Source organism: Corapipo altera, unplaced genomic scaffold, assembly GCF_003945725.1.
Source record: "Corapipo altera isolate COAL_440 unplaced genomic scaffold, ASM394572v1 98, whole genome shotgun sequence".
In the NCBI taxonomy this organism is placed as follows: Eukaryota; Metazoa; Chordata; class Aves; order Passeriformes; family Pipridae; genus Corapipo; species Corapipo altera.
This window is the reverse complement of record NW_020884914.1, coordinates 2476143-2536501: the sequence shown is the minus strand read 5'-3', so window position 1 is coordinate 2536501 and position 60359 is coordinate 2476143. Positions and strand designations below refer to the sequence as shown.

At 40.9% G+C, this 60359-nt stretch overlaps 1 protein-coding gene and 1 long non-coding RNA gene across 6 annotated transcripts; one reads left to right on the top strand and one right to left on the bottom strand.

Moving 5' to 3' along the window:
- Positions 1 to 30137: 30137 nt before the first annotated feature.
- LITAF (lipopolysaccharide induced TNF factor) lies at positions 30138 to 40726 on the bottom strand. 4 transcript variants are annotated; one of them, XM_027655077.1, is made up of 4 exons: positions 39104 to 39222; positions 32315 to 32504; positions 31757 to 31913; positions 30138 to 31434 (listed from the first exon to the last, which is right to left on the bottom strand). In XM_027655077.1, exons 2-4 carry the CDS (start codon positions 32490 to 32492, stop codon positions 31326 to 31328), a joined length of 444 nt encoding a protein of 147 aa, XP_027510878.1. In that variant the 5' UTR covers positions 32493 to 32504; positions 39104 to 39222; the 3' UTR covers positions 30138 to 31325. The 4 variants fall into 4 exon arrangements, with proteins under 4 accessions (XP_027510878.1, XP_027510876.1, XP_027510874.1 ...); XM_027655075.1 differs by having other exon boundaries at positions 32315 to 32497; positions 39104 to 39199; XM_027655073.1 differs by lacking the exon at positions 39104 to 39222 and adding an exon at positions 40604 to 40726 and having other exon boundaries at positions 30313 to 31434.
- An 80-nt stretch (positions 40727 to 40806) lies between these two features.
- LOC113952713 lies at positions 40807 to 46970 on the top strand. Of its 2 annotated transcripts, XR_003529629.1 has the most exons (4): positions 40807 to 40915; positions 43856 to 43962; positions 45582 to 45780; positions 46485 to 46970. It is a non-coding gene; the product is annotated as an uncharacterized LOC113952713 (long non-coding RNA). The 2 variants fall into 2 exon arrangements; XR_003529628.1 differs by lacking the exon at positions 43856 to 43962 and having other exon boundaries at positions 45573 to 45780.
- Positions 46971 to 60359: the final 13389 nt, after the last annotated feature.

Below are 60359 nucleotides of genomic sequence, written 5' to 3'. Positions count from 1 at the left end.
CCCAAGATGACAGTTGCTATTGTTATGAACAATATATATATACAGAGTAAAACCATAATAAATATCAGCTCAATGGAAAAAAATTAGGATCAGAGTTTGCACAGGCATTTTTCAACATGTTCTCAGAATACACTTATCACTTTGAAAGGACATTCTGAGGTTATTAATTGAGAAGAGGCAACAAAGCTTTCTCCAAAAATCGCAGTTAATTCTGGAACTTTAGGTCTGTGCTAAAAATTATAAGTTGTGCTGTGGAGACATTTCAGGAGCTCAGAACACGGTGTACACAATGCTTTGCACAGTGTAGGTAAATCTTCCTTGTAATCCATTTGAAAATAACCAGGATCAAAAACCAAAAATAAATGAAGGGGCAAATTCTAAACAAGTGATCTGGTAGAACATGTCAACACAAAACATCACCTGACCAGTATGTCAAAGAAGCTGAAATATCTTGTCTATATTCCTACCATGTATTTATCACTTTATATTTTATCAACATGTTTGTTCATTTTGTGTTCTATGTTACTCCCTAATTGAAATGTTACTTTTTATTAGAATGCACAACAATATCATAGTCACTGCTTCATTGATTTGGCAACAAGTAGTTTCGTATCATAACTAACAGAATACAGCAAATAAAAATAGTAAGGCCAGTTCAGCATATGTACAAGATTACAGGACAAGCCACCATGTTCCTTAGCCTTAATTTCATCTACTCTGGTAGTAGCTTTCTTGTCTAACATGGGTTTATGAACCAGGTACTGAACCTCTGACTGTGCAATATAGTGTTAACTAAGATGCAAAACCCACTGGGAGTAGGTGTTACCTAAAGCAGCAAATTGATTGCCTAACACACAAAAACGCAGCTTCAGCACTAGATTATTGACTGAAATATATTAATATTTCTCAGTTAATTCTAATTAAGTTATCCTAACTGATATTAATTGATGATCAGGTTCTTAGTTGAAAAACCTACCTACCGTCAATCTCAATTTTTCTCCTAGGATGTATAAATTGGATTCTGAGTTTCTTCTGTGGGACACTAAAACTGAGATCAACACCAACATCCCTTTTCAAGTGTGACTTTGGAGTCCCAATGAAGAAGCGAAAGACAGCTTCATTTGGGATCCATGAATTCTCCTGGAAGAAAGAAAGGACAACCACATTACAAGGCAATTACAAAACAATCTATGACACTGAGACAACAGACTGTTTGTCTGGGCTGTTTTGTATACAAAAACAGTATGTATCTACTATCAGTATCAGTAATTTGTTTTTTACATATTTTCCCACTAAAATGGGAATGAATTAATGATAATGTAAACCATGAAATACAGCTGGTTGAACATGCAGTACTGAGGTATACCACTCTGTCATTAGTGATAAACTCAAACTAAAGCCAAAGCACAACACACCACAGGTACCTGAGGGATATAGTTATATGCAGCTTCCACAACGTACTGCTGCAGGCCTCTGTCTTTCTTTGTTAATATGACAGCCACTCTCAAGGGTCCAGTAAGGGGGAAAACCAAACCACCGGCTTGGGCAGGGTATGACATTTCAGAACAGAGCTGCCAGCCAAGAATCTCTGACACTGGTGGAAGACAACAGTTGAACATCCAGTTAGAACAACAAACAAAGAAAACATGCAAGGGAACATTGCACTGAAGACCTTTTAGAAACAGTATATAAAAAATTAACTCTACTGAATAAAATTATCTGATTTGGATCTTTCAGAATGATCAGGTTTTCTGAGACAAACCTATTAGCTGGGCTCACCTTCCTCCCTGGTGCAAGATCGGGTGTCTGTGTGGTCTTGGAAAACATCTCTTTCTTCTGTCTCATCCACACCTCTGAAGTAGAGTTTAGAGCTACAAACAAGAATTGTGAACAGTCACTTAAAAACGATTATGTTGAAGTTTAAACAACATTTAAACAAAATTCTCAGTTATATGCCACCTTCTCTCAGATGTGAAAAACAAGAAAAGGGAAGTTCTGCTAAGGTCAGTCTAGATTTCTACTCATTAGCACTGATTTTTTTCCACAGTTTCCATGTGTGACCTGTCACTGTCTTGAGAATTCATCTGCAGTTCTTCACAGTCAGTATAAGATTTCTCTGTTCTGAGCAATTTGCTGTGGTCAGCTTATTGAACTCCACTCACTTCCTGGCTTCTAGAGACTTTGTTTTCCCTTAGGCTTTGTATGGACACCAGTTTTGTTTCAGTCTTGAAGTTCTTTCAGAACCTCAAAACTTCACTAAAAACTCACCCGAAGGGTTTGAACACATCTTGTTACTACCGTACTCCAAATTTCTCCCTAAATGGCATTCTGTACCTGGTATTGCTAAATACCATCTGCAGAAGCAATGCTAAGCTTTTCCTCCACCATTTTAATACCTTAAACTAGATTCTTCAGAAACTAAAGTTCCAGAAACAGCACTGGCATTCAGAAGGAAGAAACAGAGGAGTATGAAAAAATATAATTTATATCTTTTATCATAAAGCTTTGATTTGAATGTTTTTATGGTAAAATAATGCAAAATGCACCAAATAATTTCCCCTTCTTTTTCTTCTGAATGACAGATCTGGATTATGAGTCAGACTGAAACAGTTTGTTTTCTGACAAAATATGTTTCTTCTCTATTAATGAGCCTGTCCGCTCAGTTCTGATTCCAGAAAGTTAATGTGATTACTATTTTTGGTGATGCCTTTGCTTAATCTTACCTGAAATTAATTATCTCCATAGATTCTTCTGGAGTGTTCAAGAAAACTTTGAGCTCTTGCCCTTTTTTCACCTGGATTCCCCCATCAAGACTAGTAGATGTCCTCATTCCTGTTAACCAGCCTAGGCCAGCTTGTCCCACAGTCCCCACAGTTCCCATGTGCACAGAAAGCTGAACAAATGCACTGTTGAAAGATTCAGAGACATATCCTTCTATAAAAACCATTTTCTTTTTAAAGCACTTAATTTAAACCTCTTCAATAAGTGTTTGCTGCTGTAACACACTATATTCTGTGATTAAAATAATGAACTATTTTGTTTCAGAAATAATTGAAAAATTTGTATGTACAGACATGCATGTTCTAATATGAATTGAAGTATAGTTTTACTATATCTCCTAAGTAAGGGATTTAAACCAAGACTTGAGCATGAAATACAGCAATAGAGTTTAAAATCAGACAGGCAGGACAGGAAAACACTGCTGCCCTCACACCATGGCCACCATTCAGGCTGATGACTGCTTTTGTACTTCAGGAATCTCCTAATTGATTACAAGGGACACTCACAGAAAACTTCCACATCAGGAATTGCTACTTGACATCAGGAATATGTGGAAGTGACACAATGCAGCAGTTATTACCTTGGCTTGATATACCCGTTCAGAAAGAAGTTGGAGTGTTGTTTGAAATCCGCATTCCCTTTGATTTTTATGTTGATTGCTGCTGAGGCATTGACTGCCAGCTGAACAGGAAAGCCTGAAATTGCTGGAAACTGCCATTCTTCAGTGGCCAAACTCATCCTTTTATTAAACTGGACCTCCTGACCCTGTGGCGAAAAAAAACCAACAAAACCCAGAATTTTATTTTGCACAATAAAGTCATCATTCAGCAATTATTCCAGTTATAACTATTGACTGCATCTGTCTGCTGTGAAAATGCTTTTAAGTGAGCTGATTTGGGACATCAGGAAGAAAGTAGCCCAAAGCCTGCATCTGGCCATGGCATGAGTTAGACACTAGTCCTACCCCAGATAAAGAAAGAATTATTTTTCATTTAAACATGGATGGATTTGAATGAGAGAAGCAAGAGACAAGAGCCATTAGATGACAGAAGAAGTCCTTGCCTGATGTACTGAATGTAAATATACTGATGTATATTTAGCCCAAATATACACTGGTGACTTTTTAGAGTTCAATTTAGAGAAACAACAGGTAATATTTTGTATCTTTTACACATCTGTCAGAAAGTAGTTTCTCAAGATATTTACTTTCAAATAGAAAAAAGGTTCCTTTTACCTTCAGAAGTTTGACAGCCAACTCAGCCAGATTTAAGGAATAATGTTTCATTTGTTTCCTTAAATCTTCACAATCTAAGAAGGTAAGTTCATTTCCAAAGATTTTCATGCTTAGCTCACATTTCAGTGTCTCCTTTCTCACTGTTCTCTCAGTGAACTGACATGTGATAAAGAAAGAAATCAAAGAGAACGATGTTATAATTTCCTTTCAAACTCATAATAGACAATTCCTCAATGCAGGCTCTTAGTAAAGAGACATTAGACTCCCTTTTACAAATACTTCAAGACCACTTAAGACCCTGGGTTAGTACCTGCTCTTTCCAGCTAAAATTCAGCTCCACACCACACAAGCTGACTGCCACTATGAACACAGGTCATGTCCAGTCACAGGATGACTGGCAAAGAAGTATTGCAATCCATACCCACAAACGCGTGAAGCTTTGAAAAATGCAATCTCAGTACAACTTTAGGGATGCCACAATTGCTAAATAAACTGCTAAGAAGTAAAGATTTTGCATTTTCTCCCCTTATGCACCAATACAACAGCAACACACATGATCATGAGCTTACACCTGAAGAAGATGAGCCCCAAGAAGAGAGATGACCTAAGACAAACTGAATAAATCATGGTCCCCAAGTTTTCCAGCTAACACATCAACAGCTGAAGTCAGTTCTCAGAGCTTTCCTGTTATATACATAGAACATAGCTCTTTTCAAATATGGGTAAATTCACAAAGGGTCAATGTAACATCCAACATCAAACTGGGAAGTCAGATCACAAACAACAGGAACTTAACATCAAGCAGCTGTTTACAGTGCCAAAGCAGTCAATAGACAACAGGACATCAGCATAAAGGGGATCAGAGCTCAAAATAATGAGAGGAAGCCCAAAACACAGGCAACATACTCCCATGGCTGAGAATCATTGTTTTGAGACAATAGAGCACCCTGAAAAACTGAAGATCTGGCTCTCTGCTGCATTGTATTTTAGGCAGCTATTGAGTTCCTGCAAGTGAGCAGGACAAGTCACGTGTGCTTTGCAAAGGGGTCACAGTAACACAAAGTCCAGTGCAAGATGAGGCCCTCAGTTTAGCTGGGGAATGTCATTAATTTTTCCAAGATCTACAGAGTCAGTTACCTTTTTGACTAACTCACTCATTTTACTGTACTTTCTACCAAGACAATTCTGGTTTGTTTTTCTCAACTTTGGCCTCCCACTCTTGGTCACAAGGTGATCAGCAGGGCTGTATCGCTTCAAATTCAGCTTTCTCTGCTTGACTTTCTCTGCTGTTTCCACTGGGTTTTCTGATTTGTGGTTTCTTTCATCAGTGTTTCCAAAAAAATAGTCACTGAAAGAAGCAGATTTCTGCCCAAAAGCCTTCTGTACCAGACTTTCAGCATTCTCCAATCGTACACCAACCTAGGGAAAAGCAATTACAGCCTTGAAAAGCCTGGCAATGACCTGCATAAGCATGTTGAGTTCTACAAGCAGATATTAAAAAATACAAACAGACGCAATCAACAGTGAAGGATTTGCTAAAAAAGTTTAGCATTCTACCTCATGCAGCATCCAGTACTGGATATTTCAATATTAAATCTTTCCACAAAAGTTAGTTGATTGATTATGTAAAACTCAGTCCAAAATAAAAATCCTTTTCCATTTGAGTACTGGTTCATTTACACATGACAGTTTGAGCTGTATTAAACAAGAGCTGAGTTGTCTTGGCTAGTGCATGGTACCAGTAGAGTGACAGTGCTCTTATTATGACTAAATCTATAACACAGAGGAATCACCAGCCTGGGGCAATTGTGCTGTAGCACTGAAAAGCACATCTTGCTAAAGGAACCACAATGGGAAAACAGAAAACACTTATTTTTACTTCAATACACCAGGTGTCCCTTGAGGAGGGGGATAAAAAAAACACAGTTAAAAAAAATCTGCGAACTTGCCTCCAGTAGATTTACAGCCTGTCCCATAAGGTGAACAGTCAGATTTGTCATGACTGAACGTGGTAGAAAAGATGCAGGAGAAAACACCACTGATGCTTCCACATTTGCACCTGCACCAGCTGCAATGGAAAACACCAGATGTCTGTCAGTTGGAGATCAGCTGTTCTCATACACTGTGCAAAACTCATAGTTCTTTGGAAATGTGTAACTCTGCTCATTAAGAAGATGCTGAATAAAACATCGTCAGTAGATGGAACTATTTAACTGTTTAGTATAGCAAAGACATTACTGTAAGTAATTTCCATTTACTGGAATTCCATATTTACTGGATATTACTGGATTTTATCTCACTAACATCAAAAGAAGAGCATTTACAATACATAACATACACAAATGCACTGGAAGAAATGGACAGAAAATCAAAATGTTACTCCAAAAAGTATCATCTAGTGTTTTCACTGAAAACAAATGATGAACAGATAGCAAAATAGGAAGGAAATAGTTTGAATATTTTCTTATACAAAGGGAAGCAAGCACATGAATCAGGAGAAAAAAAGTACATCCCAATCCCCTGTTGCTGCAAAGGAGGCTCACTAAGGAAGGAATCAAAAGTTGGTGTTCACAAAAATAATCTTTAAAGTTTATTGGTTCTTAGTCTCCTCTCTCACAAAAGGCAAAGATTCAAGGTGTCTGGTTTGCTGGACTTACGCTTCATATACTCCAATTAAGGTCAGAGCAGAATCAAGCTTAATAGCACCCAGATATGCAAATGTAAGTCATAAGAATTAAACACGGAGCAATATGTAAAGAGCCAGAAAAGCCATATGGGATTTTAATAACCCATAAGCTACAAAGCACTAAGTTCTAAAACTCCACATACCTGAGTGGAATGTGACATCAGAATATGAGGAGTATTTCCATGTTTCCCTTTCAAAATCTCTGCTAAGGATTTCATCAGGAATAGAATCTCGAAGGTGCTCCTTTAGTGGATCATCTGTCTCCAGGATCTGAGAGAGGTGACTCCAAACAAAGGAACCCACTTAAATTTTGTTTTAAAAAGCAAAGAAAAGCATTTGAAGATTAGAGAAAAATTAAAACAGTTTTAAAAACAGATACAGGCAATATTTTCATTTATTTACACCAATTCTAAGCCACTCCTCTGACCACAACTGAATTCATTCATTTTCAGCACAATTAAAATCAGTCTGATGCACCCATCTTTATCACAGTCAACTTATTGAAATACTGTCTTATTCTTTCCAATATGGTATGTGAGGGACTATTCACTCCCTAATTTCATTTATGCCTCTCAGCTACCCTAGGCGGGCAAGGGTGTAAGAATAACCTATTTATTTACTGTTTGCAGAGGATCTGGTACACTAAATTTAAAGGAATGCAACAGAATTAGAGATGATTTTGAACTTTTGCAGCATCCCTCATTTTATACTTGAAAAATCACTGACCCAGTGTACTGAAACATTAAAATTAAAATTTAAGTCTGGGTTAGACAGCAAGCACATGCAAATCTTAAAGTAACCATTAAAAACTATAAGCAGGAATAAAAATAGGCTTTTAAAGGCAAGCATTAAGCAACTTCAAATACCAGGAGGTCTATTAATAGATTAATGCACGAACATCAGCAACAACATTGCTGGATTTATAAGAGAAAACTGTCATACAACAAAGAAACCATTCCAAGACAAAGAGTCTTTCTATACTGTGCAATGTACAACAGGTCCAAAAGTCTTTCAATCAAAAAAAAAAAAAGCATATACAGTTAAACAATTGTGATTGAGAATTAGTATTTCTGTGTCACACTGTGTGGATTCATGGTTTGGCCACATATGTGCTGTGTTGTGGGAGGCAAATATATCCCACATGTTCTGGAGTCTGGCTCTTAAACAGAGGCTTTTTTGTCTCCTGAAGATAAAAGATATGCTCCAGACACTGAATACTGATATAACTGCATTTTGCACAACACAACTTCTTTTTTTCAAATTTCTTTTTCTGAAGGTGGCAACTAAAAACTAATATGTGCTCTATGCCTTCAAAAGCACCTGTTATTCAGAAGTTTAGTACATAAATTATTTAGGTGTCACATTAACAAAAGACAAAGGAAGGAAAACAGCAAAAATTCATGAGTACTGCATTAAATTGTTTAAAGCACACAGCATTTTGGATGGACTTGTAGAGCTCCTTCATAAATCAGACAGATTAAATTTTCTGCATGGAGCCACAGGGAGGAGAGTCACTGAGGGCACACCTTGCAGGGTTTTGCAGGTGGATGCAATTTCTCTCTGTCTGAACTCTGAACAGAGGGGAACAAGTGCCCTCCAAAACACAAACCACATCATCAGGTGAACACAATGCTGAGCCTGAACGTCTAACTGCTGCAGGATATCACATCCTGGTAAAATGGATGCACAGCTTCAAATGTGGAGCCGGCCAGGACCCAGCCACACCTGAGGGCAGACACAGCCTGCTTTCATCAGCCTGCAAACAACCTCACAGAGACCCTTCTCGTGTTTGCTTCTTCTTGACAGATTTAAATGCAAAGGATTAATCTAGAGGTATTATTTGTTAAACATAGTGAAGCCATTTTAGAATATTGCAGTATTATTTCTGCCACTCGCTTCTTTCTCAATAAAATGCAATTTGCATTTATCCCTTTGTATTTCTAATGTGCTGAGCAACAAAGATGTTCCACCCATCTTCCTCAAGAGCCTTCAGATAATGAAATGTTGTCAGTAGGGGGAATTAATTCTATGAAAAGTCAGTCCTTACTGACTATTGCTAAACTAACAATATCACAATTTCAATATAAACTGTCCCAATCATACAAACGATCTTTTAAAAGCGATCTACAAAGCATTAAGATAAAATAAAGATTTCTATGGATTGGCACCATTACACCTGTAAAACAAATATTTTAAAAGTATCATTTAAGAACATGTCAGACTCCAGTAGTTGCTTGGCTAACCTTGGCTGGATGTTTCTTTTAGCAAAGTCTTTTGTACTTGTTTAAATAACTCTTCATGTGGACATTTCATTGCCATATAATAAGCAGCAATTCTTATTTCCACATCTTCACTGGTTGCTTGATACAACTGGACTAAAATATCATTCTAAGAGAAAAAGATGAAAAAATAAAGGCAATTACAACTTACTCCCTTAGAACACCTCATGTATGCACTTCCAGGTCTGGGTGGATTTTTGAGATAGCTATTGCTTTGCATCTGACAAAGTCACTTTGTGCAATATGTATACAGGTGTTTGTACACATTCTCTATACTACCTTATCCACAAATTTCCTGAATAAACTGACCTGAATTCTGAATCCTACACAGAGTAATTTATACAGGACTCTGCAACACGGAGTCTCACCTGCCAGCACAACTGTTGAAGGTGTTTTTATTTCACCACAGGAGAGACCTGGCTGTTATATTTCTCTCACATGCCACAGCTCAGACAAGACAACAATGGACATGTTTTTGTTCACAGGCTATTGAGATCATTAGTTCTGGTCTCAGTCAAAGAGCAGGACTGCAACAAATTTATTCTGTTCAGTATTTCCCTAGTATCAACAAATATGATTTTTAGGTGAACTGTCAGGAATTAAAACATTGGTGACTGATAGCAGCAACATTTTTATTAGTATTTAACACCCCCCAGCCCACTCACAGGGTGTCAGTTTAGCAGTTCATTTGATGGGGCGTATGACAACATGCTTTGAACAGGTCTAAGGATCAACACCAAGATTCATAACTACAGAACAAGTGAATTATGCCAATCCATGCTGCAATTAAATTTTAAAAGGCCACAGAAAAATAATTCTTCTAGTGCAAGTCCACGTGAAACCTGTTGTTCTTCTAGAGGAGGGCTGCCAGCTTTGCCCAGGCCAGCACTCCTGGTTTTGCCATTCCTTTTAGCATCAAGTTATTTGATTTTCTTCCATTAAACCATTTAACAAAATATTCTAACTATGACAGTGTATCGCAAATCACAACAAGCTTCTCACCTTAATACTTTGTATTTCAGGGAATTATACACTGGAACAGACTATGGGAAGAATCAAGTACTGTGGGTTCTCAGCCATAACCCATCCAACTGAAGTAACAAACAAAAAAAGAAGTCACAAACACTGCCCTCAGTCACTGGATGTGTTACCTCAGCCACAGCAAAGCACATCAGAGGTTTGTTCATCCAGGGGGTCCTGCCCACTTCTCCAGCAGCAGAGGGGCTCTGCTGGAACACGTCTGCACTTGTTCCTTATCTCTTTGTGTGTTTTGTAGCTATTCCAAAAAGTCAAAACTCTGGAGCAGTGCCAGGAAGTCACCTGCTGGCAATAAATCACTTACCCTGACAGAGCAGGGAATGCGCCTGAAGGCCTGGATAGCGGCGAGGCGGATTTCCATGGGATTACTGCTCAGGGAAGCACAGGAGCTCAGAACAGGAGCCAGTGAAGCCGCTGCCAGTCCCGCGTTTCCGACAGCTTTTAACACCAGCTGCATCTGTACATACAGAGCAAGGTGGAATAAAAGGTTTCTCATGTGCTATCAGCTCTACATTAAATTTTATTGCAACAACATTTTCTGTGCAAAGCCGTGTTTAAAATGATTCCTGCTCATCTGGGGAGTTTACTGCAGCCCCTGTTGTACCAGCTATACTGTGGCTTCACTGGGAAGACAAGACACACTGTTCTATTCTGGCTTGTAAGTAGAATCTGGCTTAGACGTGGTGGAATACAAAAACAATATTAAAAGGCTGTGTTGCAATGGAAAAGCAGAAGTTACACATTTGATGTCCTGTAAAAGTTCTTCAAGTACTTTGATATTTTGTCCCTTCTGATCACAGGTATTTTGACCTTTTAGTGATTCGTCTTGGAGTTCTGGGCACAATAAGCAAATTAAAATAATAATTTGTCAACAGATGAGTGTTCTTTATACTGATCAACAGTATGAAGTTTGGGTATTATTTCCACAACAAGAACACCCATGCTGATAGGTTGTACTTGTTGGGTTACAAAATTTTATCAGCCCATCCTTGCAAAGAATATCAATTTACAAAGCTTGTATTCATGGCTTTCTGGAAATCCAATGAATGCCATTTTCATCAAACAAGTTCTAGATCAGAAAGGGTACAGAAGAGTAAAGCACTATATCATATGCCTCTGTATGGCCAATACCTCACTGAGATGTTCTGAATCTTGCACAGTGCAGTTTCCTCCCAAAAATTTCCCAAGAATCCTCAACACACCCTGCACAGCAGGTACATCATCACAGGAGCTGTGAGCTGAGCAAAACCTGTGTAGGAGAGCAGTTACTCCCAAGAAGCAGCTCTGGCTTGCTCTGGGTGACTCCAGCAAAGGCTGTAAACAAGCACAGAAAGAACAGGGTGCTTCAGAGAAGTCATGAGAATGGCTACGGTAACATACCACAGAAAAGAAATGTATCAAAATATTTACATACCAAAACACAATCTCAACAATGGTATTTTCAAACAGTCTGTAAAGGAAGTACATAAGCAAACAACAAAAAGAGGACAACCTTGCAGAGGTATACCAGAAAATTCTTGCACATATGGGCTAAATTAGTGTCTACATGGTACGGACCTCAGTTCTTTTCACAAGCAATTATGCCCTGTGTGCTTAGGAAGGCGCGTGAAAACAAATCCAAACTATTTTTGTGGACCCTCCAAATAGTAAAACCCTCACCAGTACACAATTTCTCTAAGTTCCACCTCTATACTTAATGAAAACCACTGACAGCTCAGTAAATCCTGGGTAGTTTACCCATTTTTAGATGAAAATTAGTTTTTCTCTCCCATAAACCTGCTAATTCTTAATTTCTGTGTGAAGAAAGCCTGTTACTGTTGAAAATCCCACCACTTCAACCGGTACTTGTGAACCCCAAATATTTTTAAAATATCTGGGCTACACATGCAAATCAAGCTGCTTCCTCATTTGGAAACCACGTAAAAATAGCCAGTAGTTTCACCACCAAAATTACCTGGACAGAGTTTTGTATATATATATGAAAAAGATTATCACTGTAAAACACAAAAATTATGGACCACCATGATTATGAGATCAATGACAAACTAAAAAAGAAAAAGCAACATCCACTCACAGCGAGAGATTCAATCATGCCCGAGGTGGGCTTAGGAATGAATGCAAATGACCAGAAGAAATATTCTACTTTGTCTTCCTCGACTTCTCCAGAAGCCACAAGTTCTTTCATTAGGACAACACATGCCTCTGTAGCACAAGATGGGAGAGCATCTATTAATGGTTGCCTGTAACACAAGAAAAAAGTACAGCAAATCTAAAAATGAACAAAATACTCAAGAATCAAATTTGCTTAAAACCAGCAGCACTGATTTCCCTCTAAGCCATGACTCAGGTTTCCTGTTCCCCTTGCTTCTGAAACGGGAAGTCTGTCTGTGGGAATAGGCATGGGACAGGAAAGTCTATTTTGTACACAACAGCCATCCAGTGAGGAGAGAATATCATCCCTCTGTTACAGAAACAAGATCTGCTATACAAATGCTTCCTTTAAAATGCTCCAAATATAAATCCAACATTGGGGCATAGATTTAAAACACTGAACTATTTTAGATAGGAAAGAAACCTTTTGTGACTATTTAATTTTTGAATGCAATTACTAAAAGAGCCTTACCAGTTGTCTCTGCACTTAAATGAAGATCTTTGCCATAGTGCTCTTAAGGCCTCAAGAGAAAGTTGTCGGAGCTCAAACACGAGGGTCATGAAAAGGCCTGCAGTCTGCAAGTGCACAAAACCAGGTGTAATATTCCTGCTGTGCAGAAACCAGCTTCAGAGAACAGAGCACAACAAGCTGACACCAGCATTGCCATTGATTTACAATTTAACCTGAGAGCAAACCCTCTGTTGTTCTCTTTGTTCCTTCCCTCACTTGTTTTTCTGTCCAGACTGCAAACATATAGGGAGAGAGCTTTTACTTTGGATGTCAGTCAGTCCCTCAGTGACCACCATGCACGCCACTGGCATACAAATGAATAATGAACCCAAATGCAACACTGTGGTTACAACCCAGAAGAGAAGATCATGATCTTCTCTGAGTTTGCACAGCAAGATCCTGATTTATGGCCAGAACTGCTGACACAGCTTTAACACTGAATGAAACAATGGTCAACCTAACTTTATATTAGTCTTAAGTTTATGTAAAAGATCATTTAGCTGAGGTTTGGACAACACTTAGAAGCTTGTTTTTCCTTCTATCTGCAGAATTGCTATAGTTCTACTTAAAAAAAAGAAAAAGAAAAAAATTCCTCTGAAAGCATAAACATGATATTCTTTACACTCAATCAAGAAGTAGCTAGTAACTATAATACTTTACTAGGAAAAAAAAAAAGAAAGAAAAAACCTTATCATGCCCTTTTTTGGGTCAAACTGGAGTATAGGAGTGAAGCAGAGCAAATCTGACATACTCTTGCCCTCCCTACTCAATGCACACACAGCCACATTCACCAGAGTTACAGACCAGGCATCAAAACCCAGACAGTCAAATGGAAATTCAGCCTCCAGCAGAAGTGGTGTGATCCTCAAGCCTATCTCAAGTGAGGGTCCCTTCTCCCCATCTCTTTTTCCATTCTTTGTCAGTATGCAGCTTGTTCACTTAATGGTCCATTAGCTAATCTACATCCACATTGAAATTCAATCTTGTTCCATAATAGCATTAAAAAATTAAACAACACTTTGCTTCCTTGGAAATGACAGTCTCCACCTCCATTTTCTCATCCCTTCACTGTTTTCCCTGGAGTTGGGGATTTTTCCCTTCCGCTTATTCTTGGCTTTGTGTTCTGAAAGAAATGCATAATCTCACCTCATTCAGAGTCAAACAATAAGGGGACAAACAAGCTGTACATGCATAACAACGCAGCTGTCTCCCAAGCAACCTGTGGCCATTCCCATAACTTCTTTCCTGGCCCAAAGGACGTTTTTTTGGTTGAAATGAGGGATAATAAAGATTCTCTTTGAAATGTCTTGTCACACAGAAGGAGCACCCTGAAACAGTGGAAATGGTTCGCAACCAATCGAACCCTGTGCTGGGACAGGCATATGATGAATAATTCACCTCTCTTTTAGGCAGTGGCACAGACAGCAGCCACTTGTGCTAATCCTAGTGATTTACTAAACAAATTTCCCACACACGGAGCCAGTAGGCCTCTTTGGAGGCAGAAGTGACATCTCACTGTTACTGGGAAAAATCGTCTACCATTCTTTCAAAGACAATGAATTATGGGTGAATTTAGAGAAAGTTTCTCAGATCCACTGCAGTAATTTCTTCTTTCAACATTTTCCAGGCAGTGTGTAGCCCTCTAGTCTTTGCCTTAACACCATTATATACTGCTGTCACACTGGCAGACACCTAGAATTAAGTATTACAGTACCAAAAGAGGCTACTTCCATTCTACCTTATCAAGAACCAACATATATATGGCTCTATTAGCTCTCCATAGCCCCAATTTCCACAGCATGCAGCTAAAAGACAGAGCAGACTTGCTTGTAACTCAGAAACAGAAACCTATCCCATACTCCACCACCCAGGAAGGCCACCTGCTGCTTTCCCCTGAGCCAGGGGCATTGTCAGGCAGTGGTACCAGGTCAGACTATGATCATCATTTAGTAGGTTGGGAATAACAACTGGGGCTTCAGTAACTGAGGCTGTGATCCTTCTCCACCCTGTGCCTTCCCCTTAAGTTTCACATCACATATTAAATACCTATTTGTGCTTGTTAATCACAGCTAAAGATAAGAGAGAGGTGAATACACACAGTGTATTACTGCAGAGTTGTAACCCAGCAGTGCACTCTTCTTCAGTCCCCACAGAGCCTTTACTCCACCTCCCAGTATCTGTGTCCAACTCCACCAAAGAGACAGGCAGAGCTTCTATTCCTTGACCTGGGACTTGCTCTAGACAAAGGAAGGTGAAGTGCCTTCTATGCTAAGCCTGAAGCTTTCTGTTAACATCCCTTGTGCCTATGAGCATTTACAGGAGATATGTTTTGACACCTCAGTTTGATTTGCTGTTTATATAGGAAAACAACACTTCAAAGTGTTTTATCTTTCTCTAATTTTACATTTAAAAAATGTCCAAAACAATGAATTGCTTCAGTATTTCAAAATTGCTGCTCTCCTGATCACCTCTTATCCGTGTAGGAGAATTCCCAGACCACAAAGAGACTCAAGGGAAGCAGAGGCTGTGTACAAAAGCTCACCTCATAACTCGCACTGTGTGCTAAGCAAAGCTTCCACACCAGTTCAGTCACTTCCCTTCCTTTGACCTCCCTCTCCATTTCTTCCCTTTCATAGAGGATGCTGGTCACGTACAGATCCTCATAGTCCACTGGAAAGACAAGGAAAAATCAGAAATCTGCTGGTTGCTGGCCATTTGCTGTGGTTAATCCTCTGTGCTGGGGGGAAGTTTCTCTCTGAGCCTTTATTTCTACCTCTAAGAGTAGTCCTTCTAGTCCCAGTAAAGCCAAGGGATGAATATAAATGCCTGCAGCCAGCTTGAATTTAAGAACACAAGAGAATAAAATCTAAAGATAACTGTGACCTGTGTGAGTCAGAGAAACAAGACAAAGATACACATGAAAAAGGTCCTACTTTCCATCAATATGCCTCTTAGAATGGCCCTGCTACATTACATTCAATGTCATCTAATCACTCATCCCACGCTTCAACCTCCCAAAAAAATCAACAGGAGATCTGGGTGCCAAGAAAAATAAATGGTTTGGCTCTTAATCTCTTCCTGGGGAAGAATCTTGTCATCTTGTGTTGGCATAACTATAAACAAAAGGCATCCTGGAAATTTGGGGTTTCCTTTTAAAGAAAAAACTCAACTATTCAGAAGCAGACAAAAATAATACAAAATGTTTCTCAATATTTAGAGTTCAGCTTTAAAATCTTTCCTCAGGCAAGTTGCCCGTTGTAAAATCATTCTCCTAAGGAGAAACACACAGAGCAAAGAAGGAGTAAAAGAGTTAAAACAGTTCTCAGACATGACATGTCAGTTCCATCAGGACTTACAATTAATTAGGACTCATTTGTATAAAAATTAGGAATTGTCCACAGGCACAGGAAGGTTGATGCTCTATGTACAAGGCACTAGGTATGTAAAGTAGGCAAAAAGGAGTTGGCCATTACAGAAAGTCACTTTTGGAGACCCACCCTGCTTTGTTATGGCAGGGTCCAGCTCTCAAAGAAGGGACAGCTCAGCCCAGCCTGTAAAAACATCTATTTCCAAATCATTTAATACATTGGAGGAAATACCATGTGCAAAGAGTTCTCACGGGGAAGACACAGTCCCAAGACTTTTCTAGGAAATAAATTTACTTTATTTTAGCAGAAACCTTTTTTGTGCAGTGTGTCTGCTTCCACCTGGAGGAGCTGCAGCGAGGACTGTGTCTGTGTGTCTGTCCCACCACCCTTCTGAGGGAACAGCGTCACACGGTCGGACTCGGTGCATTTGGCCTCTGCCAGGACTCCATCCTTAATGCTCTGAACACATTCCAGTTTGGAAGACAGGACCTGCTGCTCAGACTAGGAAGAACAGATACTTCAGATAAAGTTATTGATGCCCTGTTTAATCCTCCCAATCACCCCTCTCCCAGCTTCACAGAGGATTCCAGCTCTGGGATAGCTGCAGTCCCTTGCCTAGACCTCTGACAGTGCCCAGCCTGGGGAGGTTAACGTGCTCTTTATTTTTAGTCTAGCTTTTCATCACTGAAAAGCAACTGCTGCTAGCTTTCAACATCAAATGGTCTCAATTCATTTCAGTTCACAAAGCCTCAGTGTTAAGCAGCTCTTTTTGGTCAGTAGAGCTGAAAAAAGCAAAAGGTTGGTAAATTACAACTAGCTAGTACACAAGAAACAAGTAACATCCAGCTAATAAAATGGCATAAAATACAAACATTGACTGTATTTGCTGTCAACAGTGGAAAGCTGCAAGTCTGGCTTTTAGAAAAGCTCCTATCTTTCCAAAGTTTTCTCAAAAGAGCAACTTTCTTTTCATAATGTGTTTTTTCTTGTTCACATCTCTCTATTCCCCTTTTCCATGCTCTACTTTCAGTTTATCACTATAACATGTTTCATTGAGAGTTTAATCCAGGTCCCTACGAACCTCTTGCCTTTATACTGTAACATTCATCAATTACAGTGCAAATTGGCATTAAAACAAATTCTGTAAATAACAGGCATTTCAGGCAGAATTATATTCATCATTTCTTTGCTAAGGACTCAAGCTGGGGCAGACACACACTCTTCAAATAAGCTAAAAGGCCCCGTGGAATAGTCAGTGTCTTTCCCCTGAAACTCACCGACACATGAGGAAGAACAACAGACTGCACAGAAGTAAAACCAGAATATCGATGGGAGCAGAGGTTTAAGTCCCTTGTCTTTACAAGAACGGGACCCTTTCGCTGGTACCTGGTTGGGCATATTCCCAGAACGTCCACCTAGTAACAAACATACACTGTTGAATCACACATGCAATACAAGGAGGTATTGTGGGTCATTACAATTCATTTAAATAATTACTTTTTTGTAGTAACAACAGAGACCTAAATTCTCCCTGGCAGAACACTGGCTTTGCCACAAAAGCTGTGAAAAGGGAAATAATTTTAAAGACCTTGGTCAAACTTTATGGTAGCCAGGGCCTGCTGATTTGTTTAACTTCTCTGTGTTATTGTGAATCAGATCATTTACAGTTGTATGCTCTTTCAGTTGAGGTTTTGTGGGTGTACAGGGAAGCATTAATTCAGAAGAATATTACTAATCAGCATAAGTTTAATTACGTATGGGTGTCCCAAGCCTTATAGCAGAAAATCCCTTTAAGCACTGACATGCAGCAATAGCAGGAGAATGAGGTAGTGCACATCATGCTGAAGGTCAGTCTAGAGACAGCTCTTCACAACAGAACCACAGCCCTTGAGGTGTCTCAGCTACACTCGTGCAAACACACAGGTGACAGCAGGGTAGGCTGGCCTATTGTTTCAGTCTAACCCAGCAGAACTTGAGCTTAAGCATTGAAATAATTGCAAAGAACTCTGAGAAACCAGATTGTAAAGCCTCCTGAAATTAATGAAAAAAAGAAAGGAGGAGTAATAATGAATATAATATTTTCCCCAGAGAACAGGTAAAGCCCTGGTGTTACAACCCTGGTAACCAAGCAGTGGATTCAACAAGAATGAGAATTTATAACATTCACTACAAAAAGCAATTAGGTGACTGCCACTGTCTGCAGAACCAAGTGGAAAAAAACTTTATTTATTCACAAAGGGAATAGACTTAGCATGTCCAAGGGCCTCAGTGAGCTCAGAGCATGACTGTAGTGACAGTCTCACCTCCTCAATGATGGCACCAGCAGCGGGTGCTTGCGCTGTCTGCAGGACACTGAGAATGCCTCGTTTTATGTTCAGTGCCCAGGGCTGCTCACTCCTCACAGGGCAGAGCTTCAGAACTTTCCCATCATGGAAAGAAAAATGAAGAGGATGCTGTTCTAGTATTCCCCTGCAATAAAATGGTTTATTGTTTCTTGCTTTGAACAGTGCAAGTTGGTCTATGACAGACCCAGATTCCTCAACAGAGCTGTTCCTCCACAATGGATATCTCTCATTCTGTGTCTCCACTCTTTATAGCATGCCTCTATTCTTCACAAATCCATCCTGACCCTGGGAGTCCTTAAAATACCCCTCATAAAACCCTAAAAATAAATCCTCTCAAGATAATCGCAGCATCCTTGACATAACTGCAACATCTAATAAAACCAGTTCCAGGTGAATTCTTTACAAGTGAATGCACTTAATGTTCTTGTTCAATGTAAGAAAGAAATTCCATTTTTTAATTCAGGGTACCTTTAGCATTGGAAGGTCTGTCTGAACTGCAAAGTAATATTATGTCTCTTCAGGTGTCTCTTCATATGTCTCTTCATACACAAGAACAACTGCTTTCCAATGAACCCATACCTTCCTGCTCTGCTAGGTGTTTATACCTGGGCTTCATCCCAAACTTGTTCCCTCACCTCTGCTGTCAGTACACTTCCTAACTGCTCTTGCTATCACAGAGTACACAGCATTTTCTCCATTTGCAAGAGGTCACTTTTTAACATTGATTTTCACTCCTTATATAATGTACTTTAATCACATAATTCCCCTCTAAATGGGGAAAAACAAGCCATCCAAAGGAAGAATTCTGCAGTAGCCCAGTGTTCAGCTCCCATACAGGGAGACAGAGAGTTCACCTGCCCATTAACTGTGGAACTAATCGTTCATCTCATCAATCAGGTCACAGAGTAAGAGGTAAACTTTAAACACACCAACATCTGGATAAAGTCTTTCCAGAGGAAGAGGTTGGGCCCATGGGATAAGGGGTTCTGAACTCCTAGGCAACTGTGGCTGCTTTTGCTACTATCTGTGGAAATTACATGCGTGTTCAGAGGACAAGCCAGACTACTGTATGTTCACAATAGGCTGAGGCAAATGCTAATAAGGTTTACTCGTGTGAATAATTATTTTCAATAGCCAAGCTTCACTGAATGCTTTCTTTGCTATCTCTATTTTTCGGCTTCTCTGCAAAGCACAAGACACAACTGCTCTTACAGCTATGAAAATCCTGCAAAGAACTTCACAGAAGACGTGCCTGTATTCTCATTTGAACTCTGATACCACTGCCCACACTGGGGAACACAAAATTCTTCCTGATTAATATAAAAAGCAATGCATTTACTCCAAGCTTGCTCTTTTTGACCCTTTGAATTGAGTCAATTACCTCAGTTTTCAGTGTTGTTTAGAGGCTGAGAATCCAAGTGGCAGGACAAAGAGGAAGATTACAAGGCTGAGCTTAATCAGACAACAGAACTGCTTTTCTTTTGACAACACAAGAAGCTCAGATCGCTGGGAAAATGCCAGACCTCCACAGTTTGAAGAGATCTTTTTGTATAGGCATCTACACTAGAGACTATACCTTGGCAAGTCAACGAGAAACACACTGACATATGTTATGAATGAGCTACTAAACCCAAGAACATAAAAGGAAGAAAATTAAATTAGATAAATAAACACAGTTTAAATATCCTGGAAGGAAAAAAAAGACTCAATGTTTTGCATTGTGAGACTCTTCCAAACCAATAACTTCTGAAATGTGCTTCAAAACTCAAGAGTCTGTTCAAGTAACAACTACAGCCTAGAGATCTCTGATCCATACAGGCTGCTAACCAGCTACAGGTCTGGTAATTTGTGCCCAGAATAATTTTAATAGTCTACTCTCCAATTGTTTTAACATACAAAGGGATGAAAATTAGGTTTAAAAAAAAACTGCTTGGACCAAATACTTCTCATTTTGCTGGTGATGGGTACATCTTGATCCTTCCTTTTTCAAAAAAAAAAAAAAAAAAAAAAAGAAAAGAAAAAAATCAAAAGAAACTCTAAACCTAAACATAGTATGAAATACAGTGAACAATGTCCAGTCCAGTTGCTGCTAAGTCATATAGTTTCAAAAAAACCCCAAAACTACACCAGATTAAGTTTTCTACCTCAGACTGTCCACTTCCTTCAGAGGCTCCTCTCTGGATGCAAAACTTTTCTTAATCTGTACGTCTTGCACCTAGGAGAAAAGATACAGGCGTGTATTTCATTGTCAAAAGGAAGTTGTGTCACATCAAAGCAATGCTGCAATTCTAGTTATGAGACCCAGAATTGAACTGGATCTCATCTTTTAATTACAAGAAAAACAAGGGGCTCAAATGTAGCAATAATCCCAAAGAAAGATAAGGTTCCATGTCAACTCCTCCCAATCTCTCAGATTGTTATGACAATACTTACTTTCAAAACCATCTGACAATTCCCCAATGCCTCGATGATCACTGTGCTCTCCAGAGAGACGCCACTTCTTTTGTGAATACTTCCCTGCAGGAATGTGCTGGTGACTGCTGAATACCTGTAGCTGTATCTAGCTCTTTTGGGGAAGTACCATGCACTGTGTCCTAGGAAACAAAAAAAATATGGGGTGGCGTTTTTTTCAGTTTATTAGGTTTTCCCCTTCCCCTATTTTTTTTCTACCTTTTAATCTTTTTAAAAGCCCAGAAAGCACCTGAGTTTTTCAAAGCTGGCCATAGCTCCTGCACAGAAGGTGAAAATCCTTCCCCTCTCTCCTATGCACAGAACTTCACAAACTCCTTCGAGGCAGGAAGATAATTTCCAAGGGCAGAAAAGGGATGAAGTGCATTCACAGCATAAGGTTCTTCTGACACCTTCCAGAGAGCAGTAAGAGCCAGATGAAGTAGATCTGCTGATGCATTCACAGTGCTCTTAATGCCCATAGCTGGGTTTAGTCCTGCACTCGTTTAGCCCTTTGCTCAGCTTTAAAGTCTGGGAGCTTTCTGAGTGCACAGAATGAGAACTTTAGGCAAGTGTGGGCCTGGTAAAGCTTAGTGGAACTTCTCCTCTACCTCCATGAATGCTGATTCCTCAGATGTAAGTATCATTCCTCTCAGAACACAACATCCCTACTAAAGGGAAGGAAAAATCCCTCCTTCCTTACCACATAAAAGGCCTGAGTACAGTCTTGTTTTACTCACCTACACACTCTGCAAAACAAGAAGCTCCATAACTTAAACTCTCTGAGGATCCTGCAATGACAGGTAAGAGAACAGAAGAGCACTGAAAACGTGTGTGCAGCTCAGTACAGACCCGCTGCTTTTAAATTTCAGTGAAATAACTGAAATCAAAGCATGGTTCTAAAAGCAAATAAATAAATCCGTGACAGTTTTTCTACAGAGTACACAGGGACAAGACTTTGCTCTCACCCCATTCCACACATGTCTTACTCACAAGCACATACATAAAAAAGGAATGACCTGCCTTAGTGTATTTATTGAGGTAAGGATGGAAATGCAACAATACAGTGGCTACCAAGTAAATTTAAAAAAGAGTTTCTTAATCCAAGAAAGAATTACATATTATCCACCACACTTCTTCATATCCATGGTCTTTTAACTTTATTGCAGTTCAGGAAAATTTCTACATAGCTATGACTTTTACTGCACATGGTCATTCAAGGAATCCTAAGCATCACTAAGAACAAGAGCAAGCTTTACTGCCTAAGAAAAACTTTTGCTGCAGCAGCACACTAAGGAACACAAACATCACAACTTGAGCGTGGCAGTTGGTTCAGATGTCCTTTAACACTGGAGAGCCTGTTCTCCAGCATGACTTTTGCTCAGACTTTGACTGGGAGGGCAGCGAGTTCAAGGGGATGTAGAACACACCACACAGATGGAAAACTGCTGTAGATTCACATTGGCATTAACAGGGGAAACAGCTGGGGCTGCTGCTACAGAGCTTCCATTCCTTCTCCTCATTCTGTGCACACACCTCTGCACACTGAGCTAGCAGGACTTTCATTCCAGTGCTCTGATGCTGAATGACCTAAAATGGGCCTGGTAGAATTACATGCAGCAGTTATTGAAAGCACTGCTAGACAGCAAAAAATCCACGATGAACTGGAAGTCACTTTTCACAGAGGAGTTTTTGAGGGCGAATGAAATTTTTAGGGTATCCATTTCCTCTGCATCACTGTGATTGCTCCTGCAGGCATAACTGGGAACTCAAAAGGGCTGGGCTAATAGGAACAGCCAAAATCAAATACATAGTCCTGCTGCACTTGTATGTGCCAAAGTGAAAGAAAATGTCGTGTATAATATTATTTAATTACTATTAGAAACATTCAGCCCTGTTGATAAACCATTATATTGCCATTATTGATAAACCTTTCTTAAAAGTAGCTCCCCCAGCAATTCAATAATAAGTACAATCATCCCAACCCCTATGCTATGAAAAGCTAATGAGCCTCCCTGTGAAGCAGTAGCTAACACCCCTGTGCTGCTCAGCTTTGTCTCCCACTGGAGATAGAAGGTAAAAGAACCTCTTTATTCTGGTTCTGGGCTTTTGGGTGTTTTACATATGCCCAAAGGAAATGCCCTTGTCAAACTACAACATTTAAAAATCCACATTAATATTATTTATTTCAAATTAATTTTCCCTTCTCTTAATCCTTTTTGTTAAATGTCAAAATTATTGGCAGGAGGAAAGAAGGGAATTCACTGGATTTAGGACAAAAACAAGAAAGGGTTTGTTTCTTCACCACCACCCCCCCTTGATCTTACGTACATTTTTATTCCCAAATTAAAATTTAAATTTCTAGAGAGTAAAATTACATTTAGCTTGAAAAGATCTTATCCCACACTTTTATTTCCTCCCATCAAATGCTTCTTTTTATTTTGCAGAATTAATTCTCTGTATAGAACTTTAGGTTTTAACTTCCAAAAGTATGAATAACATTATTTTCAAGCAAACCTGATCTAGTGCTAGAGATACCTGCAAAGTGATAAAACTTTTGGGCACAGAGAGACCAGGTCATGTAATATATGAGAATTATTTCTCTACTATTAATTTTTATAAATATACTTATCTGTACATAAACCATGTGCATTAATTTTAATATTCCAAACATATCACATTTCTCAGTTTCCTTGGAGGGGAAAAAATCATTCCTAGATCATCCTAGAGAGTGGATCAACCCCTCCCTTTTTTTAAACAGTGGGAAAAGGCAGTGTTAACGACTTTTAACAAAGAAACCCGTACAACTTACTGTAGAACCTTAAAACAAATATGGTAAGACAAACGTGGAAAATCCAACTGTTCAATGCAGCATCGGGAGGCACCTGAACGCTGAGCTCAGAATTGTTAAACGTGCTCATCACAGGCAGGGTGTGGGAGGCTGAGCAGCCTGGACAATCAGGCACCTGATTAACTTTGTTAGGGTGCCTCAATTTAGGGTTTCTGCTCTTTGCTTTGTTCTTTTTAAATTTTAAATTTTCTTCCTTCATTTGTTTGGTTCTGGAAACAGCCCACACTTATCTCCCTTCAACTGATAAAAGTAACAAACTACCGACAGTTCATGATCTATTCACACTTCTCAGAACCCTTCATCTGCCAAATACCAAAGTGAGCACAATTTTAGAACACGATACTAACATACTATTTTCAGGTGAGAATAATAAAATGACTGGCACAATCCCGGTGTTTCTGCTGCTTTCCCTAAAATGCTGAAGGAAGATGCACTATTTAACTGCCCCCTTTCCAGGTAGACTCTCCCACTTGCCCGGTACCACCCAGAGAGCTCAGTAAAGCAAACTGCTATACCACGCTGAAAATCAAGACAAAGCTGCTACAAGAATTACCACAAACCTACAAGTTGTAACACAATTTACAACATCTCAAGAGTTTTGCTAGCGAGATCATTCCTTAGCAGAAGTATTCTGCATTGAAAGCAGAGGAAAAAGTTTCTTCTACTTACTCCCTGAAGCTCCTGCCACAACAGCACAGAGTAAAATGATGGCGTGCAACCCCATGGCCATCGAAAGCACCTCCTCTGACCAGAAGTTAACAAAAACACATCAGTTCTCCTCTCAAAGGCACCTCTGAGCAAGGCAGTGAAAGAAAATTTCCTTCACAAAGCAGGATCTCACTATTTCAACTCCCCTCTTGCAGCCAGAGGAGGGGCTGCGGCAGAGGGGAAGGGGCGCGTGTATAGCAAGGGGGAGAGACAGACACACACAAACAATGGTCCCATCTCCAACAGCATTCCAACCCTTTCGCAAAAAAAAGAGAGAGAGAAGTTAACATATTAGAAATTCCACAAAACTGCAAAGGAAAGAGATTAAGTATATGGCATCACAGCTGAGCAAATGCTCTGCTCTGCAGTTTACCCTGAGCTACTGTTTACTTCAAACCAGATTCACAAGTAGAAATCATAGACAACAATCCCATACTACTCCCCCCTGCTAAGCCTGTGCTGTTACAACCTCTCTCCCGAACTTACTCCAAAAGGTAACATTTGCTCACAAAACGCTTACAAATATTATAGGGAAAGCAACTTCTCACATGTGCTTTGCAAACATCAATAACTAAAGATGGTGTGAGAGAGCAATTCCAGTCTGAAGAGTTAATAAAATATTCCATGATGAAAGCTGGGCCCCTCTGTCAAAATCCCTGATCTACCAAATGCCAAACTCAGAGTCAGCTCAGGTCTGAAACTGAATTAAAAAAAAAATCTTACAGGTTTCATGTAGTGGTTCAAATTTCCCACAATCAACCCAAAACGGTAACTGAGAAATCTTTCTTCTTCCTTCATGGTGATTTTTCAGACTATTCTAATTTTGAAACTGCTTCAGAGATTTGGTTGTGGAAATCTTGTGACTTGTTGAGTTTGCCATTTTTAATCTGCTGAGTTACTCAGTCTGGTATTCATTCTAGTTTTTCATTGAATTACAGAATGGGCTCCATGTCAGTTTATTGAGAGACTCACAGATCTGCCTCATGTTCAAACTCAGATTCAGGCTGCAACCCCGAGGTTATATGTGTTATATATGGAAAGGACTGCTGGAACAGAGCAGCTTGAGGATTTGGGCTTTGGCTTGGAGAAAGAAAATAGAGTGCAGTGTCACCTGGTAACTGCATCTAATTTTCTATTTTGTTCAAATTGTCTTGCTCTCATTTTTCAGTCAGAGATGCAAATCACACCTTTCTAAAATAATCCAATTTGTATTTGAATTTCAAGTTTTAGCTTTGCAGCTTCCCATTTCTTAGGGAAGAAACTATATTAATAAAAAAAATAAAAATGTTTCATTGTGGGTATATGAGCACACTCCAGAATTTATAAATCTGAGCTTGCTTGAATCTTGAGTTTCATAGACCCAAGAACAAAGAAATTTGCAAATGAAACCCCAGGGCTTTTTTGCTGAAAATATTTCAGCTGCTTTCAGTATAGCACACATTTGGGCCCTATTGAAACTTCTAAACTACGAATTAAATGCCTGAATTGCAGTTGACTCTTAAATGCATTCTGAAGCCAAACCTCTAAGATAAAAAATGGATGGCATCAGTGTCCTGTGCACTTGACTGACTCCCCTTGTGTAGTGGTTGGTAAGTGCAGGATGCAGCCCAAGACTCAGATTTAACATTTTTTAAGCATTTTTTCTACCTCCCCCCAAATGAGATTTTTCTAAAAACCCCAGTCAAAACAACTCCCCAAAAGAGGCTGACAAAGAACCTCCTGAAGAGAAATTTCCACCATGTTTCTGTCCTAGGTAATCTTAAAATACTGAAGAAAATACTGGCACATGTGCTACAGACACACTTGTTTAATGACACACATGAGACCCACGCTGGCTGTAAGTCTCAGAAAAGTATTCCTCCATTTTAATGGATACTGTACTCAAGTTTGGAAAACGAATTTAATAAAAATCACCATCTGGCACACAACAGGGTAAGCCTGTCCGGGGACACCTGAAAACGGTGCACCAGTACTGCCGAGAAAATCTGACCTTTAACAAAGTGGGAAAGTCTGTTCTGTTAAAGGCCCCACAGATACTTTAAACGCGGTATTATTGTAACACTGATGTTTAACTCCCACAGCCCAAAGCAGGAGGGAAGCGCCCTCGGAGACAGCTCCAAACTCGACTCCAGCGCACTCACCTCCCTGTGCCTATGGAATAGGGTGTCCGGGAGCTTTGGCTGGTTCCGAACCCAAAATAAGCCCGGAGCGACCCCCGGAGCCCCTCAGGGCACCGAGCCCTGCCCAGCGCTCCGGGAGCGCCGCATCTCCGGGGAGAACGGCCCTACACCGCGAGGGGCCGGGAGGCACCGGCACTTCCCAGCCCGCTTTCCCAGAGGAAATCAAGCCATGGAGGGGGCACCTGAAAACCCCGGGGCTGCGCCGGGGAACCCGCGACCGGGGCCGAAAAGGGCCAGCGAGGGCTGCGGGGAAACGGGGTGATGTGTCCGCACCTCCAGCCCTGTGTCCACATCTGGGCCCCTCGCTCCAAGGACATGGAGCTGCTGCAGCGTGTCCAGAGCAAAGCAAAGGAGCTCCTCATCAAGCGTAATGAGGAGCAACTGGGGGGGTTCAGCCCAGGTGTTTAGAAAAGGAGGCTTCAGGGGGACCTCTCTCTCTCTACAACTCCCTGAAAGGGTGGTCAAGCATCGGAACAGGCTGTGCAGGGAAAGGGGGAATCGCCGTCCCTGGAAGCATTCAAAAAACGTGTAGTTGTGGAGCTTGGGGACACGGCTGAGTGTTGGACCTGGCAGCGTCAGGGTAATGGTTGGGCTCGAGGATCTCAGAGGTCTTTTCCAACCTTCATGACTCTGTGATTCTATTATCCTAGAGAGAGGAAAATCTTCAGCACTACTTTGTGAACAACAAAAGCATTTTACGAGACATGAGCCTGAGATAACTTTAGTACAACTAGTTGTCAAGACAGCCCACTGGCTGTGTGGAGCAAGAGCTGGAAATTGCTTGGGGATTGTCTTTTTCCCCCCCTAATGTTTTTGTGACCGCCCTGCAGTCACACCCAAATGCACCGCGGCTTTAGGTCCCAGAGCAGTGCCTGTCACACACCCGTTAACACAACACTCCTCTGGAGGTCGCTGAAGCTGCTTTTTTGGGGGATTTTTTTGTTACAATGATCAAGCAGCCAACCACAAAAGGAGCCGCCTACTCATTCTGAGTTCATTCTCGACACAGGCACAACTACTTTTAGCAATTCCAGACCACACAACCACCTGTTCAAACAGATATTAGATTTTCAGACTGTTAAAATCAATTACGAGTGATAACAAGAAGCACTTCCTTTGAAATCAGTAGGTTTCACATGCACCTTTTGGTGTCCTGCTTTGAAAAAGTAGTAAGATGCTCATTGGCAAATTTATTTCTATACTGGATTCGCACCCAGCATATCATACAGGAGGGTATTCCTCTCACAAAAATAGATTAAAAGTCATCCTAAATTGTATAAAATACAATTCACCTGAACTCTGAACACTTCACACCTTCGTCACAGGACTTTCACTTCTTAGTTCTTACTTCCAGAATGACAATACTCACCTCTTGCTGCTCAGTTATGAAGAATGTTTAACTGGGTTTGAGTAGACAAATCACAATTCATTTCTTCAGAAAAGAACTTGTGGTTAGACTGACAGAAGTATTTTCGCAAACACTGCAATAAATAGCAACTTTAGGAAACCACACTGAACTTGCTAACAACTCCCTCTGGTAAGGCTATCAGCTGCTTTTACTGGTTTTAACAGCTTTTATTTTGGATGACAAATCAAATTTTATTTCCTTCTGGCTCAAGCCTCATCAGAATTTTAACACTGTGTAAGACTCTGTCTATGAAAAATAGAAATCCAATGAAAATAACACTGTCAAAGTCTAACAGAAAGCAGTGTCATCCTGGAAAACTAATGCAGGTGGGAGTAGGGGAAGGCTTCACTTGAATTTGTCATGGAAGGCCAGAGGATTTGAGACAGCCTATGTCCCTTCCTTACTTATTTGTGAAAATAGGATGAGCCCACAAAGTCAGCATGTCACCTCTGTACCTGCCAACAGAAGAAAAACCATTTGTTCACCACTTGCTTACTACCAAAATAACCATAAAATTACTTAATAAAATAAATCCCAATGCATTAGAACAACATTGTTTGAGGTATTAACATCACCTTCCTGTATTTTCTGCACCTCATAAAAAAAAAAAAACTTCAGACATTAAAAAAACCCAGGATATTCTTACCTGATTAACAGGGATTCTTTCCAACTAAATACAGTGATATTTGGTATCTATTTTCTCTCCACTGGTTACTGGTATGTGAGTGTGGAGCCATATATATGTGTGCTTGTTTAGTTGTATTGCAGGTGAAAATTTTACCCAGAAGTGTTTTAACTGAAAAACTATTTAATGTGCCTGAGTTGCAGGAAAACAACACATTTTCCATGTGGCTCTGTGTGTGACAGTTGGTCTGCAGGGCAGAGAATGCCATTCATCAGAGACTTGGCCCAAGTGACACACTGAAAAATTTCTTCCTGTAATAACATTTCTTAACATTTCAGCTCTCCATGTGTTTGGAAACAGTCCAAGTGTTACAATTTTCCAATTACAACCACTAGATAGGAAAGACAAAGTTTTTATTTTAAAAAGAGTCAGTTTTAAAAGAAAACCCAAACAATAATTTCAACATAATAAACACAAAGTGCTTTCACACAAGGCAAGTTATATCCTGCATTTGTTTTTCCAAGATAAGTTTAACAAAGTGGTGCATTCTGTAGATAATTCCATACCAAGAGAACAAACACAGGCTTTGCATTTAAGGAAATTTAAGTATAGAAGGGGCAGCAGAAAGTTTTGCAGAATGCTGAACTAGACTGAAGAGCTGCCAACATTATATGTCCCACTCTCAATCCATACAAGGAACTCAAAGAGAAGCAATGGACTGTGCACACAAAACAAAGAAAAACACTTTTGTTTTGGTCAGTGTTCTATATTCTGGTGCCACCACCTCAGATTTTCCAACCATCACTCTGGAGAGAAAAGGGGAGCTAAGAGAATAACAACTAGAAAACTTACCAAATTAAAGTATGGGAGGATTACCCAGACCAGATTGACTAACAGAGGTACTAACAGAACTAAAAATCCTCCCCACCATGCAAGCAAATACCAAGTTTGGGAACTCTGCAATCTTCATTGCTTCCTCCTGCCTTGCTCTGGTGATAAACCGACAAGCAGCACATTTTCTGTGACACCCAGTGGGGTTGTGCTGCTTTCCAGTAACACACTTCTGTTTTGCTTATGCCACCAGAACAGAAAATTCAATGCAGCATCAGCCAGGCCCTTCAAGGACACGGAGAGCACTGTGGTGGAGCACCAGCAGACAAAAGCACATGCTGGTGCTGCAATATCAACATGGAAATGTAAAGAACTACCAGCTTTTTATCTCCTTCATTCTTTTGACAGTTAGTAGCTACTGATGTAAATTCTTATGGTATGGGGAGACCAGAAACCTTTTCCAAATGCACAAGGAAGCTCTTAAACCAGACTGACTCACAAGCAGCAGCAGTTTACAGAAACTAATTAACAGGAGGCCTAGAGGTTGTATGTGATCTACAGAATTACTGGATTTCAAACCTGAAGTGTTGAAAGACTTTTGAAAAACTAACTTATAGCAGGTATTTACAGAAGGCACATTTGGCAAGAATAGTAAATGCAGTATTTTTTATTTGTATTTATTTTAGCTTTTTACTTTTACAGAGGTTAACAGTGTTACCATCATAGCCTTGTTTAAACACCTGTCTGCCTTTTCTGGACAGGTATCATTTGAATGCATCAAATCTGCTGCTTATGACATGGAAATTACTTCAACCTTCAGAGCCTCATTCCCTAGTTTTTTGTGATTATTGTCTTAAATAAGCATATCTGAAAACAAAATTTATCTTTTATTTTATTTAAAAAAAATCATAGTACAAGTCAGAGAAACTTCTTAACAAACATTTATTTAGCCTTCTTAATGAAGAAATAGTAATTAACAAGCAGATCAACAGTTAGAAGCCCAGGTCCTTTATCTAATGTTTTTCAGGCAGAATTCAAGCCTTAAGAAAGGCTGAGGTTTGTGCATGATCTATCAGTTGACTTATACAAATGTACAAGGAAGTTTTCCAATGCTATAACCAAAGCTCTCTGGGATGAAGAGAACACTTCACAGACTTGCAGTCAATGGTAAAAAAAAACTCCAGCCAAACACTGGACAAGTATCTCTTAAAAATTCCTGTGTGAACACCTTTACTGCAGATTAGAGACTTGAAACTGGTAAGAAAATTCAGATACTGGATTCAATCACCACTGATGCACAATAACCTGAGTTGTCCATTTGGTAAAGCAACCTCCAAGAAGGAAGAAGCCTTTAGGTTTGGTTCTCTTCCAAGCTTTAAAGTGAATTCTAGTGCTCATGAAAAGATGCCAGCAAATAATTTCTTTTGTCAAAGAAGGGCACCTGTCTCTGAGGCAACTCCCTGCCAGTGTGTAAACAGTGCTGTTGCCAAAGCACTGACACCAAGCATGAGCCTAAAGAGTTCTCCATAGGCATCCTCCTCTCGGTCTGTGCTGAGACTGCAGCAAGAAAACCGTGCAACATGATTGAGATAAGATTACCTGCAGAACATCACCAACCTGTTTTGCATAAAGCAAAAAGGGAAATGTTCCACTGCTCTCAGCTGTTGCTGGACTGAGTGGCCCATACAGATTATGTAGACTTTTTACAGACCTAAGTGAAAATCCCCTCAGGCAAACTTGTATTCAAACAACCTAGTAAGAAACATTACTTTTTATTGGTTTCCAGTGACAAGATGCACAGAAACGAGCAGCCTCCATGAAGCTTCAGAGAGGGCTTGTGGAGGTGCTAACCAACGTCATCAATCAATGTTTTACCATTGCCTAGAAACGTTTGTAAGCACCAAGAAGAGTATTGCAGTTCGGACAGGTGTGATCCACATCCTTGAGAGCGTTAATGCAGAATGGAAACAAGCAGCACCCTGCTATACACCTGCAAAGGAAAAAAGAAAAAGAGAAAAACACTGGTTTGCCACTTGTTCCATACACAAAAAGTTAAAATATATTTCCTGTGAAATCCATCAGTAAAACTGGTGCCGTGAAGCTTCAGGAAGAACACACATGGCTCTGGAGCCTATAGTGTTCCAGAGCTGCTTTAAGGTCCTACAGGACATAAATGCAGATGTAGGCTATTTGAACCACAAAGGCTCAGGCCTCAGGCAGAAAGACAAAGCAAAGCTGAGAGCTCTCTTACTCTTTAGAAATATAAAAGGTCAGGTAAGAAGTAAAAAAGGGGGAAACTGGACTTGACCTACCCCAGTAGGCAGAGGCCACCACAGGACAGCCAAGTCAGAGCTCCTGCCTCGTAGGAGAGACGTGTCACTATCATCTGGTTACAGGAGGGGCAGCACATCTGAACTGGGCGGTCATAGAACACCACTGGTTGCTGCACATACACCGTCTGAACTCTAACTGGGCAGAGAAATATGCTGTTTAATCAGTGAGCAAATAAGGAAAAAAGGAATAGTGAGCAATTTCCCCTGAGCCAGAACCAGCTATAACTTTGAAATATTAGGGCCTCAGAGCAATGAAATGCAAAATGACAAAGAGAAACCACTGTGGCATTTGCTAATGCAAAATACATTGTCTTAAGAATAAGGGTGCACTAAAAACTGCAGAAAGCCAAATGATGTTATTGATGTTAGTGCACACTGAAGGATTCATGAGAACTGGTTCACGTTATTCCCTTCAAAAGTATTTTTTGGAAGGTGGTGAACACCTGTGAACCAGATCTTTCATCTTCTGACAGCACCTGTCACACAGCCACTTGACACCTCCTCAGCCTGAGGTACAGAAGAGTTTTTGAGGCTTACTGGGGTTATTTGCTGGTCCAGGCTGTCCCATGTATGGGGGAGGGTTCATTCCCTTCGCATCTGGCTTCACTCCAGGGCCAGGAACAGGATAAGGGTGAGGGTAGTTCATATTGATTCCTACAGTTTCCTCATAAGAAGGTGGTGCAGATGGGACAGGGTTGACATTCAGAGCAGACATGGTATCTAAAACATAATAGAGAGAAAATTGTAACAAAAGACATTATTTATTAAGGGCAAGTAGTAAATAATTAGGTTCAATTCAGAAGCAAGAATATAACTAGATTAAAATGGACCTTTACCAGCATAAAGTCTATTGACTGGTATTCGTTTCTGACAGAATTAGAGGTTGATCTTGATTTCATTGTTGTTGTTGCCTACTTTCCACTTCCTTCTCACAGGGCACTAAATACCAGTTCTCCCTTTCTAAGTTAAAAGTGCTAAAACAGGGATGTGGGGCATCTTTATTAGTATACTAATCTATCTGGTAGTCTCCTAATTCTCCAAGAACAGTATTTCTGATCCCTCTTGTTCACCTGAAAAATCAAATAGTACAATAGGCCATATGGTAGTTGCTAGCCAACATGAGCCTGAGTGTTTGAAATGAAGCTCAAATATTTAAAAAACAGTATTTATCTCTGCTGTGACTTGAAATAAAAAATATTTACATTGAAGGAAAAAGAAACCCAAACAATTAAGTATATCCAACTAGACTCAAAGCTTTTATGACCCTCAAATATATCTAAGGTTGCCATTTTTGCCATTTAACAAAGTTTTAATGAGTTTGTAATGCAACTCTCCTGCACCGATTCTTATTTTATTCCAGAGTATAAGAATGCTGACCATGGCTTTTTCCCAAAATGGAAAGAAACAACTGTGGTTTCAGTGCAGACTTCCTCTCCTCCTTCCCACCTACGCACTTCCTATACTCTGCCCACCATTTTCTGTGGAACATCAGTGCTGACTTCATCATCTCCCTTTTTCTCCTCTTAAGGACCATCAGACAGCTCTCCAAGAGCCACATTCCATTCTGTTGTTGCACAGTCACTCTGTGTTCACGCAAATCTTTTCACTCAGTACTATCTGGGAAGGGCAATCTGTATTTGGAATATATGCACACACTAGAAGAACACTGGGACAAAGCACCCCTCCAGTCCATTCCTTTCTGCAGTTCTACTGCTCTGCATACAGAACCAAGCTGGCCTAAAGGGGGGGAAAAGGTGCAGCATTCAGAAACAGTTCTGCTGAAGTGAAAGCAGATTAGTTACTTATGCTGGCTGCAGAGACCAACAAGCAACAGATCCTCCTTTCTTCTGATTCTCCTCCCCACCAGGAGAGTGGTGAGCAGTTTTGTGGTATGGAGCTGCTGGATGGGGTTAAACCACAACATAAAGCAAGGACAAGAAAATAAAACAAGTCTGTATCTGGCTACCCAAGTGATGAACGAGGTGGCAATATCATCAACAAAGCATGCTTTTTATAAGAGCATAACAACTGGTTATTTTCTTAGATTTCTTAGCAGCTTTCATTATCTCAGGGACTTTTATTGAATAGTGTGTTTGGGGGATGAAAAGAAACAAGACATATGTAAATTTGGTTATTCATGTTTGTGTACAAGAGAGCAGATCTCATGCAGGGACATCCTGGCTTCTGCCCAGGATGAAGACAGTGCTGACAACTCCTGCTGGGGGCACAGCAGAGGAGCTGGCAGGAGAAATGGGGCCAGAGGAGGGCTGTCAAACAGCACAGCATGCGAGGGACTTCAGCTGAGCAAGGGAGCAGACACCACTGAGAACAAAACCAGAAGATCCATGTGGCTGCCAGGAGCACAAGAGGCAAGCCACTGTCTCTCTGCCACTGCCATCCAAACCTAAGAGCTCACAGCTTGTCTCAGGAACTCCTGCCAGGCTCTTTACTCCTGCTGCCCTATTCCCAGCCCAACCACCTTCTCCTGGATATAGCATCCTTCACATACTTCCACTGCCCAAGCTTATTCCAAGAAGCTATAGCCCTCAATTTGAAGGACTTTACCTTAGCAGGCCTCAAGGTGGTACAGAGCACAGCACATCCTGCACTTGGCAGGGAGACAAATAAGGGGGAAAAAAGTCTCAGATAGTAAGAAAATTTACTTGATTGTTGCACTTTTGTTACACACAGCACAAAGTTGCTGCCCACAGATGACTCTGGTACCTAATCTTTAGGTCTGAGAAGACACCCCCTAGGAATACCAGCAGAATCTGTAGGCAAAACACACAAGGACACAGAACAGATTGGCTGGAAGGAAACAGAAACTACAACCAGGGAGTTTTTACCAGAAGCAAACAAGGGGAGTAGTAAACAAGCCAGATAATAATGCAGAATTTCCTCATCAGGACCTTATCTGGCTCTAAATAATTCCATAACAAGAACAAAAGTAGGAAACACACTTTGGAATGAAAAGATCTAACAGTGAAAGTAAAGGTGCATACAAAGTCCAAGGGCCTTGAACAATGTCACCGAAGTAGGTCCTAAGCAGGTGGCTGATCCAAATAACACCTGTCCAACCTAAATTACTCTGTAACAATCCAGGAAACAGAAGTTAGTTTATTCTTCTATAAAAAGGTTACAAAGGTCCAGTTCTGATTGTATCCAAGCACTAAAGACTAAATACTAACTTATGACAAAACTGATGCAAAAGATACCACTCATGATGGACATCAAACAAGTTCATTTGCTTTAATGAATTCTTCAGTGAGGACAATCCTCCAGAAAACGGCCACTTGCTGGACTGCCTCCACTGCTGCCAGCTTGGTTCAGGTCACAGAAGCACTAATTCCTCTCAAGTACAGGCTGGCAGCAACAACAGGAACTGTATGACTATTCAATACTCCCACTGCCCCAAATACTGGTGCACACCCAGTGCAATGCAGACTCTGGATGAGTATCTTGATACCAAAAGGAAGCTGGGTTTTATTAGTGCTCGTGACTATTTTCCCCCTTACTTCACAAGATATAATGTAAATATATGTGTTTGAGAACATATGAATTTCTGACCATTATAAGACAAGCTTGATTTTCTTGCATTTGTGAGAGATGCTCTAGAAACTCCCATCTACCATGGTTCTAAACTTTGTAGTAAGTTTTAACCTTAACTCATCCCCTCTGCTGGTCTGACAATGTCCATGCTGCCTCCTCACCACTCACGTCTGTACCTGTCCGTGTGGACACTGCTGCCCTCCAGGATCAGCTCTCTTTTCCTTCCACACTCCACCTGGGAATAATCAACTCTGACCACACCAGGAGAGCACAAGCAGAGCTCAGCTATACAGCCAGTCACCCTCAGTGCCTCATCAGCCCTGTGAGCCAATTCCTCTGCTGAGTCAGCAGCCAGTCCTTATCCCTCTTATCGTATGTGCCACCTGTCCACATATCAAAAAGAAAAAAAAGTAATCTAAAATTCTTGGTGGTTCCTCTTCTGGTAGCTATTTATTCAGCCTTTCTTCACTCACCATCCAAAAATCTCCCCCTTAAACCCTCAACTACAAGGATAAGGCTCTATGGACACACATCTCCAGACTGCAAACCTCAAAAACAAAGCAAGTGTTATTTCTAAGCAACAAAACCAAATCCACTTGCAATCCATGTCTGCTCTTCTCCAACCAAGCCCATTTCTGTACACATTGCCATGGTCCGTCTTCAAAGTTCTCAAAACAGGCTCCAGGGAGCACCTTTTAATTTTACACTTTAGCTGACTACGCTTCTCAAGTCAAAAAGCCCTTTCAGCCTACATAGAACTTTGCAGGGACAAAAGTCAAAGTGTAAAGAAAAAGAATTTCAGTCTTAAGTTTGGGCTGGAGTCACTCCATCCAGGGTTCCCAACAATGACACGTCTTTCTGCTTTCCATGCTTGGAGCACGGAAAAAGTCTCTGGAATATCGGCGATTGCCTTCCTTACACAGCACAGCTTTCATCAGGATTTCAGTGACGTAAACACTTCTGCAGAGACCTTGTCACAAGTTTGTTCACCCTTCCAGGTTACACTGGGCTAATCTGCTGCACTGGAGGCGTGGTGACACATCAGCAAACACCAATGTTTATACATTTCAGTAGTCCAACGGTCTTCCCAGCAGACTAAGCGGAAATGTGAAAATGTTTGTTAGAAAGGGAACTGTGTACTCAGTCAAGTGTGGGATTTACAGTAGCTCAGACAAACTAAGTAACCAGGAGCTGGTGCAGAAGGACAGACGTGGCTACGTGCACAGTGTGTAGGCGGGGACAGTAATTTGGTAACCCTGGGGACAGGCACTGCTCCTTCCCACCATTCTCACACTCACACTGCAGCTTTGGCAGACTGACAAGGGAACAAGACAGCAGCCAAAGATGTCTAAACTGAGTAAGTTTTAGTGACAGTTTTTGTATTATCAAGTATCCCACAGCTATAGTTTTAAAAACCACTGACCTTCTGTTTTCTTTAGAAAAGTTTTCCCCTTGTGACTAAACTACAGAGCTGAATCAGGATCTACCACCCCCAGTCACAGTGGCTGGTTTTGGCTGGGGGTGCACTAGGAACTGGGAGGGGATGCTGCTGAGACAGCTGACCCCAGCTGGGATATTCCAGACCATACAGCATCACACTCAGCAATAAATCTAGGAAGAGGGTGGCTGGGAGGGAAATGCTGCTTGGGCCGGGCATCAGTTTGCTGGTGGTGAGTAATTGTTCTCATTTGCATCACTTGCTGGGTTTTATTTCTCTCTGTAATTTTCCTTTTCATTACAACTTTTTTATTATTATTGTTGTTGTTGTTATTTTATTTGAATCATGAAATAGTTCTTATCTCAACCCATGAGGTTTCTCACTTTTACCCTTGCAGTTCTCTTCAGCTGGTCCCGCTGAGGGAGCAGTGAGTGAGCAGCTGCTGGTGCTCAGTTGCCAGGCGGGGTTAAACCACAACACAGCTACTTCTGCTCTGCAGACACTGCTCGACCAAAGATCATCCTCAGCTCTGTGTCACCAAAGGATGAGTTATAAGAAATCAACACCCTTTCACAGATTTCAAAATGATCATGATCATACCTTCCAACATGAACACTTCTAGCCTCAACATTTAACTTTCAATACTTATTTTTAAATTATGTTGCATGTTCACTTCTTACCACTGCTTGCTTTTGAACAACTGTTTCTATTTAAAAATGACCGCTGTGCTTTTTCTGCACCTTCCTTTTTTTTTTCCCCCTTTACTGAAGACAGATGCAAACAGGTCTCAGGTCCTCACAGCACTTTGTGGCAACCCTGGCATGGCAACCACCTCTCTTATGCCTGCCTTTTTTTAAAGTTAAAGGTTCAAAACTGTAATACATATAACATTTACAAAGTACTACAGTGAATAGCATAAAACTAAAAGCACATATGAATCCCTGTAAGTTATCTATCAAAACGAAAATTCCTAATAAAGATCAAGAGGACATCAGGACTACAAAAAACCTCTTCAAAATACTGAGTATTGTGGAGGTAACCACAACTTCAGCTTTTCAACTTCATTTTTCTAATGTCCCTTCTGCTTTAAATGTGAACTGAGAGACTGAACTATCACTTCATACAATCAGTGCACAATCGGGGTCACTACTTGAATATTACACTGGGGACAAGGGAAAAAGAAGGTAATAACTCACCTCTCTGCTTGGTATGCAAAAAACAAACCAATCAACCAACCACCCACCCACCCAGTAAAGAACTGCTTACAAATACAGCTTTCCTAACCCAGTTTAGCCAAACAAATCTGTTGTTGCCCTTCCCATAATCTCTTGCTAAGAATTCACACAATTTAATCCTTAAATTAAACAATTTCTATACAGTCCTCTTCACTAGAAATGCCAAGCTGCCCTCCAACACCACGGGTAATTAGAGGGGCTCCCTGCACAGCAGAGTTTAAGACAGCTACCGATCAGCACCTGGAATGAAACAGAAGTTGAAGCGAATTTTTGTTAAAAATCCAGCAGGATATACAGGTTTATTGGAGTACTGGGGACTTTTCCAGTTCACGGCAGCAAGCCCTAACACAGCACTCACTTGGGCCACCACCCTGGTTATCTGAACTCTGGACAACAACTTCCTAGTTGGCCAACTTGCTGAGAAATATTATCTTAAAGTCGTTTAAACTTCTCAGGCGTTTTTGAGAGAATAAAATTCAGTAATAATAACAAAAAAAAAAAAAGACTTTGACATACTATTATTTTAGTAAGACAAACAATGGCACTGAGGTCACACGGAATTTTATACTGGTATAAAACAGAAGTAGAAATAGCACCACACGCTGCGTTCTCCCCGTAATAAACCAAGTAATCAACAGTCTCAGAATAACCCTGCGAGCGGCTTCACCCCGGGTGCTGGTGGGGCTGGACACCCCCTCCCCGGGGCAGGGCAGGGCCCGTCCCAAACGAGCCGTTCCCGAGCGCATTCCCCGAGCCAAGGCGCTGTTCCGGCTGCCGCCCAAAACGCTCGGGAAAACGAAACTCCTGCCTGGCCGGCCCCGAGCCCGCTCCCCCCGGGCAGGAGCCACCGCCCGCGGGCTCCCAGCGCTGTGCGGACCGTCCCGTCCCGTCCCGGGGCCGCCCGCCCGGGTCTCCGCTGTGCCCAAGCCCCAACCAGCCCGCGGTGCCCCGGGGGCTCCCCCGGCCCGGCCGGAGCGCCGGGAGCGGCCCGGGAAGGGCAGCGCTCGGGGCCGGGAGCAAAGCCCCCCGCTCTGCTTTGCTCTGCTCTGCTCTGCTTTGCTCTGCCCTGCCCTGCCCGCGCCCGGCTCCGGGCACAGCCCTTACCGCTCCGGGCCGTGCCCGCCGACCCTCCTCACTCTGCTCGCCGCTCCGCTCCGCTCGCCGGGTGCACCCCGTCAGCAGGGCTTGTCCCGTCCCGTCCCCACCCGCGGTTCCTCCTCCCCTTCCCGCGGCTGTCGGAGGAGCCGCCTCGCCCGAGCGCTCCCGCGGACCCACCGGCAGCGGGAGCGGCGCGTCTGGGCGCGGGCGGCGGGGAACGGGAAAACTGGGTGGAAGGACAGTCACTCCTGACGCACTTGGCAGTCCCCGGGACCGGGAACTCCGCGGCTCTTGCCAAGAGTTCGCTCACAGATTGACAAACCAGTGGTCTTCAGCTTTCCAGGCTCCGTGTTCTGTAACACTTGAGGAAAAAAACCCTCCCCTAATTCTACAGTGCCCGTAAGTTACCAAATCAGTTATTTCAGACAACGTGCAAGAGCACATAAAACGATCAACAAAACGTTCAACAGATTCAGTGATTTTAGTTAGTGCCTTTACAAGCAATTAAGTTGGGTTCAATCTTTGGAAAACATGAAGTATGTCACTCCTTTCTCTATCCAGCTCCAAGATAACACAAAAAGTGAATTCCTGGCCAAATCTCTGAAAGGGGTTCAACAGGGATCGCTTCGTATGCTGTAGTTTGGGTGAATCTACCTCAGACTGAAGGGAGTCAATGACCCCTGTGGGCTCAGCAGGGATTGTGCATTAGGCCTTTTGGCTGAAAGCATCTAAAATTCGTTAAAGTCCTATTTTTGTATTTAAATCCTTTCTCGGACCTCTCCCTAAGTAACATGCACAAAGCTTCCATTCAAACCCATCCTGGAGCAAGGAGTCAGGTTTTATAGGACAAAAGGGACTCTTATCCCAGTGACAGTGAGCCCAACATCAAGCTCTGCAGTCACAGTAATTACTGAATCACCTCCAGGTACTGGTGCTTGGGGATGTCATCGATGTTGGAGTATTGAGGGCATGAATACTCCCTTTCCCTGACTTGGGGGTAAGGTGTAAACTGTGATTCAGCAGCATTCAGTGGGATTAGAACTAGACATAGAGGTGAATAAATTTACATCATTTTCAAGAAATCACATTATATATTATTTTTCTCAGGAGCAGAACATGAGTAATTTTGGCTTTGGTGCCCTGGATTAACTAAAAATGGAATAATTTTTCTCTTAGTAACTAAATCCCCTTCTCAAGGTGGCTGTGAGCAGCTTAGAGCCAGAGGAGAGGGAGGCCATGACTGAACACATCTCCCAGGGCAAAACAAGGTATGACCTTCAACTGGAAGCCTTCTTACTCCAATTGCCATGCTCTCTCCCATGTTTTTCCTTGCATCTAATCAGAGGCTGGCTCATGCTACTCCTTGGGGACCCCAGCAACATTTCTCCTTTTTTGCCCTACCACTGTTTCCATCCAATGTCCCAGTACAGCAGGCGGTCAGCATCCATGTACCAGTACAGGAGTGTATTTCCCCTCTCTAGCTGCCCTCCTTCCCACCCAGCTCACCACTCTCCAGTTCCTACCTTTCCAGACATTTTGCTGGATGGCACTGGGCAAAAGAAGAATCACTTTTAGTCAGTCAGTGGTTGGCCAGGTCACCACAGGATCTGGGAGCTTGCTGCAAACAGCACAGACATGACAGTTAACAGAATGTTATGTAATGGTCAGCGGAACTTTGACAGTTTAGTAACAAGTCAAGTCAGCCCAATCCACTTTAGGGGCTCTGTGGCCGCCCAAAGTAACAAATTGTAACACTCTTTGATGAATATGTATATCCTGGCTAATAAGTACGTGTGCTATCTTGAGCCAACCATGCAGGTTAGGCAGAGTTTCCCTCCGTGTATTGACAGCTGTAATAAAGTAATGCCTGCTTCTTAATACCACATTGATGTTAAGGAGTTTTATTCCCAATTTTCAGTGGTAAGTTTGTGGAAAAATGGCAGGTTTGCTATGGAGAATCGATGGGGCTGTGTTGAGCCGCTTGCTTATCTTACACCTCCCTTGAGTGAGGCTTAAACACTGCCTGGTGTCTGGGGTGAAGGGTGGGGCTGTTTCTTCAGTAAAACAGCACTATTTGTGAATCCGTGATTGTGAATATTCTTATTAAACACAACCAGACTTACAATACCAAATTGATAATAATCAGAAATTAAGCCCAGCTGCTTCCAGCCCCTCTGATCTCCAACGCAAGGGGGGTTATTTTCTGCCAGATTTCAGACTCTGATGGAATAGAGCTGCAGCCTGCCAGCCTGCCTAGGGTAGGTAGGGTGCTCCCCCAGCAAAGCAGCACAGTTCCCCCAAAGCTGCTGCCCGTGTAGGAACCCACGGCAGTTCTCTTCCTGCAGCAGAGCAGGTGACTGGGTGGGGACATGGGCAGCGCCAGCTCAAGGCGTGAATGAGGAAGCCTGGCTAGAAATTGCTACATCTTTTTTACCTCTCCCCCTGCCCCCATGAGCTGTGTACCTGAAGGTTATAAAAATTACTTATTTTTAAAAAATCATGGGAAAAAAAGGCCACGTGGCAATTTCAGAAGCTTGAAGTGTGAGTGCAGTACGAGGTAACCACGAGCAGCTCTGCTGCATCACCAGTCCCATGGCAGGATGTGCTGGGCAGCCCCACCTGCTCCATCCACTGTTACACCTCTCTGAGCTCTCCTGAGTCATCACCGGGGCTGCCAACAGCACCATGGAAAGGGAAAAGTACACAGAATACAGTGTATGTTTGGTCATCACTCTAATTGCACATATTGTATTACAGAACACCAGCAGATGTCAGTTTAGCCCCAAAAATGAATGCTGGATTTATTAGCTTTTGTTCCCAAAGCAGTAACTTTCCACCAAAGAAGCTAAATGAAGTTCAGAAGTTGATGTACATTTGACAGCCTGTTAGTCATATTTTACATACTGCAATATGGCCTTAGTGTGTAAAATAAGTAAACCTTAATGTCACCTTATTTTTCTTCCAGACCCATTCTATAGTAGCTTCAGCACTTTGATTGTACTGTCAGACAGTACAGTTTTGTTCTCTAGGCTACTTTTAAGTGAGTGCACATAAAAGCATCTACAATAATTAAAAATAAGCACAGCCATAATATACTTCCTCTCATGTACTATTACTGCAGAACTCCTGATCACAAAATGCTTCAGAGCTAATAACCCAATCATTAGCAGCTTGCAGAGGCAGGCCTAGGTAACACTGCTGTATTGTTTCTGCTTGGGTGAGCACTAGCTCTGCTCAATATAAACAAATATACTGACGTGCAGTTGTCAAACAGTCTGACGTTAAGAGATGCCAAATCCATGGGAAAGCATGGTGCAGTTTGATGGTGTGAACAAGAGCAGAGCCTGGGGTCAAAACTACCAGGAAATGGGTTACCTTGAACTCTGGTTCCCAAACACTTGGCTTAAAAAAAAAAAACCCAACAAATTGTGATAGAGGCTTTGCAATGTTCATTTGAGAGCTAATATCTTCAACTGAAATTATCCCCAAATAAATTCTGTGTGTGACAGAGGGGACAGGGCGAAAAAAAAAGAGAGAGGTTAGAGAGACTACAAATACACCCTCCCTTTCAGAAACTACTTTGTGAAGATAAATGCCCCGTGATTGACAGCATCATGGCTTATGCTATTGCTCCACACCAGTATGGAACTGGTAGGGAAAAAAAACCAACAAAAAACCCTCTCACAATAGAGAAATTATGACTTCAAGTCAGCTCTCAGACACGTTATATTGCATAAAATCCTCTTCTTTCTCAGTTCCCATTTTCTCCCAGTGTCTTCACCCCGCTGGCCACTCAGACACTTGTGCCTGGTGCTCTCTGGTGGGGCTGAGGTTTCCTGGCTGCTGCTGTTCTCTCTGTTGAGCTGCAGCTGCCCATTTACTGCCTTGGCAGGTAGGGAACTCCTTCCCCTAGAGGCTATCCATGTGCCAGGCAGATACACAGGGTGTCCTTCCCTGCTTCCACAGAGCAGGGTCACAGCCTGTCCCCTTCCCAGGCAGGCCAGCTCTTCATTTAAGGTATCACAACAGCTCCTCCTGATACTAAACATCTCCCACCCTAAGCGTGCACCCTCCTCACTGTACGAGCCCTGCTTAGCATGATCACTAAGGAAAAAGAGACCTCTTTTGTTCATCTGCAGGTTGGTTGTATGTGGGGTAATATGCTTGTGGAGGACAGGAATATTAATGGATTTACTATGTGAAACAGAAGTAGCATATCTAGTCTAAAACTGCAAATGATCCCCCAGGGTTGCAATTGGTTGACAGAATTGCTAAATTAATTCAAACCTAAGTATTAGTGCTTTACTGTCCTTCTAGTATTACTTCCTTCTTAATTACCAGCTCCCATAGTGTTATTTGATCATCATAACAGCTAATAACAGCTGCCAGACTGCAAAGCACTGTTTCACACTACAGCAAAATATTTAAGCATGTAAATCATATCATCTCCCCTAGAGAGCGAGACAGCAGCATGGTGTCAAAAGAGGTAATGATAGATTTCTTTTTCCCTGAACATTTGTTGCTTCATGTAAAGAATTACAAGGAGAATAACCATTCACTGCCAGTAATGGTTCTCCTAGCATGAACAACTGAAAAGAAATGATAGAAAAGCTTCACGTTTAAAAACAGCAGATCTGTCCTGATTAAGTCATCCATTATTTGATGGATTATCTATTAATGACATGAGAAAACAGAGAGGAAAAATTATGATTCTCCAACCATTTACCCTTCGAATTCATCTTCCTACTCCCTTGACAGGGTACAGGAAGGATGTGATTTTAAAAATAAAGCTTCCAGATTATTTTTCCTGTAGACAGAACTGAAGCATGATTTCCACTGCTCTGATGCCATTGCTGAATGAAGAGGTGCAAAAATCCCATCTTGTTGCCCTTTCTGCAGAATAATGCCAGATCTGCTGCTTGGCCAGGCTGTGGTATAGTCTTGGCTGTAAATCAGCCTTGCCAGCTCTTCTTGTATCTGACCACTGAAATCACTGATCTAAATCTGAAGTTCAAACTTCCTGCTATTTTGCTTAAGGCAGCACAAGACATGTTTTAATTAAACTCTTTGATCCAATTCTGTGGATCTAAAACGAGTAGAGCAATGATGCAGTAGTTTCTTGTGCGTAATTCTGATACAATTTTCACACAGCTGTCATCTGGGCACCAGAATTATTGCAATCTAGTTGGGATATAGGCAAGAAATAAGAAATATGTATAGAGATTAAGACCATATTACTAAAAATTCATAGTTATCTGATGAGGCTTTCCTTAGGGCTTCAAATATCCACTTCTCTGAAAGTCTGTTTCTAGCATCACTCACACACATTATATGCAAAGCTGGATGCTAATAAGCATTTATTGTCTTGTGCTCCTCTCACTTTATGCAACAAACATTTGAACTTAGCAGTAGTAATGCTTGCAGCAGTTATGGTAATTGCAAAGTTATTGATACTGAATTCTGTATTGTTTTATAATCTCTAGGTTTTTTAACTCAGATCATGATTTAAGAATAGCTTTGCCATGGTGTTTAGCATTTCAATTCTCCACCTCTGGCAGGACTGCCTTCATTGAAGACATTTCACTGAATCTCTCAAGCCCACATACAAATTAAACGCCAACAGTTTCGGCTCAGAAGGGGCCAGTTCCTGTTCCAGAAACTCAGACATTACATACCATATCTTGTCACTTGATACTGGTTGTCTGTAGGAAGCAGTCAGCCAGGAAGCTTATCATCTGGGGACCAAATCAGCACTAGTGTCATAGCTACAGAGCTAAAACAGCAACAGCAATGTGAGGATTAATACCCATTTACCAAAAGGATGACTAATCATGGTGAAATGCAATATCGTCATCCATTGCTACACATTAAGAAAGCACTTCTCCAAATCTGCTTGCAGCCTTGAGTGGCTTGTTAAACCAGATGCCAAATGTTTAGGGCCTTCCTTAGTTGAAATGAAACTGTTGTCTTCTCAGACTAATCCTTTATGATAAGCAAAGCAAGCAATAAACTATTGAATATGCTTACAAAGATCAGTAATAAAGATAACAGAACTAGAGACCCTCAGGTGGGATTGTGAGAGCTGGCTCATCTGCTGTTTGCACAGATTCTGCAAATCTTGATTGTATGCACAGCTCCTCCTGAATTTGCCCTGCAGCAAAATCATGTGTTCTGTGACACAACCACAACAGTCTACAGTAACTAAAAATAAACTGCTTCTCTGCAAATTCATGGCTCAGTTTAGTCCAGCTTGTAAATAACTTTTCAGCATTGGTCAGCAAACACCGTTCCTTATGATTATCACACTGTGCACAACCTCATTAATTGTCATTAGAGTTGGCTATTTTAGTATCTTCAAATATTGCAACACGTGGCTCTGGCCCCAGATGTTTCTTTAGTAAGTCATGAGTTCTCTTACCAGCATTTGTTACCCACATTTGTGTATCTGACCCAGCTGCTTTGCCATTTCCTTGAGAGCTTTCAGGTTGTCAGAGTTGCCTGACAAATCTGTTGCTGTTTCCATCCCTGTGGTACTAAATCTGTTGTACCTGGCTGGTGGGAAACCTGGATAATCAGCCACCTTTCCAGTATCTCCATGTGAGCAATTAGGAACATCTACCCCAAAGCTGTAGGCCAGACAGAGCTATAGGTACAGTGAATCTTAATGTTTCTTTAATCAGCATGTTAGTGACAATACTTTATTTGTTTATTAATTTTTATTAATTAAATAAAATTTAAATAAGTCTATTTTTTTAACAGAAAATCGAGTTCAAATTAGGTTTTAAGTCAGATCAGGTTATTTGAAACTTTTTCATGTTAGAATTGTATTTTCAAGCAAAAACTTCACCATTTGTTTTACTTTTTACATCCCTATTCTTGGAAACATTTACCGTAAGATTGCTTTATTTTAAATTTTGAAGAACAGGCATTGGGCTGTCTCTAAAGGACTTTTACAAAAGGGAAATTATCTCATTCAGCAAGCATAATATTTTGACAAACATTTGGGATTTTAGAGCCTCCCTTGTAAAATGAATCCTTATTGCATTTGTAAAGGACTTTTCAGTCACTAAAGAGTGTCTAAAGAGTTGTCACTTGCATTCTACCAAGAAAGAATCAAACTAGTATAGGTCAATAAAGAGTACAGATGTCTTAATTTCAAATAAAAATATTTGTACCAGTTGCTGATGACTTTAATAAGAAGAATATTTTTGCTTTCATTCTTGAAGCAGGAGCATTTCTAAAATTATTTTCCTCTCATTGTTGGCATGTAGCAATTATGCTGCAGTGACAGATGTTTCTTAGGATTGATTTTTTCCCAGAAGAACATTGATTTAAACTTAATTAAGAAGAAAAGTGCAAAGAATTTTACATTTTTTTTGGTTTACAGCTGGTAACAAGTGATTCATAACAAAGTAAACTCAAGTAACTTCAATTGAAAAACAAGCACCCAAGAAGAAACATTGTTTGCATTGAGGTGCAAATAACTAACACAGAAAAATATCGTGGTCTTTAAATATTTATCTCAAGGACTCAGGCATAATGTGACTTGTCCACAAGATGGCACGCACTGTACCCAGAAGGGGCTGACAGCAAAATAACATCTGTGGGACAAAAAACCCCTTCCTTGCAATTGTCCTTCTTAACTTCCTTATCCTTCTAGGGAAGCACAGAAGAAAACCTGTCTGTAATTATTTTCTTGATCTAAAAATCTGCTTGTCTCAGAGGTGAGCAAAGACTTCAGTTCATGTGGAAAACAGACAATGTCTGTCATCCAGGGGAACTAGTTTTTCTCTTTGAGATTTCAGGTGGCTGCAACCAAGTTAAGTCATACACAAGAGGCACAGGCACTGCAGGGAGAAAGATTATAACCTTACCAGACATCTGGTTTTTACCAGTCTCTAGATTACTGCCTGGAAGAAGCAGACAGTGGGAAGGGAAAGAGCTGAGAGTTCTGAAAGGACTGACCAAACAAAGAAAACCCCAGAATGAAGATGACAGTGCTTCATAGGAAGATAAAATTTGTAAGGGTCTACGAGAATTTATCCTTGCATACCTGATAATGAAAAAAAGCATCCAATTCTTAGAGCCCTCACAGATCTCTTCAGATTAAAAATAATGTCTCACAATGTTCATTTTTCCCCCTTCAGATTGACATTGTTGTCACTGCAAACTGGAATTAGCCTTAACAAGGACCCTTGGACAGGTTTTCCTGCCCAGCTTCTTCCAAGCAGTGTGAAGAAAGCTGCCTTAATTGAGTATCATTGGTGGCTCTTCAGAAAAATGAAATGTATTTGGTTTCTGTGCTATAGACAAATTTCCAAGGGATTGAAGAGTTCCTGCTACAATGGGCAACTCCAACAGAAGTGTCAGAGGCCTCCCAGGAGATAAAGGTGTCTCTCATACTCACATCAACGTGAATGTGAAGTGGCTAAACCCCACAGAGTTATAAGCGCAGCAAATACAGCAGGTGGGATACACACAGCACTGCTCCCACAAGACAAGGGTCCCTTCTAATGCTGACATCACACTTCTGTTCACTCTTGACCCTTTCACAGAGGAGAGCAAAAAATGGCCCATGTGCTGCAGGGCGAGGGTTGCTCCGTGTCAGTGCTGCTTCCTCCGCCTGCTGCAGCTGGAGCTTTGAGAAGAAATGAGCTGGGTGATGAGACTGCTGAGAGTGAAAGGAAGAGTTTTCAAGTAATGCCAACGAGGGCATCTCTCACCTCAGCACAGTGAGCTCCAACGGACTACTGAACAAGCAGTGCTCTGAGCTGTGAATCAGCTCGTAGTCGGTGTGAAGAGGAAATGACGCTTAGAAGAAAATTATTTTAAGGTTAATAGCTTTACAGAACTTGAGAAAGTGCTCAGCAGTGCTATAGAGAAACAGATATACACTAAAGGCACTCTTTTTGGCATTTAAACTAAAGACACTGTGGAAAATTCGGGCTAAATTTCATTTTACACAATGTTAGGGCTCTTTGTGAGAGTGAAGCAATAACATTGCTTACAACCATCACTCCCCCAACTTCTACTTTGCACCCCTGGGCTTTATTCCAGCAGTAAGTTCTCTTAGACATACATCAGGTCTTCTTACAGGCTTGGAGAAAATAGCTGAAACCCCCCAAGTACTTGAAAATAAGAAAGCTATATGAGGGGACAGCTGGTAGAATTAAACATTGGCAGTCAGAATATCCAAGCTTAGATTTCTATTCCTTTACTGAATTGCTCTGTAACAGAGCAAGTAATTCCACTGACTAAGATTAACTGCCCTTACTCAGAGCCCACAAAGGTGACCTCCAGCAAATTACCTGGGAAAGCCAAGTCCACAGCTGCAAGAGGAGGTGAATCAATAAGAAGAGAATATGGAACTTCTTCTGTTGCAGATGATTACTATGGGATTGTGTCTGAGCAGATGGAATAGGACAGTCCATTATTTATTAGTGTTTCATTAAAAAAAAAACAGAAGGGAAAAAGACCAATTTAAAAATCACCCAGGTGCAGAGGTAGAAGTTATAGAAATTGTTCATTAAAAATAATTAAACCCCCAAAACTCAGCCTACCTCCAACCCTCTCAAACACCTTATATCACACACAGACATACACAAAAAATATAATCTGTATTAATTATTCCAGCACTAAAGTGGGAGCTACACATCCATGCAATGTCTCCTCTTCATTTCAAGCACAGATTTCCACAGTGTGCAATAGAAACGCCAATCAGAAAAATCTTTTGGAATACCAAAATTCCCTTTGGTATTCCATCTTATTTGAAGTTATACTGCTCCATGAAGTTACTGGTAACTGTTGGCAACAGTATCAGTATGCTGCCTATACTGAGAACTTGAAATATTAGATGAAAAGTTGGTCTAGAAAACCAGGCATTTTATTTTATCTTCTATAAATCAGTATGTGTGGACCGATAACTCTATGTGATGCTGTTAACACATTCCCTCTTTGTTTAGTTCTGAGTTGGAATATGCCTACTTTGTTCCAGAATGCCCAAACTGTTCAATGTGCAGCCATTCCTGATTAGTTCAGACATTGGGTTTGGATACCCAGAGGAGAGGCAGAACTGTCAGTTATGAGAGCAGCCTAGAAGAGCAATGTTAAATCAGTGTGAAATCAGCATCTAATTGCCCCATGTAAAGGAATAATGGCAATGCAACATACTTTTTAATTCACTGTCAGCCTGTCAATATTTTTCAAATCAGTTATGAATGTGAAATATACCTAAGAAAATGAATTAAAATGGACAAATTGGTTAAACTCCTGCTGGCACATTTAATTTTTATCCTGAGTGCCCTACCATGAGCATTCTAAGAAATGACAGCATATCTTTTTATTATAGTAATGAATCAACTTGCAGACTCTGCACGCAAAGCATGGAGGAAATATTGCATTTATTCTGGTTCAAGCCTGTTCCCACAGAACATCTTTTGCAGTGGATTTAGGTCAGCTTTTATTACAGACTGAATTGTTTGTTGTTCTTGGAGGTAATGGAAAGAGTCCCATTTAATGTGAGTCAATTAGTTATTGTGGAGATAAATTAAAATTAATGAAGTGTCTTTTAAACTAAATCAGTGGGAATTGTGTTTCCTTACCACTATACTTTGTGCCTTCCCTGAAGAAAGAGCCCTGCATCAGACTGGGATCAGAGATCTGTGTCTACCTAGCAAGTCTGCCAAGTCTTATTGTTGCCACAGGTTCAGGCTTTTGAGGTTTTTTTCTAATTTGATAACCTGACTGCAAGAACTCAGTATATTTGGAATTATTATTTCAGAAATTGCACAAGATTCATTCTTTGGGAATTATCATAAAGAATCTCCAAACACTTCGTACACATACAGCTCAATTACAGACATTCCTGAAAGTCACAGAGTTCAGGAGGTTCCAGACTCAGCTCTCTAGAAATGCTCAAAGGGACAGGCTGATTCCAGTGTTCCAGGAAAAAACATACAACTGCAGCTGGTGGTGCAACACCCCACTGCTGGTCAGCTATTGTATTCTGGGTCAAGAATAGAAGAAAAAAAGGATAGATATTTTGAAATACTACTTTCCTCTCCCCATCAGGTTTTGATTTCAGAAGCCCTGACAGCATATTGAAACTGTTAGAGGGAGCAGTCAGCTTGCAATGCTGCAAAAATCTTTTAAACTGCTACAGCAGTTTAAAAATCATGGGGAAAAAAGTATCCAATTTCCCTGATTTAATAACAGGTATAAATTTCCTCCAAAGACTTTTACTAATTTCCCAAATTCAGGCTAATAAGATTGTGGCAGGTTTGGAGTTGCCCACCAAGCTGAGTTCCACCACATTCAGAGTTTGACAGGATTAGTGTGCCAGAAGGGAGCGATGTTGTAGAGCAGGAGACAGCTGGCACAGATCATGAAGAACCTACTCACCCGGCATCATTTACTTCCCCCCCTTACTATGGGTAGACAATGGATGCAGATATGAAATATTACATAGATTCAAACATTTCTCTTTTTTTTTGGAAGCACTGATCAGTTTTGTTTTCGTAGGAGGGACTGAATTTACTTATTAATAAACACTGCTGTGTTAACTTGCTGCTGCTGGGCTTTTTTAATTGGGTAACAACAGCCCTATGTGGAGGCTAGAGTTTGTAATGCTGTAGTGTTAAACGTTTAAACTGCAGTATCATCCTTCTGGAATTGAGGCTGTGTGTTCAACCATACATTATTATTCTGGGGATCACTGACCTGAAAAGAAAGAACGAAACCTGCTTGTCTTTGCTTCAGTACAAGTACACTGGATGCTTTTAGCTGTAGTTTTCTGAAGCATTCATGAAATCTCAGTGCAACTCAAAAAACTCTTTCTTCAGCAAGAGCTGCATTGAATTCCCAATTATCCAGGGAAAGCTGGATGGGTGATAACAGCCCTGTCAGGACTGGGGCTGACAACACTGCAGTTGCAATTCTGCTTTTTCAGCAGCTGTGCAAAAGCAAACTGGGAAACACAAATGACTCCTTGGAAGCTGCAGGATATACTACTTAAAGCTGCTCTGAGTTTTCAGGATAATGCAAATAGGCTTCCCAGGTAACAACTAGAAATCATAACACCATCTTTTACCCCTTGAATTAGATAAAATTCAGATCTGAGAAATATGATAGTGCAAAAAGATAGAGCTGCAGCACTGCACACCTAAAGGACTTGAGCATCAGCTTTTAGGTCTTTTTTTGTGCATTTATTTGCAACACAGCATTAGATGTCCTTTTAAGTGAAAGGCCAGGGTGCTGCTGGAAGCTAAACCCCCAGAAAATTGCTGAAGCTCACAACAGAAGTACAAGACCAACACTAAAAGAAGCAGGTGAAAAGTCATGGAGAAAGCATGAGAAAATGTGCTACTTGAGGGAGAGGGGAACCTCTACGCTTTTCTTATCTGTCAGAGCTGTATTTCCACAAGCATCAGTGTACCTCCTGACCCTTACCATGCTGCTAAATTTGGGCAGTGCATGAGGCTCCCCATGGTAGGATCTCCCTGGGGCCTCTCTGGGGCTGCTGCCCTGCATGAATGAACCTCCTGGGAGACATCCAGATAGCTTCAGACTTCACGAGAATGTGGCAGCACAATCCACGGCAGGATTTTCCTCAGTTTAGAAGAATTGCCCATAGCAACTTGCATGCAGTTGGAGAAGCAGATAAGAGGTACTTAAATATCTGTACTAGAAATGATACAGGTACACTTTGCACCCCTGCAAATCCCCACTACTCAAGTCAGCAAGGTATCTGTGGTCTCTTTTCTCATGATACATGTCTGTCTTCTCTACAAGGGAACCGGAGGGGTAGTAAGTCATTTGCTCATATCCCAGAGAAAGGGAGGCTGTACAAAGGATGTTAAGATACATGTTAACACATTCTGGTTGAGGGTTGTATGAAGTAAATAGCACCCTGCTGCCTTCCTGTCCCTCTGCATTTCCTCTGGGTTCCCTTGAAACAGGACTGCCACTGTCTGTTAAGCAGAGGCTCAGAGGTACCTTTTGAGGTGTTTGCTGTGATTCTGCCCATTTCTTCTCAGCTGTTGCTGTGCACCAGTTATCTTCCATGGCATGTGTCAGAGCACGTTCCTGCTGCAACATGCTGGTGCTCAGGGTTTAGTTACTGGGGTGACCACAGGAGGAACAGCAGAAAGAGCTGTGCCTGTGCAAAAGCCAAGAGACCACGTTGCTGCCAGAAAGCTCAACAGTGGGGAAGCTGCTGCTGCTTGTTCTGCAATGAAAAGCAAACTCTGCTCAACTCCAGAGGCTGGAATGTTGGCTCCCCTGTCCTCTCATTGGATTGGAACATGTGTGCCAGCACACATGCAGTGTCCCTGACTGCCATACAAGATCTGTGAGGGTTTGCTCCTCTGGCTGAAAGGTCACACAGCTCAGAGGAGCTGGTGTGTCCAGGCCTTGTCTGTGCAGCAGGAAATATTGTTAACTCTGTGCAAAGATTGCAAACAGGACAGATGCTCCTGCAGCCTGAGGGGGAAAGCTAACTGAGCATTTTTATATATACCTTCTTCCCCAAAAGAAAAAAACCACCACCAACAACAACAACAGAAAACCACAATAAAACCCCCACAAACAAACAAACAAAAACAACAACAACAATTTTCAAAACAAAACAAACTCAAAACAAACCAAAAAACCCAACACCTTCAATCTGCTATATTAGATGTATTTATTAAGTAATATAATTTAAACATATTTCTTGTGTCTGTTGAAGAGAAATCACTACTAATGATTATGGATTATGCAGCTGCAGATTCTCTTACCTATTTTATTCTGTATAAATTGCCAAATAATGGCAGTGCTGCATGCAGGTCACACAGCTCCTTGACCACTCCTTGCCCTGTTTTAAACACAGCTCCACTTTCTAGCAAAGAGTTTTCTTAGAACTAATGCTTCTTATGTGAAAAATGAGATTCCTTTACCCAAGATCCAGGTTTTTCAGGCTCACAAAAAATAATAAAAAAATCATCAAGAAAAGGCAAAACTGCATTTTAAAACATCAACTTGAAGAATTATTTTTGCATTTGAAATATAACTTCCAAAAGAAAAGACAAACAAAATACTAACTATAGACAGCAAAGATTTATTAGGACAGGCAGTGTTCCATTGGATTCCTACAACTATTACTTTACTGCACATATTACTTTTAAAATCAATTTCTACATCCTTTCCAAGGATGTTTTTTCCCCAGCAGCAAGAGCAATTTGTAGCTGCCCACATCTACTAGCTTGTTACAAAACAGTTTTATCTTCCAAATCACCTGTGCTCCTTTTTATTTTTTTTTTATTTTTAAACTTCTAGAAATAGAATACTTCCAGAAGATACAACCTATTCCCTATATGTGAACTCAGTTCTCTTTTTCTTCCTTCCATCTGTATCAGGATGGCAGAACCACCATCGCCCTCTTTCCCTTTAGCTCCTTTATTAATTAGACACAAGTCTATGATATCTACCAATAATTGAGGCATGGCAATAAAAGTTGAACTTAATTCCACTTTCCTGTTTCCACCATCCATGAGATATTATTCCTACCCTAGCTCTGGATCCTTCAGTCATCTTTCCTCCTCCACCTTGTGTTCCCATGCCATCCCATCTCTGGAACAACAGGAGCTCTTCCTGAGCTCCACCCCACAGGATACAACCCTGGCTGGCTGCAGGGTCTGCTGTGGGACAGCCATGGGAGCCAGGGGAGGAACAGACTCTGGCCCTACAACTTTGTTCTGCTTCATCTCCCAGCACCACTCATTTATTTCCATTAGGCAGTGCCTTCCTGAAGCTCCACAAGGTGCTGTTGTTTCTTCAAACCGTTAAATATGTGTTCAGAAGGGAATTTATGCTTTCAAGGATCCCTGCTGTCAACAGGATTTTCACAGGTTGTGAGTTAAAGAACCTATTTGCAGAAAATTACTGTGCAGCTCCTGCACAGTAATTACTCTGACAGCTCCTCAATCCTCTCTCAAAGCAACACTAAATACATCAAAGTTCAAGACCTGCTTTAAGACCATGAAATAATATTTATAATAATTTAAAAAAAAAAAAAAAGTCAACAAGGAAGGCATTCCAGATCACCAGTAGTGCAGAATGTTACCCTCCTAGGCAATGAAAGTGGTTGCAGCTGCCTCTCAATAATTCAAAATGCCATTTGACCCCAGCTAATCTCAGTGTTAATTTGTAATCTTGCTTTCCTCTTGATCAACATGTAACTGAACATTAACTCAGTGATTAATCTCCAGTAGATACAAAATAAACAGTTTGAAGTGGGGTGTAACATAGTCACAAGTGGATTTACACAAGTAGCAATTCAATCATTTACCAATGACATTCAATCTCAGTTTATTCAGCTTTCACTGACATTCTCCTGAAACCATGTACAAGAACCTTCCTCCTTCTTCTTTCCCTTTGGAAATTCCACAGGGTTATCTGGACGCTGCATCCATAGTTACAGCAATTTGAAGACACTTTCTTGTAAAGGGATACTAAAAAATACACATTCTCATAAACTATGCCTTTTGTCCCAAAGAAAAAAGAAATTTTTGCCAGTATTTTGAACCCTAAAATTATTATGGATGATACCAAGTAACAATAGCAGATAAAAGAGAATTTATCTGTTAAACGAAGATGATAAAAGATGTTCATCAAAAACAACAAGTTTTACTCAAAGAGAGATAAGAAAGGGGTAAAGAAACTTAAGGGTCAAAAACACTTAATTTTGCCTCTGTAGATTTTGCAATTTAGGAAAGAATTTGTGTATTACACACAAATGGACATTTATCAAAGCCATGCCACAGTGAACAAAGTGAGGAAGCAACTTTTCATCACAGATCTTATTATAGGCAAGCTCTACATTCCAGTAGTGATCCCTCAAACAAAGGACTGCAGGAGACATGTTCCGAGTCAGGAGATGAGAACACAACATCCTGTGAGAATTTGCTCATAATTTCACAAAGAATGGTTGCATAAAAACGTCTTCTTAGATCTTAAAGGATGGGATATAAATACTTTTTTTCATAGCACCCTCTCACCTTTCCAGTGTTACTGACAAGTCCTCCCAAGAGGAATTCTTCTGTAAGTCCAACACACACCCCTGGTTCTCACCTGTATCTGCTCTGTGCATGTTCCACTCATCCTGCATCCCAAGCTATGGCCAAGTCCTGGACTCTGTCCAACCACCCAGGATAAACACTGAACTCTTACAGAGCTGCAGGCCTGGGCAGCTCTTGAGGAGGGATGACATAATGGCTTGCAGCTGAAAGGGTCCTTTGAAACAGGCTGGGTTTTCAGAGCTCTACACAGCCTATTTACTGTGGTCCAGCTCATCAGGAAAAGAAGAGATAATACAGAGGTTCCCACAACTCTCCCATGAGTTGCTTGAGTTATTGAAGGCCTGGACACGACAAAAAAAAAAATGGGCTGTGTAATTTTAGGTGTTAGGATTGCATATATTAATGTGCTTTTTAATCACAGAAAGAACTAGGGAGAAAATTTAAGAGTTGAAAGCAGATGTCTTTATTAATTTTCTTTCTAGGGCATGTAATTCCCCATCAAACATGCCCAGATAATGCCTTGCAGCCAGCAGCACCCAGACACATACTGAGCTTTGTAGTTCGTGGAAGCAGAGTTTGTATCTAGGACATAATTTCTTAGCAATGTTTTATATAACATTTAAAACCCTTCAATAACATGAAAACTAGGCATTATGTATTAAAAGCCTCTTTAGACTTAGAAATTCCAGTGAGCCACAATGCCTTTTCAATTTAACAAAACAATTGCAAAGATCTTTTATATAGGTAAATACTTTACCCTTTCCACATGTTTAATCATAAAATGAAAGCTCTCATATGCAGTTTCTAACTATAGGAGTTAGAGAATAATAATACCCCATGAAACAGTCCAACAAAACATTTGAAGGCAAAAGGATGAGCTGCACTTTCAGTATCCAAGCCTAAATAGCTAAAATAACCTTTTCAAATAAGCTATCCACTCTAAATGCTTGGTGACTGTAGGAAATTAATAGCATGGCCTTTTCAGTGATGCCCTAGCAAAAGCAGATGATAGCACTACAGCCCAGACCACAGATGAGCTAAATCAATTTAAGCCCTACAGGAATTATTAAAAAAAAAAATCAAGTTATTTGTATAAGCACACTCCTTAGTTATGACCTGAAACCATTTTCCACCCAAAATAGCGAGGCAGCACAGCACGTGAGAAAATCACAAGGTTGCATTGTGGGCTGAGTGTATTTTTTACATTAGAGAAATTTTTCAAGCTTTTCATAAACTGGGCTTAAGCCTTTTTGGTGTCATTCCCCATCCACACAACAATCACCATTGTATAAAGTTCTGATGTAAGTACAGACACTTGTATAAAGCACTAGCAGTCATCTGCTAATGAAAATCTAATGGGAATGGCACATCTCTGCTTCTCCTTCTCAGTCAGCTCAAGTACCTGTTCAGTCAGACCCAGCTGTTCTGTTCTCCTTCCACAGAAATCAGCCCTGACAGTGCAGAACCTGCTGCAGTGCTCACACAGCACCAGCTCTTGGACCTCAGGCAATGATCCAGCATGCAGGGAAAATTGCAGCTCCCCTTCTTTTGGCATAAGCCTCAAACATTGGCTTATTGGTCAGACTGCCTTTGCTACAGTTATTTTTCTGCACTGTCGGCTGCACGAGCCGCAGCCAAGCAGCTGAAACCAGTTTAGACCTCTATTCTTCCCACTCGATTTCAGGCATCTAAGGCATCTGAACGGCTAATACAGTCTCCCAAACTGCACAAAAGAGATGCCCAAAGACAGGCTTAACCCAAGCATTCTTTAGCAAGTGCTCAGCTTTGTAGTTGATGATTTAACACACTTTGTACTTGTGTTTTGTTTAATAAAGGACAGAAACTGTGCTTTTCTACAGCAGTTCTACTATCTGCAGTTGGAACTTACTGCATCAATGAAACTGGTGTGTTTGGAAAGGACTTGAAGTCTGTACTCCAGCAAAACACAGGTGCAAAGTACTCTAAAGAGAGCACACCCAGGCCTTAGGCTCAGAGCACAGTCTGCTTCACTCCTAGGAAACTCCAGAGAAAAATCTGTATGTCTGTCAAGAAACAAAGGAAGAGAGGACTTTTGCACTGATTCTCCCACTAGAATTACATTGCCAGGTTCATTCCTGCCAGACTGTAGAGATGACAACCATGGGTTTTGTGTTGTGACTTGGCACTTATTTAACACCTCCCCACCCCACGAGAAAAAAAGATGCTATTTGAAAACAAGTGATGTTGAATGTGCTGGGCTGAGTGAGACTGCATTCTGGTGTACTTTAAATTCTGAGGCCTTGCTCACACAAGAAAAATACAGAGTTTAAACTGCAGTTGAAATAAAATGAGTCATATCCAATCTAGTTAAATCAGTGAAAATCACTTCAAGGATACTAATCTCATTACTACAGATTGTCTCATTGCAGCTCAACTATTACAGATACTCACATTTTAACATTAAAAGCTGCTTCAGACTCTTAAAAGATTAATTTCAGTGTGATTTGAATAATTGCAAAGTTCTATTTATTCTAAGCTATAGGTGCCCATATAACTTCTTGTATTCTAAATGCTCAAAAAAAACCCAAGCTGAACAAACATAAACATCTTGTTCCTTGTAATAACTGAAATACATAAATATAAGTTATTTCCCTTGTTAAGGGAGCTGTCATTCATCAACTCTTGCATCTTATCCCTAGCACTTAACTTCCTTAAGCACCCTTGGATTTTCTGGCAGAAAGAGGGCAGCACAGTAAAGTTGGAGATCCAGTAGAAACAGGATTACTTTCAAAACCTCTTCAGTGAGAGCTTTAAACTCTTCTACTTTACATGCAAAAAGCATGCTAAAATTGGGGGGAAAAAAGATGATAGAGTGCACTAGTTTGGTTCCCTACCTGACAATTTGTATCTTCTGTTAGGTTGTAATGAAATCTGATGTTAAATGACAAGCTTCATTCGTGCTGCCAAGATCCTAATGAGCTTCATTCCCAGCTTTCTGAGTGAGGAATGAGATTCTTTTCCCATAGAAAATGCTGGGAGGTGGAGAGGCAGCAGACATAAGGCAGCAGTGGTAGAAGGACTGCATGAACTGCATCACTGGCCGGGGAATTCGGAAGGCAGTGGAAGAGGAACATTGTTTCCCTCACAAAAGAGTCAGCTATAATGACGCAAACCCAGAGTGAGGATTAGACATCCCCACACCACACACACAATACTCCATTCTTTCCTCTCAAATTCCATTCAAACGAACAACTGTCACCCAAACACAAACCAAAAATAGGATTCCCTCCAAGAAGAGTGCAGAGTATGTCAAAGCCTACATCACTGCACTGTGATAACAAGCCTTGAAGCATCAAAAGGCATGTACCTTTTATGTTGTTGATGGATTGCAGAAGCATTTCACTTCCTATAGAAAATGGTGAACAGGACTTTGTTTCCACTCACCCACAGACATCCATAGAGATGGATGTCTGGTGTGCTGTGGTAGCTGAACTCCCACTTTCATGATAAAATCTCTTCTTTGTAGAGCTCTCCCTCAACTATATAAAACATGGCCCTGGAAAGAGCAGTTGAGCAATAACATCCCTAGAAATTATAAATGAAGGAAGTATGTAGTCTTAATGGTTTTTATACACAGACCAAGGTCTTCCCATGTCCATGAGCTGTGCCTACATTCACTGCTTCCATAAAACTGAGCGTGGTGGTTTTAGATCCATGGGGTTTCTTACATAATAGTTTGATTCCAGGTGTGTCATGAGCTGAATGTATATCACATTCTCTAGAGGAGCCTGATGTGCAGACTGAGCTGATAAAAGCAATGACTGTACTAGATATTGGCTAAGATATTCTGCCTCTGTTTGTCACACCTTGACTGGATAGTTCAGAACTTGCAAACAGCTTAAAAACAAACAAGCAAGGAATTTATAGAATAATTTTGCACATGTTCTCACAATTTCTTACAGTTTTCAAACAGGGACTGTCCTTTAATTCTGCTGGACAATTTGGAAGGAAAAATATTGGAAGTAAACTGTGGACATTTTGTAATATCATCACAGAGAATGGAAGGGCAGCAATACCTATTGCTATACCTACCCCAGGAGTTCCTTAAACAAGAGAAGCCCTCGGTGTGAATGAGCTGCCATCTGCCTTCTTTCCTAATGGTCTATGTCATTTCCAACACAGCCTAGTGAATAGCAACAACAAATCCACCGGGAATTATTTTGAAGATGGACACCTCTGGTTTAAAAAAAAAACTTTCTTTGCCACATCATTCACAGGGGGAAATGAATTAACTCATATCAGCATTAAATTATAGACTGCGGTAGTATTGTAACTCCTGCTGGAAAATCTGCATTGTGCGGTTCAGTTGCTAATCAGATCTTCAGTTTAATAAAATTGTTTCCATTTAAGGTTAATCACATTTGCCATTTGCTGCTGCCAGAGTTTCTAATTGCTGTTAGTAAGGGCTTTCAGGACACTGGGGAACTGCACATTCAGTTCTTGATCTGATCCTACTTTGTGCTCCATCATACAATGGACTGCTTAAATAATTATTTTTAAATCATTCTGTGACTACTCAGCTGGAGTTCTATCTCACAGGCTACAGGGAGATTGGGTGCCCTTTGAGTACTGATGCAAGACCAAGAACTCTATTTAGTAACAAAAATGTTTGTGGGAAGTGAATTTCAAAGCACTTGCAGCATGCTGACAATCTGTGTGCCATCATTTAAATCGCTCAAGTACCACCACAAGATGCTCAGTTAAGCACTGGTGCCTAAATGTAGGGATTGTGATTGAAAAATTGGAGAAATAGCTTGGAGCTATTTCAAGATTGCAGAAAATTTGAACATATACAAATTTATAAAATAAATAAATAAACATCAGTTCTGTGCAAAAGGTCATGACATTGGGAATAGTTTTTTCAGATTGTTGTGTTTGGAACTCTGCAAAACCGTAGCAGGAGTTTTCTCCTTACACATGAATTGAGTGATGAATAGAACAAACATTGCTCTCTTCTGATAAGGGTATGTTTGAATTCAGAAGTATTTCTTACACCTTGTGTTTGAAAATGTATGACAAAAGCAGAAATCAGTCATGGAATACCACTAAGGGTTTGCTGAAAATGCCCAGCTTCTCTATGCCTTTCTTACTGAACCAGTGATACTTGAGGCACTTACAGAAAATAGATGTTCAGCTTTGGATATAAAATTAGTCCTGTGTTAGCAATG

Excerpts from the sequence above, each read along its gene's own strand:
- LITAF (XM_027655073.1), bottom strand. The coding sequence starts at position 32,492 with ATGTCTGCTCTGAATGTCAACCCTGTCCCATCTGCACCACCTTCTTAT. Across the intron at positions 31,914-32,314 it reads TGGACCAGCAAATAACCCCA|TTAGAGTTCAGACGGTGTAT; the intron begins GTAAGCCTCAAA and ends TTCTCTGCCCAG. Across the intron at positions 31,435-31,756 it reads GGTGGCCTCTGCCTACTGGG|GTGTATAGCAGGGTGCTGCT; the intron begins GTAGGTCAAGTC and ends TTTCCTTTGCAG.